Source organism: Zingiber officinale, chromosome 3B (assembly GCF_018446385.1).
Source record: "Zingiber officinale cultivar Zhangliang chromosome 3B, Zo_v1.1, whole genome shotgun sequence".
NCBI classification, from domain to species: Eukaryota; Viridiplantae; Streptophyta; class Magnoliopsida; order Zingiberales; family Zingiberaceae; genus Zingiber; species Zingiber officinale.
Genome location: NC_055991.1, coordinates 1,431,016 through 1,495,251, shown reverse-complemented (window position 1 = coordinate 1,495,251; position 64,236 = coordinate 1,431,016). Strand labels below are relative to the sequence as shown.

The 64,236-nt window shown below is 41.0% G+C and overlaps 5 protein-coding genes and 2 long non-coding RNA genes across 8 annotated transcripts; 1 reads left to right on the top strand and 6 right to left on the bottom strand.

Annotated features, from left to right (window-relative positions):
* Window positions 1-14,119: 14,119 nt before the first annotated feature.
* Window positions 14,120-15,754, bottom strand: LOC122055433. The gene is made up of 3 exons (XR_006132877.1): window positions 15,547-15,754; window positions 15,269-15,330; window positions 14,120-14,178 (listed from the first exon to the last, which is right to left on the bottom strand). It is a non-coding gene; the product is annotated as an uncharacterized LOC122055433 (long non-coding RNA).
* A 12,591-nt stretch (window positions 15,755-28,345) lies between these two features.
* LOC122055432 lies at window positions 28,346-30,749 on the bottom strand. Its single transcript, XR_006132876.1, has 4 exons — window positions 30,683-30,749; window positions 30,405-30,466; window positions 29,210-29,297; window positions 28,346-28,717 (listed from the first exon to the last, which is right to left on the bottom strand). It is a non-coding gene; the product is annotated as an uncharacterized LOC122055432 (long non-coding RNA).
* Window positions 30,750-35,201: 4,452 nt separating this feature from the next.
* Window positions 35,202-38,484, bottom strand: LOC121967941. The gene is made up of 4 exons (XM_042518479.1): window positions 38,050-38,484; window positions 37,773-37,833; window positions 36,580-36,667; window positions 35,202-36,086 (listed from the first exon to the last, which is right to left on the bottom strand). Exon 4 carries the CDS (start codon window positions 36,081-36,083, stop codon window positions 35,202-35,204), a length of 882 nt encoding a protein of 293 aa, XP_042374413.1. The 5' UTR covers window positions 36,084-36,086; window positions 36,580-36,667; window positions 37,773-37,833; window positions 38,050-38,484.
* Window positions 38,485-46,756: 8,272 nt separating this feature from the next.
* LOC122055431 (protein SHI RELATED SEQUENCE 4-like) lies at window positions 46,757-49,016 on the bottom strand. The gene is made up of 2 exons (XM_042616867.1): window positions 47,870-49,016; window positions 46,757-47,712 (listed from the first exon to the last, which is right to left on the bottom strand). Exons 1-2 carry the CDS (start codon window positions 48,294-48,296, stop codon window positions 47,381-47,383), a joined length of 759 nt encoding a protein of 252 aa, XP_042472801.1. The 5' UTR covers window positions 48,297-49,016; the 3' UTR covers window positions 46,757-47,380.
* A 142-nt stretch (window positions 49,017-49,158) lies between these two features.
* On the bottom strand, window positions 49,159-51,052 carry LOC122055429 (uncharacterized protein At5g39570-like). The gene is made up of 2 exons (XM_042616866.1): window positions 50,200-51,052; window positions 49,159-49,550 (listed from the first exon to the last, which is right to left on the bottom strand). Exons 1-2 carry the CDS (start codon window positions 51,010-51,012, stop codon window positions 49,482-49,484), a joined length of 882 nt encoding a protein of 293 aa, XP_042472800.1. The 5' UTR covers window positions 51,013-51,052; the 3' UTR covers window positions 49,159-49,481.
* A 347-nt stretch (window positions 51,053-51,399) lies between these two features.
* Window positions 51,400-56,998, bottom strand: LOC122055427 (probable hexosyltransferase MUCI70). 2 transcript variants are annotated; one of them, XM_042616863.1, is made up of 7 exons: window positions 56,685-56,998; window positions 55,811-55,924; window positions 54,494-54,849; window positions 52,990-53,201; window positions 52,584-52,840; window positions 52,321-52,499; window positions 51,400-51,786 (listed from the first exon to the last, which is right to left on the bottom strand). In XM_042616863.1, the coding sequence occupies exons 1-7, from the start codon at window positions 56,842-56,844 to the stop codon at window positions 51,694-51,696; spliced, it is 1,371 nt and encodes a 456-aa protein (XP_042472797.1). In that variant the 5' UTR covers window positions 56,845-56,998; the 3' UTR covers window positions 51,400-51,693. The 2 variants fall into 2 exon arrangements, with proteins under 2 accessions (XP_042472797.1, XP_042472798.1); XM_042616864.1 differs by having other exon boundaries at window positions 54,494-54,760; window positions 56,685-56,705.
* Window positions 56,999-57,337: 339 nt separating this feature from the next.
* On the top strand, window positions 57,338-63,535 carry LOC122055428 (putative secretory carrier-associated membrane protein 1). Its single transcript, XM_042616865.1, has 13 exons — window positions 57,338-57,506; window positions 58,647-58,709; window positions 58,841-58,939; window positions 60,783-60,845; window positions 61,072-61,105; window positions 61,180-61,302; window positions 61,721-61,783; window positions 61,973-62,066; window positions 62,169-62,214; window positions 62,295-62,362; window positions 62,635-62,686; window positions 62,864-62,929; window positions 63,314-63,535. The coding sequence occupies exons 1-13, from the start codon at window positions 57,447-57,449 to the stop codon at window positions 63,410-63,412; spliced, it is 930 nt and encodes a 309-aa protein (XP_042472799.1). The 5' UTR covers window positions 57,338-57,446; the 3' UTR covers window positions 63,413-63,535.
* The last annotated feature ends 701 nt before the right edge of the window (window positions 63,536-64,236 follow it).

Genomic DNA, 64,236 nt, shown 5'->3' with positions numbered 1-64,236 from the left:
AAAATTAAAATCACTCTGCCACCACCGCTAGGTAAGATCGCGATTGAGTTACGATCTGTCGTAGTTGTTAATCCCCGAGAAGTTGCTGGCTATCAGCTTCCATGGCCGGGAGTGCCCGCAGCCAGAACAAGAGAAGCCACTATGACACGTCTTTCTCTCCAATTTTGTCTGGGGATCTCGATGCTTCTATTCCCTTGATCGTGGTGCAACATCGAATGTTGCAGTTGAGTCTTCTGGTAAGATATTTTCTCATATCTTTTCGGATCGATGGATTCTTTTATTCGGAGAAATCACAAAAAATACAGCTTCCAAGGTCGTAAATTCGATGATAAAGATGCAGATCAAAAACGTCGAGCGACCTATTAGTCTCCTCATCAGTTACGATGGAGGAGAAGTTTGAAAAACGTTCTCCATTTTGGAGATCATGAAGCTATGTTCTTTTCCGATTTATTCCTTTTGTCTGGGGCAAGCCAACTCCATGGCTTCTCTGGTTCTGGCTACGGGCACTCCCGACCATAGGTACTCTCTTCCAACTTCCAGAATAATGATCAATAAACCTTTTTTAGTCGAGAAAACATCGAAGCAAGCATTGACCGAGCCAGAATCGTCTGAGCTAGAAACGATCGAGCCCGCATTGTTAGAGTGATCGGACGATGTGATGATCCTGAAAGAAAAACACAAAACTATTCGGAAGATGGTATCTGACAGCTACACCGACCTCACTAAACACACCGCGGTTAATAGCATTTTTGGAAGATGAAAGGGGAATGTTGGAAGATGAAAGGCACCCCTTCCCCTCCATCTTCTAGCCCATTAATTTCCTCCATTAATGGAGGAAGAGATAGAGTTATTTTCTCAATATATATATGCGTCCAAGCAAAAGGAAAAAGAGGGATGGGACTTGTTTGTGCAAGGTTGAGAAAGGGTTCGTCCCATATCGGAAAGGTCACTGTGCAAAGTTCGTCCATGTGCATAAGATTGTAAGAGGATAGAAGAATATTCAAGATTGGTTTATCTAATCTCACAAGAGGAATTTGGTGTGTGAACCATGAAGAGCTTCCCAATTTTGTGATCGTTCTTTCGTCAGCAAGTCTTACCGACGCCAATTGTAGATCTACGAGAGATCGCAGTAAGTGTTTACAGTTCTCGTGTTTATTATTTTTCATGTTTAGAACTGTCAAAAATGGTATCAGAGCGATGCGGAAGCATGAAATAATCTCTTCATCAAAATTAAAATCTCTCTGCCGCCATCGCTAGGCAAGATTGCGACAGGATTACGATCTGTCGTAGTTGTTGAGCCCCGAGAAGTTGCTGGATATCGGCTTCCGTGGGCGGGAGTGCCCGCAACTAGAACCAGAGAAGCCATTATGACACCACTCCTCCTCTCCAATTTTGTCCGACGATCTCGATTCTTCTATTCCGTCGATCATGGTGCAACATCGAATGTTGCAGTTCAGTGTTCTGGTAAGGTATATTCTCATATCTTTTCGGATCGACGGATTCTTTTGTTCAGAGAAATCGTAGAAAATACGGCTTCCAAGGCCGTAGATTCGATGATAAAGATGCAGATTAAAAACACCGAGCGAGCTATTAGTCTCCTCATCAATTCCGATGGAGGAGAAGTTTTAAAAACATTCTCCACTTTGGAGATCATGAAGCTATGTTCTTGTTCGATTTATACCTTTTGTCTGGGACAAGTCGTCTCCATAGCTTCTCTGGTTCTGGCTACAGGCACTCTTGACCATAGGTACTCTCTTCTGACTTCCAGAATAATGATCCATAAACCTTATTTGACCGAGAAAACATCGAAGCAAGCATTGACCGAACCAGAATCGTCCGAGCCAGAAACGATCAAGCCCGCATCGTTGGAGTCATCGGACGATGTGATGATCCCGAACGAAAAACACAAAACTATTCGGAAGATGGTATCTGACAGCTACACCAACCTCACTAAACACACCGCGGTTAAAAGTATAGTTGGAAGATGAAAGGGCAATGTTGGAAGATGAAAGGGTACCCCTTCCCCTTCATCTTCTAGCTCATTAATTTCCTTCATTAATGGAGAAAGAGGAAGAGTTATCTTCCTCAAAATATATATATATATATATATATATATGCGTCCAAGCAAAAGAAAAAAGAGGGATGGAACTTGCTGTGTACAAGGTTGAGAAAGGGTTCGTCCCATATCGAAATGGACACTGTGCAAGATCGTCCATGTGCACAAGATTGTAAGAAGATAGAATAACATTTAAGATTGGTTTGTCCAATCTTACAAGAGGGATTTGGTTTATGAACCATGAAAAACATTCCGATTCTGTGATCATTTTTCGATCAGCAAGTCTTACTGGCACCGATTGCAGATCTGCGAAAGATCGCTGTAAGTGTTTACAGTTTTCGTGTTTACTGTTTTTCATACTTATAACTGTCAACAATGATATCAGAGCGATGTCTAAGCATGAAATAACCTCTTCGTCAAAATGAAAATCTCTCTGTCTGTTAGTTAGAGCCCTAGAGTCAATCATTTGATGATTGTATGGACTCATGTATATCATATTCTTATATATATATTAAGGCATTTGGTTTTTGGTTATTATGCTTATTTGTATTAGTGCCAGATAAAATAAGTATAGTAGCGTCCTTGAGTAGAAGGTTCATACCTATATCAATCGATTAGTTGAATCGATAGTGAGATGATATAGGGAACACTACTCTAATTTATTCCTAGTCGAGTATTAACATTCAGGGATAATGTTAATACAATAAGACTAGCATGTAGGTCAGCTCGATGACTTGATCTCACAAGTCATGGATATAGAGATATCAAGTTGACACATGGGTATGCATTAGAGAATGTATACTGAATGACCCGCCATGAGAAAGTATCATGGATCGTTATATGAGTGTCATATACTTTCTCATGTGGCTATTAGTATGACTATTAGTCCTTAGACCTGAAGTCACCATGGATCCCTACATAAGGAGTTATGTATTTTGGTTTCGTCAAACGTCACCCGTAACAGGGTGGACTATAAAGGCGATTACTGGGTATGTAACAAATTATGCAGAGGGATGTGAGTGATGTAGATGGGATCTATCCCTTCCCATATGACGGGAGCGACATCAATATTCTTGATAGAGTTAGACCACGAAGTGCATGGCCATGCCCAAATGAGTTAACATTAGATGTTGAGCTCATTTGATCGAGTGAGTCTACTTGGAGTTCAAGATTTAGATTGATTAGAGGATGACATGGTCTATGCCTCATATTGATCAATCTAGATGTCAAGGATAGAAGGACAATGTCACATATTGTGAGGAGTCACAATTAGTAGTCACAAGGTGATGTTGGATCTCAACATTTCTTGTAACTTGGGTAGCAATGATGTATTGCTAGATGCCGCTCATTGCTTATGTTTCTAAAGGAGTTTAGAAACATTGCCAACGTTACAATAACCTATTGGGTCACACACAAAGAACAAGTGGATGGAAATTAGGTTCATATGATGCACCAAAGATTGGATTCGAATTAGACTTATTGAGTTAGACTCAATTAGATTCAATTGTTGAATGAGTCTAATTTAAATTTGATTCATTGAGTCAATTTATATTAATGAATTGAGATTCATTAAATTGAAATTGACTTGAATCAAAGGTTGGATTTAACTCAACAAGGAAGAAATTGGTCAATTTTGACTCTACCAAATGGAATTTGAAACATCAAGTTAGACTTGATGTTTTGCCACATCATAAGGATGACTCATCCTTGCCACATCACCTCCACCTCATGAAGTATGCCACCTCATGGGGGTTACACTCTCCCCTTTGGTTTTAATGTGGCCGGCCACATTAATGAGGGGGTTACATTGTGTGTGGCCGGCCACACTAAAGGTGGAATTGGTTTCATTTAGAGTGAGTGAATGTGTGGTAATTGTATCATCTTCTTCCTAGTTTTCTTCCTCCTTCTTGCTGATTGTTGCCGTGACTTTTATGGAGGAGAAGATGGTTGAGTGAATCCAAGAGCAAAGGAAGAGTGAAGGTCACAAAGGAAGGATACTACTAGTGAGTGTATAAGATTTCTTTTATACCTTCTTCTTTTCTTCCTTTCCAATCCCATTCGAGAGCTCTAGAAAGTGCTAGCACACTTGGGGCTCTCTTCTCCATCCTTTGAGTGTGGGAGACACTCCTTGTTCGTGTGGATATCGCTAGAGAAGTATCTACCTTGATACTTTGGAGATCCGACAAGTACCTTGGACGAGCGGGATTTTGCAAGGGCACGCATCGAAGGTAAAATGGTTTTTCCTTTAGAGATCTACTGTAGATCGTAGTATAAAACTCGTATTTGTGTTTTCGAAATTTTTCCTTGCACGGATCTACGGCTTTGGGTGATTCGGGGTTTCCGCGACGCGAAAAGCGATTTTCGCGGTCCAAAAAACCCAACACTGTCGTCGTCGCTAGACAAGATCGCTACTGGGTTATGATCTATCGTAGTTGTCGAGCCCCGAGAAGTTGCTGGCTATCGACTTTCATGGTCGGGAGTGCCCGCAGTTAGAACTAGAGAAACCACTATAACACCTCTCCTCCTCTCCAATTTTGTCCGCCGATCTCGATGCTTCTATTCCGTCGGTCGTGGTGCAACATCGAATGTTGCAGTTGAGTCTTCTAGTAAGGTATTTTCTCGTATTTTTTCGGATCAATTGATTCTTTTGTTCGAAGAAATCGTAGAAAATACAGCTTCCAAGATCGTAGATTCAATGGTAAAGATGTAGATTAAAAACGCCGAGCGACCTATTAGTCTCCTCATCAGTTCCGATGGAGGAGAAGTTTTAAAAGCATTCTCTATTTTGGAGATCATGAAGTTATGTTCATGTCCGATTTATACCTTTTGTCGGGGACAAGTCGGCTCCATGGCTTCTCTAGTTCTGGCTGTAGGCACTTCTCGCCACAGGTACTGTCTTCCGACTTCCAGAATAATGATCCATAAACCTTATTTGGTCGAGAAAACATCGAAGCAAGCATTGATCGAGCAGAATCGTCCAAGCTAGAATCGATCGAGCTCGCATCGTTGAAGTCATCGGACTATGTGATTATCCTGAACGAAGAACTCAAAAATTATTGAGAAGATGGTATATGATAGCTACACCAACCTCATTAAACACATCGCGGTTAAGAGCATTGTTGGAAGATGAAAGGGAAATGTTCGAAGATGAAAGGCCCCCCCTTCCCCTTAATCTTATAGCTTATTCATTTCTTTCATTAAAGGAGGGAGAGGAAGAGTCATCTTCCTCAATATATATATGCGTCCAAGCAAAAGAAAAAAGGGGGATGAGACTTGCTGTGTGCAAGGTTGAGAAAGGGTTTGTCCCATATGGAAAAGGTCACTGTGCAAGGTTCGTCCATGTGCACAAGATTGTAAGAGGATAGAAGAACATTCAAGATTGATTTGTCTAATCTAGCAAGAGAGATTTTGTTTGTGAACCATGAAGAACTTTCCAATTCTATGATCGTTCTTCCGTCAGTATGTTTTACCGGCGCCGATTGTAGATCTGCGAGAGATCGCTGTATGTGTTTATAGTTTTCGTATTTATTATTTTTTATGCTTAGAACTATCAACAATGATATCAGAGCAATGCCTAAGCATGAAATAATCTCTTCGGCAAAATTAAAATCTCTCTGTCACCGTCGCTAGGCAAGATCGTGACTGGGTTACGATCTGTCGTAGTTGTCGAGCCCCGAGAAGTTGCTGGCTATCGGCTTCCGTGGCCGGGAGCGCCCGCAGCCAGAACCAGAGAAGTCACTATGACACCTCTCCTCCTCTCCAATTTTGTCCGACGATCTTGATGCTTCTATTTCGTCGATCGTGGTGCAACATCGAATGTTGCAGTTGAGTCTTCTGGTAAGGTATTTTCTAATATTTTTTCAGATCGTCGGATTCTTTTTTTCGGAGAAATCGCAGAAAATACGACTTCCAAGGTCGTAGATTCGATGATAAAGATGCAGATTAAAAACATCAAGTGACCTATTAGTCTCCTCATCTGTTCCGATAGAGGAAAAGTTTTAAAAACAGTCTTCATTTTGGAGAGCATGAAGCTATGTTCTTGTCCGATTTATACCTTTTGTCTGGGACAAGTCGGCTCCATGGTTTCTCTGGTTCTGGCTGTAGGCACTTCCCGCCACAGATACTGTCTTCCGACTTCCAGAATAATGATCCATAAACCTTATTTGGCCGAGAAAACATCGAAGCAAGCATTGACCGAGCCAAAATCGTCCAAGCCAGAATCGATCGAGCTCGCATCGTTGAAGTCATCAGACTATGTGATTATCCTGAACGAAGAACTCGAAAATAATTCAGAAGATGGTATCTGACAGCTACACCAACCTCATTAAACACACCGCGGTTAAGAGCATTGTTGGAAGATGAAAGGGAAATGTTCGAAGATGAAAGGTCACCCCTTCCCCTTCATCTTATAGCCCATTCATTTCCTCCATTAATGGAGGAAGAGATAGAGTCATCTTTCTCAATATATATATGCGTCCAAATAAAAGAAAAAAAAGGGGATGAGACTTGCTGTGTGCAAGGTTGAGAAAGAGTTCGTTCCATATCAGAAAGGTCACTGTGCAAGGTTCGTCCATGTGCACAAGATTGTAAGAGGATAGAATAATATTCAAGATTTATTTTCTAATCTCGTAAGAGAGATTTGGTTTGTGAACCATGAAGAACATTCCTATTTTGTGATCGTTCTTCCATCAGCAAGTCTTACCGGTGCCGATTGCAGATCTGTGAGAGATCGAAGTAAGTGTTTATAGTTCTCGTGTTTACTGTTTTTCATCTTTAGAACTGTCAATAATGGTATCAGAGCGATGCCTAAGCATGAAATAATCTCTTCGTTAATATTAAAATCTCTATGCCAACGTTGCTAGGCAAGATCGCGACTGGGTTACGATCTATCGTATTTGTCGAGCCCCGAGAAGTTGCTGGCTATCGGCTTCTATGGTGGGGAGTGCCCGTAGCCAGAACGAGAGAAGCCACTATGACACCTATCCTCCTCTCCAATTTTGTCCGGCGATCTCGAAGCTTCTATTCCGTCGATCGTGGTACAACATCGAATGTTGCAGTTGAGTGTTCTGGTAAGGTATTTTCTCATATCTTTTCGGACGACGGATTCTTTTGTTCGAAGAAATCACAGAAAATATGGCTTCCAAGGCCATAGATTCGATGATAAAGATGCAGATTAAAAGCGCCGAGCGACCTATTAGTTTCCTTATCAGTTCCGATGGAGGAAAAGTTTTAAAAACATTCTCCATTTTGGTGATCATGAAGCTATGTTCTTGTCCGATTTATACCTTTTGTCTGGGATAAGTCGGCTCTATGGCTTCTCTGGTTCTGGCTACGGGCACTCTCGACCATAGGTACTCTCTTCCGAATTTTAGAATAATGATCCATAAACCTTATTTGCCCAAGAAAACATCGAAGCAAGCATTGACCAAGCCAGAATCGTCCGATCCAGAATCGAACAAGCACGAATCGATGGAGTCATCGGATGATGTGATGATCTTAAACGAAGAACTCGAAACTATTCAGAAGATGGTATCTGACATCTACACCAACCTTACTAAACACACCGCGGTTAAATGAATTGTTGGAAGATGAAAGGGGAATGTTGGAAGATGAAAGGGTACCCCTTCCCTTTCATCTTCTAGCTCATTCATTTCCTTCATTAATGGAGGAAGAGGAAGAGTCATCTTCCTCAATATATATATGTCCAAGCAAAAGAAAAAAAAAAGGGATGGGACTTGCTGTGTGCAAGGTTGAGAAAGGGTTCGTCCCATATCGGAAAAGTCACTGTGCAAGGTTCGTCCATCTGCACAAGATTTTAAGAGGATAGAAGAACATTCAAGATTGGTTTGTCCAATCTCGCAAGAGAGATTTGGTGTGTGAACGATGAAGATCTCCAATTCTGTAATCGTTTTTCCATCAGCAAGTTTTACCGGCGCCGATTGCAAATCTGCGAGAGATCGAAGTAAGTGTTTACAGTTATCGTGTTTACTGTTTTCATCTTTAGAACTGTCAATAATGGTATCAGAGCGATGCCTAAACATGAAATAATCTCTTCGTTAAAATTAAAATCTCTATGCCGCCGTCGCTAGGCAAGATTGCGACTGGGTTACGATCTATCGTAGTTGTCGAGCCCCGAGAAGTTGCTGGCTATCGGCTTCCATGGTGGGGAGTGCCCGCAGCCAGAACTAGAAAAGCCACTATGACACCTCTCCTCCTTTCCAATTTTGTCCGGCGATCTCGATGCTTCTATTCCGTCGATCGTGGTGCAACATCAAATGTTGCAGTTGAGTGTTCAGGTAAGGTATTTCCTCATATCTTTTCGGATCGACGGATTCTTTTGTTCGGAGAAATCGCAGAAAATACGGCTTCCAAGGCCATAGATTCGATGATAAAGATGGAGATTATAAGCGCCGAGCGACCTATTAGTCTCCTCATTAGTTCTGATGGAGAAAAGTTTTAAAAATATTCTCCATTTTGATGAATATCTCCTATTAGTCTTCTCGGGGTTCGTGCATGTGCACAAGATTGTTAGAGGATAGAAGAACATTCAAGATTGGTTTGTCCAATCTCGCAAGAGCGATTTTGTATGTGAACCATGAAGAACTTTCCGATTCTATGATCATTTTTCCGTCATCAAGTTTTACCGACGCCGATTGCAGAACTCCGAGAGATCGTTATAAGTATTTACAATTTTCATATTTACTGTTTTTCATGCTTAGAACTGTCAACAATGGTATCAGAGCGATGCCTAAGCATGAAATAATCTCTTCGGCAAAATTAAAATCTCTCTGTCGCCGTCGCTTGGCAAGATCGTGACTGGGTTACGATCTGTCGTAGTTATCGAGCCCCGAGAAGTTGCTTGCTATCAGCTTCCATGGCCGAGTTCGCTCGCAGCCAGAACCAGAGAAGTCACTATGACACCACTCCTCCTCTCCAATTTTGTCCGACGATCTTGATACTTCTATTTCGTCGATCGTGGTGCAACATCGAATGTTGCAGTTGAGTCTTCTAGTAAGGTATTTTCTAATATCTTTTTGGATCAACGGATTCTTTTGTTCGGAGATATCACAGAAAATATGGCTTCCAAGGCCGTAGATTCGATGATAAAGATGTCGATTAAAAACATCAAGTGACCTACTAGTCTCCTCATCAGTTCCGATGGAGGAGAAGTTTTAAAGACATTCTCCATTTTGAAGATCATGAAGCTATGTTCTTATCCGATTTATACCTTTTTTCTGGGACAAGCCGACTCCATGATTTCACTGGTTCTGGCTGTAGGTACTTCTCGCCATAGGTACTGTTTTCCAACTTCCAGAATAATGATCCATAAACCTTATTTGGTCGAGAAAACATCGAAGCAAGCATTGACCGAACCAAAATCGTCCGAGTCAGAATCGATCAAGCCCGCATCATTAGAGTCATTGGACGATGTGATGATCTTGAACGAAAAATTCGAAACTATTTGGAAAATGGTATCTAACAGCTACACCAACATCACTAAACACACCGTGGTTAAAAGCATTGTTGGAAGATGAAAGAGGAATGTTGGAAGATGAAAGGGCACCCCTTCTCCTTCATCTTCTAGCCCATTCATTTACTCCATTAATGGAGGAAGAGATAGAGTCATCTTTCTCAATATATATATGCGTCAAAGCAAAAGAAAAAAGGGGGATGGGACTTGCTGTGTGCAAAGTTGAGAAAGGGTTCGTCCCATATCAGAAAGGTCACTGTACAAGGTTCGTCCATGTGCACTAGATTGTAAGAGGATAGAAGAACATTTAAGATTGGTTTGTCCAATCTTGCAAGAAAGATTTGGTTTGTGAACCATGAAGAACATTCCGATTATGTGATTGTTCTTCCGTCAACAAATCTTACCGGCGCCGATTGCAGATCTGCGAGAGATCGCTGTAAGTGTTTACAGTTTTCGTATTTACTATTTTTCATGCTTAGAACGGTCAACAATGGTATCAGAGTGATGCCTAAGCATGAAATAACCTCTTCGTCAAAATTAAAATCTCTCTGTCATCGTCGCTAGGCAAGATCGCGACTGGGTTACGATCTGTGGTAGTTGTCGAGCCCCGAGAAGTTGCTGGCTATCGACTTTCGTGGCCGGGAGTGCCCGCAGTTAGAACTAGAGAAACCACTATGACACCTCTCCTCCTTTCCAAATTTGTCCGGTAATCTCGATGCTTCTATTCCGTCGGTCGTGGTACAACATCGAATGTTACAGTCGAGTCTTCTGGTAAGGTATTTTCTCATATCTTTTCAGATAGACGGATTCTTTTGTTCGGAAAAATCGCAGAAAATACGGCTTCCAAGGCCATAGATTCGATGATAAAGATGCAGATTAAAAGCGCCGAGTGACCTATTAGTCTCCTCATCAGTTCCAATGGAGGAAAAGTTTTAAAAACATTCTCCATTTTGGTGATCATGAAGCTATGTTCTTGTCCGATTTATACCTTTTATCTGGACAAGCCGACTCCATGGCTTCTCTGGTTCTGGCTGTAGACACTCCCCGCCACAGGTACTCACTTACGACTTCCAGAATAATGATCCATAAACCTTATTTGGCCGAGAAAACATCGAAGCAAGCATTGACTGAGCCAGAATTTATTGAGGCCGCATCGTTGGATTCATCGGACGATGTGATGATCCTGAACGAAGAACTCGAAACTATTCGGAAGATGATATCTGACAACTACACCAACCTCATTAAACACACCGCGGTTAAGAGCATTGTTGGAAGATGAAAGGGGAATGTTGGAAGATGAAAGGGCACCCCATCCCCTTCATCTTCTAGCCCATTCATTTCCTCCATTAATGGAGGAAGAGGAAGAGTCATCTTCCTCAATATATATATGCGTCCAAGCAAAAGAAAAAAAGGGGATGAGACTTGCTGTGTGCAAGGTTGAGAAAGGGTTCGTCCCATGTCGAAAAGGTCACAGTGCAAGGTTTGTCCATATGCACAAGATTGTAAGATGATAAAGAACATTCAAGATAGGTTTGTCCAATCTTGCAAGAGGGATTTTGTTCGTGAACCATGAAGAACATTCTGATTCTGTGATCGTTCTTCCTTCAGGAAGTTTTACCGGCACCGATTACAGATCTGCGAGAGATCGCTGTAAGTGTTTACAGATTTCGTGTTTACTATTTTTCATGCTTAGAACTGTCAACAACGGTATCAGAGTGATGCCTAAGCATGAAATAATCTTTTCGTCAAAATTAAAATCACTCTGCCACCACCGCTAGGTAAGATCGCGATTGAGTTACGATCTGTCGTAGTTGTTAATCCCCGAGAAGTTGCTGGCTATCGGCTTCCATGGCCGGGAGTGCCCGCAGCCAGAACAAGAGAAGCTAATATGACACGTCTTTCTGTCCAATTTTGTCTGGGGATCTCGATGCTTCTTTTCCCTTAATCGTGGTGCAACATCGAATGTTGCAGTTGAGTCTTCTGGTAAGATATTTTCTCATATCTTTTCGGATCGATGGATTCTTTTATTCAGAGAAATCACAAAAAAATACAGCTTCCAAGGCCGTAGATTCGATGATAAAGATGCAGATCAAAAACGTTGAGCGACCTATTAGTCTCCTCATCAGTTACGATGGAGGAGAAGTTTGAAAAACATTCTCCATTTTGGTGATCATGAAGCTATGTTCTTGTCCGATTTATTCCTTTTGTCTGGGGCAAGCCGACTCCATGGCTTCTCTGGTTCTGGCTACGGGCACTCCCGACCACAGGTACTCTCTTCCAACTTCCAGAATAATGATCCATAAATCTTTTTTAGCCGAGAAAACATCGAAGCAAGCATTGACCGAGCCAGAATCGTCCGAGCTAGAAACGATCGAGCCCGCATCGTTAGAGTGATCGGACGATGTGATGATCCTGAAAGAAAAACACAAACCTATTCGGAAGATGATATCTGACAGCTACACCGACCTCACTAATTACACTGCGGTTAATAGCATTTTTGGAAGATGAAAGGGGAATGTTGGAAGATGAAAGGCACCCCTTCCCCTCCATCTTCTAGCCCATTAATTTCCTCCATTAATGGAGGAAGAGATAGAGTTATTTTCTCAATATATATATACGTCCAAGCAAAAGGAAAAAGAGGGATGGGACTTGCTGTGTGCAAGGTTGAGAAAGGGTTCGTCCCATATCGGAAAGGTCACTGTTCAAGGTTCGTCCATGTGCACAAGATTGTAAGAGGATAGAAGAATATTCAAGATTGGTTTATCTAATCTCACAAGAGGAATTTGGTGTGTGAACCATGAAGAGCTTCCCAATTTTGTGATCGTTCTTTCGTCAGCAAGTCTTACCGACGCCGATTGTAGATCTACGAGAGATCGCAGTAAGTGTTTACAGTTCTCGTGTTTATTATTTTTCATGTTTAGAACTGTCAAAAATGGTATCAGAGCGATGCGGAAGCATGAAATAATCTCTTCATCAAAATTAAAATCTCTCTGTCGCCATCGCTAGGCAAGATTGCGACAGGATTACGATCTGTCGTAGTTGTTGAGCCCCGAGAAGTTGCTGGATATCGGCTTCCGTGGGCGGGAGTGCCCGCAACTAGAACCAGAGAAGCCATTATGACACCACTCCTCCTCTCCAATTTTGTCCGACGATCTCGATTCTTCTATTCCGTCGATCGTGGTGCAACATCGAATGTTGCAGTTCAGTGTTCTGGTAAGGTATATTCTCATATCATTTCGGATCGACGGATTCTTTTGTTCAGAGAAATCGTAGAAAATACGGCTTCCAAGGCCGTAGATTCGATGATAAAGATGCAGATTAAAAACGCCGAGCGAGCTATTAGTCTCCTCATCAATTCCGATGGAGGAGAAGTTTTAAAAACATTCTCCACTTTGGAGATCATGAAGCTATGTTCTTGTTCGATTTATACCTTTTGTCTGGGACAAGTCGTCTCCATAGCTTCTCTGGTTCTGGCTACAGGCACTCTTGACCATAGGTACTCTCTTCTGACTTCCAGAATAATGATCCATAAACCTTATTTGACCGAGAAAACATCGAAGCAAGCATTGACCGAACCAGAATCGTCCGAGCCAGAAACGATCAAGCCCGCATCGTTGGAGTCATCGGACGATGTGATGATCCCGAACGAAAAACACAAAACTATTCGGAAGATGGTATCTGACAGCTACACCAACCTCACTAAACACACCGCGGTTAAAAGTATAGTTGGAAGATGAAAGGGTACCCCTTCCCCTTCATCTTCTAGCTCATTAATTTCTTCATTAATAGAGAAAGAGGAAGAGTTATCTTCCTCAATATATATATATATATATATGCGTCCAAACAAAAGAAAAAAGAGGGATGGAACTTGTTGTGTACAAGGTTGAGAAAGGGTTCGTCCCATATCGAAATGGTCACTGTGCAAGGTTCGTCCATGTACACAAGATTGTAAGAGGATAGAAGAACATTTAAGATTGGTTTGTCCAATCTTGCAAAAGGGATTTGGTTTGTGAACCATGAAGAACATTCCGATTCTGTGATCGTTTTTCGATCAGCAAGTCTTACTGGCGCCGATTGCAGATCTGCGAGAGATCGCTGTAAGTGTTTACAGTTTTCGTGTTTACTGTTTTTCATACTTATAACTGTCAACAATGGTATCAGAGCGATGTCTAAGCATGAAATAACCTCTTCGTCAAAATTAAAATCTCTCTGTCGTCATCGCTAGGCAAGATCGCGATTGGGTTACGATCTGTCGTAGTTGTCAAGTCCCGAGAAGCTGCTGTGTCACGCCCCCAGAAGAGTCCCTGCCAGACGAAAATCCGACAGCATCTCCCCTCTACTGGTGACAATATGAAGCATACATACATACATCACAATATATAAACATAAACAACATATTCATCAGCCCACACGGCTGGAACATACATAAAATAGAAACAACATAACCACGAAATGTATCAATTATATATATATCTATCCATAGACTACAATTACTATACAGATAAACGACATCTGTAACAAAAGTGCAAAATGTAAATACAGCGAAACAAAAGTAAAACAAACCAGAAAATCAGCACGTCGAGATCTCTGAGCAACTCTACGAAAGTCCAAAATCAACAGTAATATCAAAAGGATCCCTGTGTCTGCAAAACTGGAGACCAAGGAATGTAGCAAATTAGCCAAATGGCTAAGTGGATACTCAAGAAAGATGTGCATGAATTTAATCTTATTGAAGAAGTCAAGGAAGTAGAATAAATCATCATCTTTTGTTACAACTTTAGGATTATTCTTAAAGTTCTACATTTATACATATATATGTATAATCATCTTCTCATTATCTATAATCAGGTAAAAATTTTAGATTAGAGTTTAGGATCTTCACCTTATCATCACTTGTCATCATTAATAAAATCAATTTTTCAATCTTATTATTTAATCACTCAATTATAAGTTATCATGGTAAGATCAACATGTATATCAATAGTCTGAATCTGATAAATCAACTAAAAAGTGAATCACTGGAGCCAATATCATCAGAGTGAAATATCATATGGATAGGCTAAAAGCCTCCTAAGAGTATAAACTGTCGCATACGTCATCTGACGTACGGGCTATCAGCCCTCACCGGTGGAAGACATAATAAACACTGACCGAGGGCTACATCACGCCAACACGCCTCGGGTGTACGGTCAGATACCGCGCTACCACAATAACATGTGGGCGGTCCAGTACTCTAATATAGAGCTCTGGTATAAAGCTAGGCTCATAGTCTTCACTTTTTAATTCTTCATTTACTATCTTTATTAATTCACTGTTATGATTATATTCTCTTTTCATATTGAATGGTCAATCGAGGTAATATTTTCGGATCAAGTCTATTAATTTATCATTATAGGGTCCACAGATAAAAAGCTACAAGTATCAACAGATAGAGTATCAAAAGCATGAAATATGTAAGGTCAAGCAAGTCAAAAGAGACAAGATATCAACAGAAGATAAATTTAGAATATTTCTTTAATTTTAAAAAACAACCCTCCCCATATCAATCCCAATATGAACCCACATATGAACAAGAAATAATATCAATTATTTACCCTCCAATAATTTTAATATTTTAACCCATTTCGCTATTTCTAATATCAGTTTAATCCCCATTTTGAAAACAATAATACAACATATACCTATTCCAATTTATATATTTATTCATGCACAAGGAAATAGACAAGAGTAGATGTATCCACCTTATATACAGCAAAAAATCTCCGAGTATCGGCAGGTCACCGTGCTCCACTCGAGCTCGGATCTACAAACACAATATCAAACATAACTTAAATAATCAAAATACTATCTAATAATAATAATGACCTAAAATCTACACATTAACTCTGATTCAAAATCAGTGAATTATTTTGATCTCGATACCTCGTACCACTTCGCATTCCTAAATACAACATCTGTTATAATCTAAATAACCCTTCTAACTACACATCAATTTAACCAAAAGCAACCTAAAATATACCTTCTAAGGGTTTTGTGTGGCTGCTGGAAATGAGGACAGCAACTAGGGTTGCTTTCCCTTTGTCGTTGGCCACCTCAACTAGCTCCGGCGAGCTCCGGCGAACTCCAACGGTACTGCCAAGAATAGGGCAGCAGCTAGGGCTGCTGTTGGAGGAAACAAAATGCAGCAAAAAATGCTGCTGTTGGTGGGGAAAAAGGAGAGAGCAACTAGGGTTGTTTCTCTTCTTTTCTGGTTGGGCTCAGAGCTCGCGAACTCCGAGGAGCTCCAACAGTGCTGCCGAGAAGCAGAGAAGAGGAAGCAAAGGAGAAAACAGTGCTCTGCCCTTGCTGGAGGAGGAGAAGAGGTGCGGGAGGAGAAAACGAGGGCTGCTTGAGAAGAAGAACGGGAGAAAAAAAAAATCTGCCGTTTGTCGCCGCTAGAGAAGAAAACGAAGAAGAAGAGAGGGGTTTTGAGGCTTCGGTGGGGAAGAGAAAAGGGAAAAGGAAAAAGGGGGGTGTGGGGGAGAGCAGTGCACGTGGGTGAGTGGGCATGGGTGTTTTTGGTTTTTTTTTTTTTTTTTTTTTTTTTTCTCACACTTAACATTCTCCCCCACTAAAAGAAATTTGGTCCCCAAATTTAAGTAAGTGTGAAGTACTGATACCTGGGGGAAATAAATGAGGATATCCGATACGTATATCCTCCTCACGCTCCCAAGTTGCTTCTTGATCAGAGTGGTGCTGCCACCCAACCTTTACGAGACGGAGGCATTTGTTCCTCAACCGATGTTCCTTGTGATCTAGAATACGAACAGGGAATTCTTCGTATGTCGCATCAGACTGTAGGGGAACTACAAGATCCTTCAAGACATGTGTCGGATCCGGAACATACTTCCGCAGCATAGAAACATGAAAGACATTATGTACTCCTGCTAAAGCTGGGGGTAACGCAAGTCGATATGCAACAACACCAATCCGCTCAAGAATCTGGAAAGGTCCGATAAATCTGGGTGCTAACTTCCCTTTTAACCCAAATCTCTTAACTCCTTTTATGGGTGAAACACGAAGAAATACGTGATCACCTATCGCAAATTCTAACATTCTTCGTCTTTTATCTGCATAACTCTTTTGGCGACTCTGAGCGATCAACAGTCTCTGTCTAATAGTTCGTACAAGCTCAGCATCATGCTGAACACTCTGAGGGCCCAAGAGTTGACGTTCACCGACCTCATCCCATAAGATAGGAGATCTACATGCTCGCCATAAAGTGCCTCAAACGGTGCCATTTGAATAGCAGAGTGGTAACTGTTATTATAAGCAAACTCTACCAAATGTAGGTGGTCCTCCCAACTACCTCCAAAATCTAGCACACAAGCACGCAACAGATCCTCTAGAGTCTGGATAGTGCGCTCTGACTGTCCATCAGTCTGAGGATGAAAAGCGGTGCTAAAGCGCAGCTCGGTTCCCAACGCCTTTTGGAAACTTTGCCAGAATCTCGAAGTAAAACGTGGATCTCTATCAGAAATAATACTGAGGGGAATACCATGGAGTTTAATAATTTCTCTGCAATATAACTCTGCTAAACGATCTAGAGATTCTGTCTTACGAATCGGTAAGAAATGTGCTGATTTAGTTAACCGATCGACAATCACCCAGATTGAATCATGTCTCCTCTGGGTCCTTGGTAACCCCGTGACAAAATCCATAGTGACATGCTCCCACTTCCATTCCGGCACTACAATCTTCTGAAGTAACCCGGCCGGTCTCTGGTGTTCTGCCTTAACTTGCTGGCAAACTAGACACCGAGCTACAAAGTCTGCAATATCTCTTTTCATACCTTTCCACCAATATGATCGCTTCAAGTCTTGATACATTCGTGTACCACCAGGATGAACTGCAAATCTCGATCGGTGGGCTTCTCGAAGGAGATCCTCCTTAACAGGATGTACCTCTGGGACGCATAATCTGCTTCGGAACCGAAGAGATCCATCCATATCACGTGTGAATTCTGGCTTGGGGCCTAACTTCAACTCACTAACTATAGATCTAAGATACTGGTCTTCCATTTGACTTTCCTTAATCCGCTCCACCAATGGGGACTGTGCGATCAAGGAGACCAGTATACCACGCTGTGTTTGCCCTACTTCAGTTAAATCTAACTCTGAAAACTGTCTGACTAGATCTGTAACTGCCACCCTGTGAGTTGCCAATACTCCTCTAGACTTCCTGCTCAATGCATCTGCAACTACATTAGCTTTTCCAGGATGGTAGTTGATAGTGCAGTCATAGTCTTTCAGAAACTCCATCCACCTTCTCTGTCGAAGGTTTAACTCTTTCTGAGTGAAAAGATATTTCAGACTCTTGTGATCGGTGAATATCTCAAAGGTAATACCGTAGAGATAATGTCTCCAAATTTTAAGGGCAAAAATGATGGCTGCTAATTCTAAATCATGTACGGGATAATTTTTCTCATGATCTTTTAGCTGACGAGAAGCATAAGCTACTACTCTGTCATACTGCATCAAAACTGCCCCTAATCCTTGAATAGATGCATCCGTGTAAAGAATGAATCCATCATCTCCAGAGGGAATAACTAATACTGGAGCACTCACCAATCTCTGCTTGAGCTCTTGGAAGCTTGCTTCACAAGCCTCAGACCAAGTAAACTTGACTCCTTTTCTAGTCAATCGAGTCAAAGGTGCAGCAATACTAGAAAATCCTTCCACAAATCTCCGATAGTACCCAGCTAATCCGAGAAAGCTACGAATTTCCTGCACTGACTTTGGTTGTTCCCATCGGTCAACTGCTTCAATCTTCTGGGGGTCTACTGAAATCCCTTTGCTAGAGATTACATGCCCTAGAAATCCCACAGAACTCAGCCAAAAAGCACATTTACTGAACTTAGCATATAAGTGTTCCTTCCGTAAAGTTTCTAAAACTATTCTGAGATGTTGTTCGTGCTCCTCTTCTGATCGCGAATATACCAGAATGTCATCAATAAAGACAATAACAAACCGGTCTAAATATTCTAAGAATACCCGGTTCATCAGATCCATAAAAGCTGCAGGAGCATTGGTAAGCCCAAACGGCATTACCAAAAACTCATAATGTCCATATCGAGTACGGAAGGCAGTCTTCTGAATATCTGTATCTCTAACTCGTAACTGGTGATAGCCTGATCTTAAATCAATTTTTGAGTACACACAGGTACCTTTAAGTTGATCAAACAAATCATCTATTCTAGGTAGAGGATACTTGTCCTTGATAGTTACAGAGTTTAACTGCCTATAATCAATACAGAGCCTCAAGGATCCATCTTTTTTCTTAACAAAGAGCACTGGAGCACCCCAAGGAGAAACACTAGGACGAATAAAACTCTTGTCTAGCAACTCCTGAAGCTGGATCTTTAGTTCCTCCAGTTCTCTTGGTGCCATCCGATATGGAGCTTTCGATATTGAAGCTGTGCCAGGAAGCAACTCAATGGCAAACTCTACCTGTCGCCGAGGTGGCAAGCCAGGAAGTTCTTCAGGAAATACGTCGGGATATTCACGTATTATGTGGACATCAGAAAGTTGGACAGAACTATCCACATTGGAACTCACTAAAGACAAGAGATACCCCTTGCATCCCCGAGCCAACAACTGCTGAGCCTGGAGAGCTGAGATAATAGATACCCTTCGATCATTGATCCCAATAAATTCCCATGATGATTTATCTAAGGGTTGAAAAGTCACCACTTTGGCTCGACAATCGACAGTGGCATGATGCTCTGACAGCCAATCCATACCCAAAATAATATCGAATTCAGTCATCTCTAGCACTTGTAGATCCACAGTAAGGATATGACTATCGAAAGTTAAAGGACAACTCTTGATCTCCTGATCTGACATCAATACTCCACCCGATGGTGTCAATATTGCTAATCCATAAGGTCGAAGAGTTGGGATCCTCCCAATTTTGCATCCAAATTCAGGAGAAATAAAGGAATGCGAGCTACCCGTATCTATCAATATATCCGCAGGAATACTATAAACAGAAATAATACCTCGGATAACAGATCCTCCAGCTCGCTGTGCCTCCTCACGAGTCAAAGCATAAACATGTCCTGGCTCAAGACCTGATGGCTGACCCCTCTGGATAGAAGAAGAGGGCTGACTCTGATCCTGCGAAGGCTGGTATGACTGGGTCGAAGGCTGATAAGATAATGATGGCTGATACTGCTGGGGTGGAGGTAGCAAGTACTGCTGGGGTGGAGGTAGCAAGTACTGCTGGGGTGGAGCTACCAAATACTGCTGAGATGGAGCTGGCAAGTACTGCTGAGATGGAGCTGGCAGATACTGCTGAGGTGGAGCTGGCAGATACTGCTGAAGTGGAGGTACTGAGTGATACTCACTCTCCACCTGGGACTGCAAATGATAGAGTTGTGGCTGGTGAGCAGACTGTGTAGGTGGGGGATTTCGTGGCTGAGACTGCTGAGATCTCTGCGGGCCTTTCTGCTGCCGAGACTGTGGAGGTCGTGAGGTAGGTCAAGCCTGCTGAGACTGTGATCCTCCTGCTTGATGTTGTGCCTTCAAAGTGCAATCTTTCTGCATATGTCCTGGCAGTTTACAATAAAAACATATACTCTTATCCAGTGGACATTCTGATGCCAGGTGATTTGGTGCACCACATTGAAAACACTTCACCGATATCTGGCCCCGCTGTGATGGAACTGGGCGACTAGATCCATGTGATACTTTGGCCACCTTTCGTGACCGTGAAGACTCTCTAGTCGTATCCTGACCACGAGATCAACGACCTCGACTCTGCTGTCTAGAGTGTGAGCTCTGCGAGGTCTGTCGGCTGGCTTCTCTATCTTGAGAGACTTGCTGCTGAGTCATCTCAATAAATATGGCTCGATCAAGTGCCTCTCGATAAGTAGTAACAGGAAATCCAGACATCCTGATCCGAATATATGCTGCCCATCCTGTAAAGTGAAACATACGGTCTGAGTCACGAGCAACCATATGTGGGCAAAACTCGGCAAGTCTGCTAAATTCTGCACTATAGTCTAGCACGCTCGGTCACCCCGCTGAGACTCATGAATTCCTGGCGTCGAGCAACACAAAATGTTGCAGGAAAATACTGTCTCTCGAACGCCTCTCAAAAGACGCGAAGAGATAATCTGATCCCCAAAGACAGTCTTTTGCATCTTCCACCAGTGGATGCTGCCCTCGAAAATGATAAGCGGCTAGCTCTACCTTCTCCGTGTTTGAACAGGACATGTACCCAAAAGCCCTCAATATCCTCCAACCATGTACGCGCCACCCAAGGATCGGTGCCTCCATGGAACAGTAAAACGATCCTTTGTTGAACTAGCAAGCAAAGGAATACGGGCCTTTTCCATAATAAACGATGCTGTAGGAATGGCTGGTACGGCTACCTGAGCTGCAACAAGATGAGGTTGTCCCTCAGTCTGACCACCGACTCCAATACTGGGACCAACCTGAGCTCCCGGTATCAACTCAGATGGGGAGATAGGAGCCTCATCCAAACCAAGATCAGTAGTAGTGGCACGCTGACATGCACGACCACGACCGCGACCACTACCACTGTCGCGACCACGACTGCGACTACGGGCACGGCTACTGCCCCAACCGCGACCACGGGCTCGTGGCATTGCCTATAAAATCAGATGAAAATTTTCAATAATCATTTATAATCAGGATAATTAAAACAAAGAATGACCCGTAAATCCTATAGCTCAGAGATACAACTCGACTTGTATAAAAATTCCTTTGCTCGAGAACTACATAAACTGAAAACAAAAATCTCGAAATAAAACCAAAACCCACGAACAGAAAACGAAAACCGGGCTCTGATACCAATAAAATTGTCACGCCCCAGAGGAGTCCCTGCCAGACAAAAATCCGACAGCATCTCCCCTGTATCGGTGACAATATGAAGCATACATACATACATCACAATATATAAACATAAACAACATATTCATCAGCCCACACGGCTGGAACATACATAAAATAGAAACAACATAACCACGAAATGTATCAATTATATATATATCTATCCATAGACTACAATTACTATACAGATAAACGACATCTGTAACAAAAGTGCAAAATGTAAATACAGCGAAACAAAAGTAAAACAAACCAGAAAATCAGCACGTCGAGATCTCTGAGCAACTCTATGAAAGTCCAAAATCAACAGTAATATCAAAAGGATCCCTGTGTCTGCAAAACTAGAGACCAAGGAATGTAGCAAATTAGCCAAATGGCTAAGTGGATACTCAAGAAAGATGTGCATGAATTTAATCTTATTGAAGAAGTCAAGGAAGTAGAATAAATCATCATCTTTTGTTACAACTTTAGGATTATTCTTAAAGTTCTACATTTATACATATATATGTATAATCATCTTCTCATTATCTATAATCAGGTAAAAATTTTAGATTAGAGTTTAGGATCTTCACCTTATCATCACTTGTCATCATTAATAAAATCAATTTTTCAATCTTATTATTTAATCACTCAATTATAAGTTATCATGGTAAGATCAACATGTATATCAATAGTCTGAATCTGATAAATCAACTAAAAAGTGAATCACTGGAGCCAATATCATCAGAGTGAAATATCATATGGATAGGCTAAAAGCCTCCTAAGAGTATAAACTGTCGCATACGTCATCTGACGTACGGGCTATCAGCCCTCACCGGTGGAAGACATAATAAACACTGACCGAGGGCTACATCACGCCAACACGCCTCGTCGCGGCCGCCGCGCTACCACAATAACATGTGGGCGGTCCAGTACTCTAATATAGAGCTCTGGTATAAAGCTAGGCTCATAGTCTTCACTTTTTAATTCTTCATTTACTATCTTTATTAATTCACTGTTATGATTATATTCTCTTTTCATATTGAATGGTCAATCGAGGTAATATTTTCGGATCAAGTCTATTAATTTATCATTATAGGGTCCACAGATAAAAAGCTACAAGTATCAACAGATAGAGTATCAAAAGCATGAAATATGTAAGGTCAAGCAAGTCAAAAGAGACAAGATATCAACAGAAGATAAATTTAGAATATTTCTTTAATTTTAAAAACAACCCTCCCCATATCAATCCCAATATGAACCCACATATGAACAAGAAATAATATCAATTATTTACCCTCCAATAATTTTAATATTTTAACCCATTTCGCTATTTCTAATATCAGTTTAATCCCCATTTTGAAAACAATAATACAACATATACCTATTCCAATTTATATATTTATTCATGCACAAGGAAATAGACAAGAGTAGATGTATCCACCTTATATACAGCAAAAAATCTCCGAGTATCGGCAGGTCACCGTGCTCCACTCGAGCTCGGATCTACAAACACAATATCAAACATAACTTAAATAATCAAAATACTATCTAATAATAATAATGACCTAAAATCTACACATTAACTCTGATTCAAAATCAGTGAATTATTTTGATCTCGATACCTCGTACCACTTCGCATTCCTAAATACAACATCTGTTATAATCTAAATAACCCTTCTAACTACACATCAATTTAACCAAAAGCAACCTAAAATATACCTTCTAAGGGTTTTGTGTGGCTGCTGGAAATGAGGACAGCAACTAGGGTTGCTTTCCCTTTGTCGTTGGCCACCTCAACTAGCTCCGGCGAGCTCCGGCGAACTCCAACGGTACTGCCAAGAATAGGGCAGCAGCTAGGGCTGCTGTTGGAGGAAACAAAATGCAGCAAAAAATGCTGCTGTTGGTGGGGAAAAAGGAGAGAGCAACTAGGGTTTTGTTTCCTCTCTTCTTCCGGTGGTTTGGCGAGCTCCGGCGAACTCCGAGGAGCTCCAACAGTGCTGCCGAGAAGCAGAGAAGAGGAAGCAAAGGAGAAAACAGTGCTCTGCCCTTGCTGGAGGAGGAGAAGAGGTGCGAGAGGAGAAAACGAGGGCTGCTTGAGAAGAAGAACGGGAGAAAAAAATCTGCCGTTTGTCGCCGCTAGAGAAGAAAACGAAGAAGAAGAGAGGGGTTTTGAGGCTTCGGTGGGGAAGAGAAAAGGGAAAAGGAAAAAGGGGGGTGTGGGGGAGAGCAGTGCACGTGGGTGAGTGGACATGGGTGTTTTTGGTTTTTTTTTTTTTTTTTTTTTTTTCTCACACTTAACATTCTCCCCCACTAAAAGAAATTTGGTCCCCAAATTTAAGTAAGTGTGAAGTACTGATACCTGGGGGAAATAAATGAGGATATCCGATACGTATATCCTCCTCACGCTCCCAAGTTGCTTCTTGATCAGAGTGGTGCTGCCACCCAACCTTTACGAGACGGAGGCATTTGTTCCTCAACCGATGTTCCTTGTGATCTAGAATACGAACAGGGAATTCTTCGTATGTCGCATCAGACTGTAGGGGAACTACAAGATCCTTCAAGACATGTGTCGGATCCGGAACATACTTCCGCAGCATAGAAACATGAAAGACATTATGTACTCCTGCTAAAGCTGGGGGTAACGCAAGTCGATATGCAACAACACCAATCCGCTCAAGAATCTGGAAAGGTCCGATAAATCTGGGTGCTAACTTCCCTTTTAACCCAAATCTCTTAACTCCTTTTATGGGTGAAACACGAAGAAATACGTGATCACCTATCGCAAATTCTAACATTCTTCGTCTTTTATCTGCATAACTCTTTTGGCGACTCTGAGCAGTCAACAGTCTCTGTCTAATAGTTCGTACAAGCTCAGCATCATGCTGAACACTCTGAGGGCCCAAGAGTTGACGTTCACCGACCTCATCCCATAAGATAGGAGATCTACATGCTCTGCCATAAAGTGCCTCAAACGGTGCCATTTGAATAGCAGAGTGGTAACTGTTATTATAAGCAAACTCTACCAAATGTAGGTGGTCCTCCCAACTACCTCCAAAATCTAGCACACAAGCACGCAACAGATCCTCTAGAGTCTGGATAGTGCGCTCTGACTGTCCATCAGTCTGAGGATGAAAAGCGGTGCTAAAGCGCAGCTCGGTTCCCAACGCCTTTTGGAAACTTTGCCAGAATCTCGAAGTAAAACGTGGATCTCTATCAGAAATAATACTGAGGGGAATACCATGGAGTTTAATAATTTCTCTGCAATATAACTCTGCTAAACGATCTAGAGATTCTGTCTTACGAATCGGTAAGAAATGTGCTGATTTAGTTAACCGATCGACAATCACCCAGATTGAATCATGTCTCCTCTGGGTCCTTGGTAACCCCGTGACAAAATCCATAGTGACATGCTCCCACTTCCATTCCGGCACTGCAATCTTCTGAAGTAACCCGACCAGTCTCTGGTGTTCTGCCTTAATTTGCTGGCAAACTAGACACCGAGCTACAAAGTCTGCAATATCTCTTTTCATACCTTTCCACCAATATGATCGCTTCAAGTCTTGATACATTCGTGTACCACCAGGATGAACTGCAAATCTCGATCGGTGGGCTTCTCGAAGGAGATCCTCCTTAACAGGATGTACCTCTGGGACGCATAATCTGCTTCGGAACCGAAGAGATCCATCCATATCACGTGTGAATTCTGGCTTGGGGCCTAACTTCAACTCACTAACTATAGATCTAAGATACTGGTCTTCCATTTGACTTTCCTTAATCCGCTCCACCAATGGGGACTGTGCGATCAAGGAGACCAGTATACCACGCTGTGTTTGCCCTACTTCAGTTAAATCTAACTCTGAACACTGTCTGACTAGATCTGTAACTGCCACCCTGTGAGTTGCCAATACTCCTCTAGACTTCCTGCTCAATGCATCTGCAACTACATTAGCTTTTCCAGGATGGTAGTTGATAGTGCAGTCATATTCTTCAGAAACTCCATCCACCTTCTCTGTCGAAGGTTTAACTCTTTCTGAGTGAAAAGATATTTCAGACTCTTATGATCGGTGAATATCTCAAAGGTAATACCGTAGAGATAATGTCTCCAAATTTTAAGGGCAAAAATGATGGATGCTAATTCTAAATCATGTACGGATAATTTTCTCATGATCTTTTAGTGACGAGAAGCATAAGCTACTCTGTCATACTGCATCAAAACTGCCCCTAATCCTTGAATAGATACATCCGTGTAAAGAATGAATCCATCATCTCCAGAGGGAATAACTAATACTGGAGCACTCACCAATCTCTGCTTGAGCTCTTGGAAGCTTGCTTCACAAGCCTCAGTCCAAGTAAACTTGACTCCTTTTCTAGTCAATCGAGTCAAAGGTGCAGCAATACTAGAAAATCCTTCCACAAATCTCCGATAGTACCCAGCTAATCCGAGAAAGCTACGAATTTCCTGCACTGACTTTGGTTGTTCCCATCGGTCAACTGCTTCAATCTTCTGGGGGTCTACTGAAATCCCTTTGCTAGAGATTACATGCCCTAGAAATCCCACAGAACTCAGCCAAAAAGCACATTTACTGAACTTAGCATATAAGTGTTCCTTCCGTAAAGTTTCTAAAACTATTCTGAGATGTTGTTCGTGCTCCTCTTCTGATCGCGAATATACCAGAATGTCATCAATAAAGACAATAACAAACCGGTCTAAATATTCTAAGAATACCCGGTTCATCAGATCCATAAAAGCTGCAGGAGCATTGGTAAGCCCAAACGGCATTACCAAAAACTCATAATGTCCATATCGAGTACGGAAGGCAGTCTTCTGAATATCTGTATCTCTAACTCGTAACTGGTGATAGCCTGATCTTAAATCAATTTTTGAGTACACACAGGTACCTTTAAGTTGATCAAACAAATCATCTATTCTAGGTAGAGGATACTTGTCCTTGATAGTTACAGAGTTTAACTGCCTATAATCAATACAGAGCCTCAAGGATCCATCTTTTTTCTTAACAAAGAGCACTGGAGCACCCCAAGGAGAAACACTAGGACGAATAAAACTCTTGTCTAGCAACTCCTGAAGCTGGATCTTTAGTTCCTCCAGTTCTCTTGGTGCCATCCGATATGGAGCTTTCGATATTGAAGCTGTGCCAGGAAGCAACTCAATGGCAAACTCTACCTGTCGCCGAGGTGGCAAGCCAGGAAGTTCTTCAGGAAATACGTCGGGATATTCACGTATTATGTGGACATCAGAAAGCTGGACAGAACTATCCACATTGGAACTCACTAAAGACAAGAGATACCCCTTGCATCCCCGAGCCAACAACTGCTGAGCCTGGAGAGCTGAGATAATAGATACCCTTCGATCATTGATCCCAATAAATTCCCATGATGATTTATCTAAGGGTTGAAAAGTCACCACTTTGGCTCGACAATCGACAGTGGCATGATGCTCTGACAGCCAATCCATACCCAAAATAATATCGAATTCAGTCATCTCTAGCACTTGTAGATCCACAGTAAGGATATGACTATCGAAAGTTAAAGGACAACTCTTGATCTCCTGATCTGACATCAATACTCCACCCGATGGTATCAATATTGCTAATCCATAAGGTCGAAGAGTTGGGATCCTCCCAATTTTGCATCCAAATTCAGGAGAAATAAAGGAATGCGAGCTACCCGTATCTATCAATATATCCGCAGGAATACTATAAACAGAAATAATACCTCGGATAACAGATCCTCCAGCTCGCTGTGCCTCCTCACGAGTCAAAGCATAAACATGTCCTGGCTCAAGACCTGATGGCTGACCCCTCTGGATAGAAGAAGAGGGCTGACTCTGATCCTGCGAAGGCTGGTATGACTGGGTCGAAGGCTGATAAGATAATGATGGCTGATACTGCTGGGGTGGAGGTAGCAAGTACTGCTGGGGTGAAGTCTTTGGTAAGCACTTTGACAAACTTAAAAGACTGAGATGGAGTGGCATCACGTAGCTGACTCACCTCACGTGGAGATACTGAGTGATACTCACTCTCCACCTGGGACTGCAAATGATAGAGTTGTGGCTGGTGAGCAGACTGTGTAGGTGGGGGATTTCGTGGCTGAGACTGCTGAGATCTCTGCGGGCCTTTCTGCTGCCGAGACTGTGGAGGTCGTGAGGTAGGTCGAGCCTGCTGAGACTGTGATCCTCCTGCTTGATGTTGTGCCTTCAAAGTGCAATCTTTCTGCATATGTCCTGGTAGTTTACAATAAAAACATATACTCTTATCCAGTGGACATTCTGATGCCAGGTGATTTGGTGCACCACATTGAAAACACTTCACCGATATCTGGCCCCGCTGTGATGGAACTGGGCGACTAGATCCCTGTGATACTTTGGCCACCTTTCGTGACCGTGAAGACTCTCTAGTCGTATCCTGACCACGAGATCGACGACCTCGACTCTGCTGTCTAGAGTGTGAGCTCTGCGAGGTCTGTCGGCTGGCTTCTCTTTCTTGAGAGACTTGCTGCTGAGTCATCTCAATAATTATGGCTCGATCAAGTGCCTCTCGATAAGTAGTAACAGGAAATCCAGACATCCTGATCCGAATATATGCTGCCATCCCCTTGTAAAGTGAAACATACGGTCCGAGTCCCGAGCAACCATATGTGGGCAAAACTCAGCAAGTCTGCTAAATTCTGCACTATAGTCTAGCACGCTTGGTCACCTGCTTGAGACTCATGAATTCCTGGCGTCGAGCAACACAAAATGCTGCAGGAAAATACTGTCTCTCGAACGCCTCTCGAAAAGACGCCAAGAGATAATCGATCCCAGTCTTTTGCATCTTCCACTACGTGGATGCTTGCCCTCGAAAATGATAAGCGGCTAGCTCTACCTTCTCTGTGTTTGAACAGGACATGTACCCAAAAGTGCCCTCAATATCCTCCAGGCTCCAACCATGTACGCGCCACCCAAGGATCGGTGCCTCCATGGAACAGCGTAAAACGATCCTTTGCTGAACTAGCAAGCAAAGGAATACGGGCCTTTTCCATAATAAACGATGCTGTAGGAATGGCTGGTACGGCTACCTGAGCTGCAACAAGATGAGGTTGTCCCTCAGTCTGACCACCGACTCCAATACTGGGACCAACCTGAGCTCCCGGTATCAACTCAGATGGGGAGATAGGAGCCTCATCCAAACCAAGATCAGTAGTAGTGGCACGCTGACATGCACGACCACGACCGCGACCACTACCACTGTCGCGACCACGACTGCGACTACGGGCACGGCTACTGCCCCAACCGCGACCACGGGCTCGTGGCATTGCCTATAAAATCAGATGAAAATTTTCAATAATCATTTATAATCAGGATAATTAAAACAAAGAATGACCCGTAAATCCTATAGCTCAGAGATACAACTCGACTTGTATAAAAATTCCTTTGCTCGAGAAGTACATAAACTGAAAACAAAAATCTCGAAATAAAGCCAAAACCCACGAACAGAAAACCGAAAACCGGGCTCTGATACCAATAAAATTGTCACGCCCCAGAGGAGTCCCTGCCAGACGAAAATCCGACAGCATCTCCCCTGTACTGGTGACAATATGAAGCATGCATACATACATCACAATATATAAACATAAACAACATATTCATCAGCCCACACGGCTGGAACATACATAAAATAGAAACAACATAACCACGAAATGTATCAATTATATATATATCTATCCATAGACTACAATTACTATACAGATAAACGACATCTGTAACACAAGTGCAAAATGTAAATACAGCGAAACAAAAGTAAAACAAACCAGAAAATCAGCACGTCGAGATCTCTGAGCAACTCTACGAAAGTCCAAAATCAACAGTAATATCAAAAGGATCCCTGTGTCTGCAAAACTGGAGACCAAGGAATGTAGCAAATTAGCCAAATGGCTAAGTGGATACTCAAGAAAGATGTGCATGAATTTAATCTTATTGAAGAAGTCAAGGAAGTAGAATAAATCATCATCTTTTGTTACAACTTTAGGATTATTCTTAAAGTTCTACATTTATACATATATATGTATAATCATCTTCTCATTATCTATAATCAGGTAAAATTTTTAGATTAGAGTTTAGGATCTTCACCTTATCATCACTTGTCATCATTAATAAAATCAATTCTTCAATCTTATTATTTAATCACTCAATTATAAGTTATCATGGTAAGATCAACATGTATATCAATAGTCTGAATCTGATAAATCAACTAAAAAGTGAATCACTGGAGCCAATATCATCAGAGGTGAAATATCATATGGATAGGCTAAAAGCCTCCTAAGAGTATAAAACTGTCGCATATGTCATCTGACGTACGGGCTATCAGCCCTCACCGGTGGAAGACATAATAAACACTGACCGAGGGCTACATCACGCCAACACGCCTCGGGTGTACGGTCAGATACTCTGGACCGCGGCCGCCGCGCTACCACAATAACATGTGGGCGGTCCAGTACTCTAATATAGAGCTCTGGTATAAAGCTAGGCTCATAGTCTTCACTTTTTAATTCTTCATTTACTATCTTTATTAATTCACTGTTATGATTATATTCTCTTTTCATATTGAATGGTCAATCGAGGTAATATTTTCGGATCAAGTCTATTAATTTATCATTATAGGGTCCACGGATAAAAAGCTACAAGTATCAACAGATAGAGTATCAAAAGCATGAAATATGTAAGGTCAAGCAAGTCAAAAGAGACAAGGTATCAACAGAAGATAAATTTAGAATATTTCTTTAATTTTAAAAACAACCCTCCCCATATCAATCCCAATATGAACCCACATATGAACAAGAAATAATATCAATTATTTACCCTCCAATAATTTTAATATTTTAACCCATTTCGCTATTTCTAATATCAGTTTAATCCCCATTTTGAAAACAATAATACAACATATACCTATTCCAATTTATATATTTATTCATGCACAAGGAAATAGACAAGAGTAGATGTATCCACCTTATATACAGCAAAAAATCTCCGAGTATCGGCAGGTCACCGTGCTCCACTCGAGCTCGGATCTACAAACACAATATCAAACATAACTTAAATAATCAAAATACTATCTAATAATAATAATGACCTAAAATCTACACATTAACTCTGATTCAAAATCAGTGAATTATTTTGATCTCGATACCTCGTACCACTTCGCATTCCTAAATACAACATCTGTTATAATCTAAATAACCCTTCTAACTACACATCAATTTAACCAAAAGCAACCTAAAATATACCTTCTAAGGGTTTTGTGTGGCTGCTGGAAATGAGGACAGCAACTAGGGTTGCTTTCCCTTTGTCGTTAGCCACCTCAACTAGCTCCGGCGAGCTCCAACGGTGCTGCCAAGAATAGGGCAGCAGCTAGGGCTGCTGTTGGAGGAAACAAAATGCAGCAAAAATGCTGCTGTTGGTGGGGAAAAAGGAGAGAGCAACTAGGGTTTTGTTTCCCCTCTTTTCCCGGTGGTTTGGCGAGCTCCGGCGAACTCCGAGGAGCTCTAACAGTGCTGCCGAGAAGCAGAGAAGAGGAAGCAAAGGAGAAAACAGTGCTCTGCCCTTGCTGGTGGAGGAGAAGAGGTGCGGGAGGAGAAAACGAGAGTTGCTTGAGAAGAACGGGAGAGAAATCTGCCGTTCGTCGCCGCTAGAGAAGAAAAACGAAGAAGAAGAGAGGGGTTTTGAGGCTTCGGTGGGGAAGAGAAAAGGGAAAAGGAAAAAGGGGGGTGTGGGGGAGGGCAGTGCACGTGGGTGAGTGGGCATGGGTGTTTTTTGGTTTTTTTTTTTTTCTCACACTTAACATTCTCCCCCACTAAAAGAAATTTGGTCCCCAAATTTAAGTAAGTGTGAAGTACTGATACCTGGGGGAAATAAATGAGGATATCTGATACGCATGTCCTCCTCACGCTCCCAAGTTGCTTCTTGATCAGAGTAGTGCTGCCACCCAATCTTTACGAGACGGAGGCATTTGTTCCTCAACCGATGTTCCTTGCGATCTATAATACGAACAGGGAATTCTTCGTATGTCGCATCAGACTGTAGGGGAACTACAAGATCCTTCAAGACATGTGTCGGATCCGGAACATACTTCCGCAGCATAGAAACATGAAAGACATTATGTACTCCTGCTAAAGCTGGGGGTAACGCAAGTCGATATGCAACAACACCAATCCGCTCAAGAATCTGGAAAGGTCCGATAAATCGGTGCTAACTTCCCTTTTAACCCAAATCTCTTAACTCCTTTTATGGGTGAAACACGAAGAAATACGTGATCACCTATCGCAAATTCTAACATTCTTCGTCTTTTATCTGCATAACTCTTTTGGCGACTCTGAGCAGTCAACAGTCTCTGTCTAATAGTTCGTACAAGCTCAGCATCATGCTGAACACTCTGAGGGCCCAAGAGTTGACGTTCACCGACCTCATCCCATAAGATAGGAGATCTACATGCTCTGCCATAAAGTGCCTCAAACGGTGCCATTTGAATAGCAGAGTGGTAACTGTTATTATAAGCAAACTCTACCAAATGTAGGTGGTCCTCCCAACTACCTCCAAAATCTAGCACACAAGCACGCAACAGATCCTCTAGAGTCTGGATAGTGCGCTCTGACTGTCCATCAGTCTGAGGATGAAAAGCGGTGCTAAAGCGCAGCTCGGTTCCCAACGCCTTTTGGAAACTTTGCCAGAATCTCGAAGTAAAACGTGGATCTCTATCAGAAATAATACTGAGGGGAATACCATGGAGTTTAATAATCTCTCTGCAATATAACTCTGCTAGACGATCTGGAGATTCTGTCTTACGAATCGGTAAGAAATGTGCAGATTTAGTTAACCGATCGACAATCACCCAGATTGAATCATGTCTCCTCTGGGTCCTTGGTAACCCCGTGACAAAATCCATAGTGACATGCTCCCACTTCCATTCCGGCACTGCAATCTTCTGAAGTAACCCGGCCGGTCTCTGGTGTTCTGCCTTAATTTGCTGGCAAACTAGACACCGAGCTACAAAGTCTGCAATATCTCTTTTCATACCTTTCCACCAATATGATCGCTTCAAGTCTTGATACATTCGTGTACCACCAGGATGAACTGCAAATCTCGATCGGTGGGCTTCTCGAAGGAGATCCTCCTTAACAGGATGTACCTCTGGGACGCATAATCTGCTTCGGAACCGAAGAGATCCATCCATATCACGTGTGAATTCTGGCTTGGGGCCTAACTTCAACTCACTAACTATAGATCTAAGATACTGGTCTTCCATTTGACTTTCCTTAATCCGCTCCACCAATGGGGACTGTGCGATCAAGGAGACCAGTATACCACGCTGTGTTTGCCCTACTTCAGTTAAATCTAACTCTGAAAACTGTCTGACTAGATCTGTAACTGCCACCCTGTGAGTTGCCAATACTCCTCTAGACTTCCTGCTCAATGCATCTGCGACTACATTAGCTTTTCCAGGATGGTAGTTGATAGTGCAGTCATAGTCTTTCAGAAACTCCATCCACCTTCTCTGTCGAAGGTTTAACTCTTTCTGAGTGAAAAGATATTTCAGACTCTTGTGATCGGTGAATATCTCAAAGGTAATACCGTAGAGATAATGTCTCCAAATTTTAAGGGCAAAAATGATGGCTGCTAATTCTAAATCATGTACGGGATAATTTTTCTCATGATCTTTTAGCTGACGAGAAGCATAAGCTACTACTCTATCATACTGCATCAAAACTGCCCCTAATCCTTGAATAGATGCATCCGTGTAAAGAATGAATCCATCATCTCCAGAGGGAATAACTAATACTGGAGCACTCACCAATCTCTGCTTGAGCTCTTGGAAGCTTGCTTCACAAGCCTCAGACCAAGTAAACTTGACTCCTTTTCTAGTCAATCGAGTCAAAGGTGCAGCAATACTAGAAAATCCTTCCACAAATCTCCGATAGTACCCAGCTAATCCGAGAAAGCTACGAATTTCCTGCACTGACTTTGGTTGTTCCCATCGGTCAACTGCTTCAATCTTCTGGGGGTCTACTGAAATCCCTTTGCTAGAGATTACATGCCCTAGAAATCCCACAGAACTCAGCCAAAAAGCACATTTACTGAACTTAGCATATAAGTGTTCCTTCCGTAAAGTTTCTAAAACTATTCTGAGATGTTGTTCGTGCTCCTCTTCTGATCGCGAATATACCAGAATGTCATCAATAAAGACAATAACAAACCGGTCTAAATATTCTAAGAATACCCGGTTCATTAGATCCATAAATGCTGCAGGAGCATTGGTAAGCCCAAACGGCATTACCAAAAACTCATAATGTCCATATCGAGTACGGAAGGCAGTCTTCTGAATATCTGTATCTCTAACTCGTAACTGGTGATAGCCTGATCTTAAATCAATTTTTGAGTACACACAGGTACCTTTAAGTTGATCAAACAAATCATCTATTCTAGGTAGAGGATACTTGTTCTTGATAGTTACAGAGTTTAACTGCCTATAATCAATACAGAGCCTCAAGGATCCATCTTTTTTCTTAACAAAGAGCACTGGAGCACCCCAAGGAGAAACACTAGGACGAATAAAACTCTTGTCTAGCAACTCCTGAAGCTGGATCTTTAGTTCCTCCAGTTCTCTTGGTGCCATCCGATATGGAGCTTTCGATATTGAAGTTGTGCCAGGAAGCAACTCAATGGCAAACTCTACCTGTCGCCGAGGTGGCAAGCCAGGAAGTTCTTCAGGAAATACGTCGGGATATTCACGTATTATGTGGACATCAGAAAGCTGGACAGAACTATCCACATTGGAACTCACTAAAGACAAGAGATACCCCTTGCATCCCCGAGCCAACAACTGCTGAGCCTGGAGAGCTGAGATAATAGATACCCTTCGATCATTGATCCCAATAAATTCCCATGATGATTTATCTAAGGGTTGAAAAGTCACCACTTTGGCTCGACAATCGACAGTGGCATGATGCTCTGACAGCCAATCCATACCCAAAATAATATCGAATTCAGTCATCTCTAGCACTTGTAGATCCACAGTAAGGATATGACTATCGAAAGTTAAAGGACAACTCTTGATCTCCTGATCTGACATCAATACTCCACCCGATGGTGTCAATATTGCTAATCCATAAGGTCGAAGAGTTGGGATCCTCCCAATTTTGTATGACTGGGTCGAAGGCTGATAAGATAATGATGGCTGATACTGCTGGGGTGGAGGTAGCAAGTACTGCTGGGGTGGAGGTAGCAAGTACTGCTGGGGTGGAGCTACCAAATACTGCTGAGATGGAGCTGGCAAGTACTGCTGAGATGGAGCTGGCAGATACTGCTGAGGTGGAGCTGGCAGATACTGCTGAAGTGGAGGTACTGAGTGATACTCACTCTCCACCTGGGACTGCAAATGATAGAGTTGTGGCTGGTGAGCAGACTGTGTAGGTGGGGGATTTCGTGGCTGAGACTGCTGAGATCTCTGCGGGCCTTTCTGCTGCCGAGACTGTGGAGGTCGTGAGGTAGGTCAAGCCTGCTGAGACTGTGATCCTCCTGCTTGATGTTGTGCCTTCAAAGTGCAATCTTTCTGCATATGTCTAGTTTACAATAAAAACATATACTCTTATCCAGTGGACATTCTGATGCCAGGTGATTTGGTGCACCACATTGAAAACACTTCACCGATATCTGGCCCCGCTGTGATGGAACTGGGCGACTAGATCCATGTGATACTTTGGCCACCTTTCGTGACCGTGAAGACTCTCTAGTCGTATCCTGACCACGAGATCAACGACCTCGACTCTGCTGTCTAGAGTGTGAGCTCTGCGAGGTCTGTCGGCTGGCTTCTCTATCTTGAGAGACTTGCTGCTGAGTCATCTCAATAAATATGGCTCGATCAAGTGCCTCTCGATAAGTAGTAACAGGAAATCCAGACATCCTGATCCGAATATATGCTGCCAGTCCCTGTGTAAAGTGAAACATACGGTCTGAGTCCTGAGCAACCATATGTGGGCAAAACTCAGCAAGTCTGCTAAATTCTGCACTATAGTCTAGCACGCTTCGGTCACCCTGCTTGAGACTCATGAATTCCTGGCGTCGAGCAACACAAAATGCTGCAGGAAAATACTGTCTCTCGAACGCCTCTCGAAAAGACTGCCAAGAGATAATCTGATCCCCAAAGACTGTCTTTTGCATCTTCCACCAGGTGGATGCTTGCCCTCGAAAATGATAAGCGGCTAGCTCTACCTTCTCTGTGTTTGAACAGGACATGTACCCAAAAGTGCCCTCAATATCCTCCAACCATGTACGCGCCACCCAAGGATCGGTGCCTCCATGGAACAGCGTAAAACGATCCTTTGCTGAACTAGCAAGCAAAGGAATACGGGCCTTTTCCATAATAAACGATGCTGTAGGAATGGCTGGTACGGCTACCTGAGCTGCAACAAGATGAGGTTGTCCCTCAGTCTGACCACCGACTCCAATACTGGGACCAACCTGAGCTCCCGGTATCAACTCAGATGGGGAGATAGGAGCCTCATCCAAACCAAGATCAGTAGTAGTGGCACGCTGACATGCACGACCACGACCGCGACCACTACCACTGTCGCGACCACGACTGCGACTACGGGCACGGCTACTGCCCCAACCGCGACCACGGGCTCGTGGCATTGCCTATAAAATCAGATGAAAATTTTTCAATAATCATTTATAATCAGGATAATTAAAACAAAGAATGACCCGTAAATCCTATAGCTCAGAGATACAACTCGACTTGTATAAAAATTCCTTTGCTCGAGAACTACATAAACTGAAAACAAAAATCTCGAAATAAAACCAAAACCCACGAACAGAAAACGAAAACCGGGCTCTGATACCAATAAAATTGTCACGCCCCCAGAAGAGTCCCTGCCAGACGAAAATCCGACAGCATCTCCCCTCTACTGGTGACAATATGAAGCATACATACATACATCACAATATATAAACATAAACAACATATTCATCAGCCCACACGGCTGGAACATACATAAAATAGAAACAACATAACCACGAAATGTATCAATTATATATATATCTATCCATAGACTACAATTACTATACAGATAAACGACATCTGTAACAAAAGTGCAAAATGTAAATACAGCGAAACAAAAGTAAAACAAACCAGAAAATCAGCACGTCGAGATCTCTGAGCAACTCTACGAAAGTCCAAAATCAACAGTAATATCAAAAGGATCCCTGTGTCTGCAAAACTGGAGACCAAGGAATGTAGCAAATTAGCCAAATGGCTAAGTGGATACTCAAGAAAGATGTGCATGAATTTAATCTTATTGAAGAAGTCAAGGAAGTAGAATAAATCATCATCTTTTGTTACAACTTTAGGATTATTCTTAAAGTTCTACATTTATACATATATATGTATAATCATCTTCTCATTATCTATAATCAGGTAAAATTTTTAGATAGAGTTTGGGATCTTCACCTTATCATCACTTGTCATCATTAATAAAATCAATTTTTCAATCTTATTATTTAATCACTCAATTATAAGTTATCATGGTAAGATCAACATGTATATCAATAGTCTGAATCTGATAAATCAACTAAAAAGTGAATCACTGGAGCCAATATCATCAGAGTGAAATATCATATGGATAGGCTAAAAGCCTCCTAAGAGTATAAACTGTCGCATACGTCATCTGACGTACGGGCTATCAGCCCTCACCGGTGGAAGACATAATAAACACTGACCGAGGGCTACATCACGCCAACACGCCTCGGGTGTACGGTCAGATACTCTGGACCGCGGCCGCCGCGCTACCACAATAACATGTGGGCGGTCCAGTACTCTAATATAGAGCTCTGGTATAAAGCTAGGCTCATAGTCTTCACTTTTTAATTCTTCATTTACTATCTTTATTAATTCACTGTTATGATTATATTCTCTTTTCATATTGAATGGTCAATCGAGGTAATATTTTCGGATCAAGTCTATTAATTTATCATTATAGGGTCCACAGATAAAAAGCTACAAGTATCAACAGATAGAGTATCAAAAGCATGAAATATGTAAGGTCAAGCAAGTCAAAAGAGACAAGATATCAACAGAAGATAAATTTAGAATATTTCTTTAATTTTAAAAAACAACCCTCCCCATATCAATCCCAATATGAACCCACATATGAACAAGAAATAATATCAATTATTTACCCTCCAATAATTTTAATATTTTAACCCATTTCGCTATTTCTAATATCAGTTTAATCCCCATTTTGAAAACAATAATACAACATATACATATTCCAATTTATATATTTATTCATGCACAAGGAAATAGACAAGAGTAGATGTATCCACCTTATATACAGCAAAAATCTCCGAGTATCGGCAGGTCACCGTGCTCCACTCGAGCTCGGATCTACAAACACAATATCAAACATAACTTAAATAATCAAAATACTATCTAATAATAATAATGACCTAAAATCTACACATTAACTCTGATTCAAAATCAGTGAATTATTTTGATCTCGATACCTCGTACCACTTCGCATTCCTAAATACAACATCTGTTATAATCTAAATAACCCTTCTAACTACACATCAATTTAACCAAAAGCAACCTAAAATATACCTTCTAAGGGTTTTGTGTGGCTGCTGGAAATGAGGACAGCAACTAGGGTTGCTTTCCCTTTGTCGTTGGCCACCTCAACTAGCTCCGGCGAGCTCCGGCGAACTCCAACGGTACTGCCAAGAATAGGGCAGCAGCTAGGGCTGCTGTTGGAGGAAACAAAATGCAGCAAAAAATGCTGCTGTTGGTGGGGAAAAAGGAGAGAGCAACTAGGGTTTTGTTTCCTCTCTTCTTCCGGTGGTTTGGCGAGCTCCGGCGAACTCCGAGGAGCTCCAACAGTGCTGCCGAGAAGCAGAGAAGAGGAAGCAAAGGAGAAAACAGTGCTCTGCCCTTGCTGGAGGAGGAGAAGAGGTGCGGGAGGAGAAAACGAGGGCTGCTTGAGAAGAAGAACGGGAGAAAAAAAAAATCTGCCGTTTGTCGCCGCTAGAGAAGAAAACGAAGAAGAAGAGAGGGGTTTTGAGGCTTCGGTGGGGAAGAGAAAAGGGAAAAGGAAAAAGGAAAAAGGGGGGTGTGGGGGAGAGCAGTGCACGTGGGTGAGTAGGCATGGGTGTTTTTGGTTTTTTTTTTTTTTTTTTTTTCTCACACTTAACATGCTGGCTATCGACTTTCGTGGCCGGGAGTGCCCGCAGTTAGAACCAGAGAACCCCCTATGACACCTCTCCTCCTCTCAAATTTTGTCCGCCGATCTCGATGCTTCTATTCCGTCGGTCGTGGTGCAACATCGAATGTTGCAATTGAGTCTTCTAGTAAGATATTTTCTCGTATTTTTTTGGATCAATTGATTCTTTTGTTCGAATAAATCATAGAAAATACGGCTTCCAAGGTCGTAGATTCGATGGTAAAGATGTAGATTAAAAACGCCGAGTGACCTATTAGTCTCCTCATCAGTTCTGATGGAGGAGAAGTTTTAAAAGCATTCTCTATTTTGGAGATCATGAAGCTATGTTCATGTCCGATTTATACCTTTTGTCGGGGACAAACCGGCTCCATGTCTTCTCTGGTTCTGGCTGTAGGCACTTCTCGCCACAGGTATTGTCTTCCGACTTCCAGAATAATGATCCATAAATCTTATTTGGTCGAGAAAACATCGAAGCAAGCATTGATCGAGCCAGAATCGTCCAAGCTAGAATCGATCGAGCTCGCATCGTTGAAGGCATCAGACTATGTGATTATCATGAACGAAGAACTCGAAAATTATTGAGAAGATGGTATATGACAGCTACACCAACCTCATTAAACACATCGCGGTTAAGAGCATTGTTGGAAGATGAAAGGGAAATGTTCGAATATGAAAGGCCCCCCCTTCCCCTTCATCTTATAGCCTATTCATTTCTTTCATTAAAGGAGGGAGAGGAAGAGTCATCTTCCTCAATATATATATGCGTCCAAGCAAAAGAAAAAAGGGGGATGAGACTTGCTGTGTGCAAGGTTGAGAAAGGGTTTGTCCCATATCAAAAATGTCATTGTGAAAGGTTCGTCCATGTGCACAAGATTGTAAGAGGATAGAAGAACATTCAAGATTGATTTGTCCAATCTCGCAAGAGGGATTTTGTTTGTGAACCATGAAGAACTTTCCGATTCTATGATCGTTCTTCCGTCAGCAAGTTTTACCGGCGCCGATTGTAGATCTACGAGAGATCGCTGTATGTGTTTATAGTTTTCGTATTTACTATTTTTTATGCTTAGAACTATCAACAATGGTATCAGAGCGATGCCTAAGCATGAAATAATCTCTTCGGCAAAATTAAAATCTCTCTGTCACCGTCGCTAGGTAAGATCGTGACTGGGTTACGATCTGTCGTAGTTGTCGAGCCCCGAGAAGTTGCTGGCTATCGGCTTCCGTGGCCGGGAGCGCCCGCAGCCAGAACCAGAGAAGTCACTATGACACCTCTCCTCCTCTCCAATTTTGTCCGACGAACTTGATGCTTCTATTTCGTCGATCGTGGTGCAACATCGAATGTTGCAGTTGAGTTTTCTGGTATTGTATTTTCTAATATTTTTTCAGATCGTCGGATTCTTTTGTTCGTAGAAATCGCTGAAAATACGACTTCCAAGGTCGTAGATTCGATGATAAAGATGCAGATTAAAAACATCAAGTGGCCTATTAGTCTCCTCATCTGTTCCGATGGAGGAAAAGTTTTAAAAATTGTCTTTATTTTGGAGAGCATGAAGCTATGTTCTTGTCTGATTTATACCTTTTGTCTGGGACAAGTCGGCTCCATGGCTTCTCTGGTTCTGGCTGTAGGCACTTCCCGCCACAGATACTGTCTTCCGACTTCCAGAATAATGATCCATAAACCTTATTTGGCCGAGAAAACATCGAAGCAAGCATTGACCGAGCCAAAATCGTCCAAGCCAGAATCGATCGAGCTCGCATCGTTGAAGTCATCGGACTATGTGATTATCCTGAACGAAGAACTCGAAAATAATTCAGAAGGTGGTATCTGACAGCTACACCAACCTCATTAAACACACCGCGGTTAAGAGCATTGTTGGAAGATGAAAGGGAAATGTTCGAAGATGAAAAGGTCACCCCTTCCCCTTAATCTTATAGCCCATTCATTTCCTCCATTAATGGAGGAAGAGATAGAGTCATCTTCCTCAATATATATATGCGTCCAAATAAAAGAAAAAAAGGGGATGAGACTTGCTGTGTGCAAGGTTGAGAAAGGGTTCGTTCCATATCAGAAAGGTCATTGTGCAAGGTTCGTCCATGTGCACAAGATTGTAAGAGGATAGAATAATATTCAAGATTGATTTTCTAATCTCGCAAGAGAGATTTGGTTTGTGAACCATGAAGAACATTCCGATTTTGTGATCGTTCTTCCATCAGTAAGTCTTACCGGTGCTGATTGCAGATCTGTGAGAGATCGAAGTAAGTGTTTACAGTTCTCGTGTTTACTGTTTTTCATCTTTAGAACTGTCAATAATGGTATCAGAGCGATGCCTAAGCATGAAATAATCTCTTCGTTAATATTAAAATCTCTATGTCAACGTCGCTAGGCAAGATCGCGACTGGGTTACGATCTATCGTATTTGTCGAGCCCCGAGAAGTTGCTGACTATCGGCTTCCATGGTGGGGAGTGCCCGTAGCCAGAACGAGAGAAGCCAATATGACACCTCTCCTCCTCTCCAATTTTGTCCGACGATCTTGAAGCTTCTATTCCGTCGATCGTGGTACAACATCGAATGTTGCAGTTGAGTGTTCTGGTAAGGTATTTTCTCATATCTTTTCGGATCGACGGATTCTTTTGTTCGAAGAAATCACAGAAAATATGGCTTCCAAAGCCATAGATTCGATGATAAAGATGCAGATTAAAAGCGTCGAGCGACCTATTAGTTTCCTCATCAGTTCCGATGGAGGAAAAGTTTTAAAAACATTCTCCATTTTGGTGATCATGAAGTTATGTTCTTGTCCGATTTATACCTTTTGTCTGGGATAAGTCGGCTCTATGGCTTCTCTGGTTCTGGATACGGGCACTCTCGACCATAGGTACTCTCTTCCGACTTTTAGAATAATGATCCATAAACCTTATTTGCCCAAGAAAACATCGAAGCAAGCATTGACCAATTCAGAATCGTCCGATCCAGAATCGAACAAGCATGCATCGATGGAGTCATCCGACGATGTAATGATCCTGAACGAAGAACTCGAAACTATTCGGAAGATGGTATCTGACAGCTACACCAACCTTACTAAACACACCGTGGTTAAAAGCATTGTTGGAAGATGAAAGGGAAGGGGTACCCTTTCATCTTCTAGCTCATTCATTTCCTTCATTAATGGAGGAAGAGGAAGAGTCATCTTCCTCAATATATATATGTCCAAGCAAAAGAAAAAAAAAGGATGGGACTTGCTGTGTGCAAGGTTGAGAAAGGGTTCGTCCTATATCGGAAAGGTCACTGTGCAAGGTTCGTCCATCTGCACAAGATTTTAAGAGGATAGAAGAACATTCAAGATTGGTTTGTCCAATCTCGCAAGAGAGATTTGGTTTGTGAACCATGAAGATCTCCGATTCTGTAATCGTTTTTCCGTCAGCAAGTTTTACCGGCACCGATTGCAGATTTGCGAGGGATCGAAGTAAGTATTTACAGTTCTCGTGTTTACTGTTTTTCATCTTTAGAACTGTCAATAATGGTATTAGAGCGATGCCTAAACATGAAATAATCTCTTCGTTAAAATTAAAATCTCTATGCCGCCGTCGCTAGGCAAGATTGCGACTGGGTTACGATCTATCGTAGTTGTCGAGCCCCGAGAAGTTGCTGGCTATCGGCTTCCATGGTGGGGAGTGCCCGCAGCCAGAACTAGAAAAGCCACTATGACACCTCTCCTCCTTTCCAATTTTGTCCGGCGATCTCGATGCTTCTATTCCGTCGATCGTGGTGCAACATCAAATGTTGCAGTTGAGTGTTCATGTAAGGTATTTTCTCATATCTTTTCGGATCGACGGATTCTTTTGTTCGGAGAAATCGCAGAAAATACGGCTTCCAAGGCCATAGATTCGATGATAAAGATGGAGATTATAAGCGCCGAGCGACCTATTAGTCTCCTCATTAGTTCTGATGGAGAAAAGTTTTAAAAATATTCTCCATTTTGGTGAATATCTCCTATTAGTCTTCTCGGGGTTCGTGCATGTGCACAAGATTGTTAGAGGATAGAAGAACATTCAAGATTGGTTTGTCCAATCTCGCAAGAGGGATTTTGTTTGTGAACCATGAAGAACTTTCCGATTCTATGATCATTCTTCCGTCATCAAGTTTTACCGACGTCGATTGCAGATCTCCGAGAGATCGTTATAAGTATTTACAATTTTCATATTTACTGTTTTTCATGCTTAGAACTGTCAACAATGGTATCAGAGCGATGCCTATGCATGAAATAATCTCTTCGGCAAAATTAAAATCTCTCCGTCGCCGTCGCTTGGCAAGATCGTGACTGGGTTACGATCTGTCGTAGTTATCGAGCCCCGAGAAGTTGCTTGCTATCAGCTTCCGTGGACGAGTGCGCCCGCAGCCAGAACCAGAGAAGTCACTATGACACCACTCCTCCTCTCCAATTTTGTCCGACGATCTTGATGCTTCTATTTCGTCGATCGTGGTGCAACATCGAATGTTGCAGTTGAGTCTTCTAGTAAGGTATTTTCTAATATCTTTTTGGTTCAACGGATTCTTTTTTTCGGAGATATCACAGAAAATATGGCTTCTAAGGCCATAGATTCGATGATAAAGATGTCGATTAAAAACATCAAGTGACCTATTAGTCTCCTCATCAGTTCCGATGGAGGAGAAGTTTTAAAAACATTCTCCATTTTGGAGATCATGAAGCTATGTTCTTATCTGATTTATACCTTTTTTATGGGACAAGCCGACGCCATGGCTTCTCTGGTTCTGGCTGTAGGCACTTCTCGCCATAGGTACTTGTTGGTGCAATATTCCCTAGGTCAAGGTTGACCTGTTTGACTGGGCTTGAAGTGAGTCAAGCTCGAGTCTTGATGATTTGGTTTCGATGTTTGACAAACTTGTAGACAACACATGAACATTGCAGGTGCAATTGTTCATGTGGGGAGATTGTGAAGGAGAGTCAAGTAGGTCATGCTTTGTTTGCCCATCAAATGCCATGATTTGTAAGAAAGATTTGGTTTGTAAACCATGAAGAACATTCCGATTATGTGATTGTTCTTCCGTCAACAAATCTTACCGGCGCCGATTGCAGATCTGCGAGAGATCGCTGTAAGTGTTTACAGTTTTCGTATTTACTATTTTTCATGCTTAGAACGGTCAACAATGGTATCAGAGTGATGCCTAAGCATGAAATAACCTCTTCGTCAAAATTAAAATCTCTCTGTCATCGTCGCTAGGCAAGATCGCGACTGGGTTACGATCTGTCGTAGTTGTCGAGCCCCGAGAAGTTACTACGGGCTTCTAACATCACTGGTTTTGGACAAGCCGGCTCAATGACTTCTCTGGTTCTGGCTACGGGCACTCACGGCCATAGGTACTCTCTTCCGACTTTCAGAATAATGATCCATAAACCTTATTTGGCCGAGAAAACATCGAAGCAAGCATTGATCGAGCCAGAATTGTCCGAGCCAGAAACGATCGAGCCCGCATCGTTGGAGTCATCGGACGATGTGATGATCCTGAACGAAAAACACGAAACTATTCGGAAGATGGTATCTTATAGCTACACCAACCTCACTAAACACCTCGGTTAAAAGCATTGTTGGAAGATGAAAGGGGAATGTTGGAAGATGAAAGGGCACCCCTTCCCCTTCATCTTCTAGCTCATTCATTTCCTTCATTAATGGAGGAAGAGGAAGAGTCATCTTCCTCAATATATATATGTCCAAGCAAAATAAAACAGAGGGATGGGACTTGCTGTGTGGAAGGTTGAGAAAGGGTTCGTCCTATATCGAAAAGGTCACTGTGCAAGGTTCGTCCATGTGCACAAGATTGTAAGAGGATAGAAGAACATTCAAGATTGGTTTGTCCAATCTCGCAAGAGGGATTTGGTTTGTGAACCATGAAGAGCTTTCCGATTCTGTAATCGTTTTTCCGTCAGCAAGTTTTACCGGCGTCGATTGCAGATCTACGAGAGATCGCTGTACGTGTTACAGTTTTCGTGTTTACTGTTTTTCATGTTTAGAACTGTCAACAATGGTATCAGAGCGATGTTTAAGCATGAAATAATCTCTTCGTCAAAATTAAAATTTCTCTACGGCCGTCGCTAGGCAAGATCGCGACTGGGTTATGATCTGTCGTAGTTGTCAAGCCCCGAGAAGTTGCTGGCTATCGGCTTCCGTGGTTGGGAGTGCCCGCAGCCAGAACCAGGGAAGCCACTATGACACCTCTCCTCCTCTCCAATTTTGTCCGGCGATCTCGATGTTTCTATTCCGTCGGTCGTGGTGCAACATCGAATGTTGTAGTTGAGTCTTCTAGTAAGGTATTTTCTCGTATCTTTTCGGATCAATGGATTCTTTTGTTCGAAGAAATCGTAGAAAATACGGCTTCCAAGGCCGTAGATTCGATGGTAAAGATGTAGATTAAAAACACCGAGCGACCTATTAGTCTCCACATCAGTTCCGATGGAGGAGAAGTTTTAAAAGCATTCTCTATTTTGGAGTTCATGAAGCTATGTTCTTGTCCGATTTATACCTTTTGTCTGGGACAAGCCGACTCCATGGGTTTTCTGGTTCTGGCTGTAAGCACTTCCCGCCACAGGTACTGTCTTCCGACTTCCAGAATAATTATCCATAAACCTTATTTGGCCGAGAAAACATCGAAACAAGCATTGACGGAGCCAGAATCGTCCAAGCCAGAATCGATCGAGCTCGCATCGTTGAAGTCATCGGACTATGTGATTATCCTGAGCGAAGAACTCGAAAATTATTCAGAAAATGGTATCTGACAGCTACACCAACCTCATTAAACACACCGCGGTTAAGAGCATTGTTGGAAGATGAAAGGGAAATGTTGGAAGATAAAGGGCACCCCTTCTCCTTCATCTTCTAGCCCATTCATTTCCTTCATTAATGGAGGGAGAGGAAGAGTCATCTTCCTCAAAATATATATGCGTCCAAGCAAAAGAAAAAAAAGGGATGAGACTTGCTGTGTGCAAGGTTGAGAAAGGGTTCGTCCCATATCGAAAAGGTCACTGTGCAAGGTTCGCCCATGTGCACAAAATTGTAAGAGGATAGAAGAACATTTAAGATTGGTTTGTCCAATCTCGCAAGAGAAATTTTGTTTGTGAACCATGAAGAACTTTCCAATTCTTTAATCATTATTCCGTCATCAAGTTTTACCGACGTCGATTGCAGATCTCCGAGAGATCGTTATAAGTATTTACAATTTTCGTATTTACTGTTTTTCATGCTTAGAACTATCAACAATAAACGCAGGACATGATTTTTCGAATTTCTGAGTTAGTTTGACTTGTTGTATTTCTCAATTATCCGATGAGGGTTCTTTATGATATCCGTATTAATTTAAAGGTTAATATATATCATCTCTTTATATAGTAAATATTGACACACAATTATATTAATTTTAATATTAACAATAATTATTTATGAGTGTTACTGTCTATTTATTTATTTTTATTTTTTTCAAAATTTATTTTATTATTTTTAAATTTTTTATATAAAATTTATTAACGTTTAAAAATTAAAGAATATTACAGCACTCATAATTTATAAAACTATTTAAATATTATAATAACTATATATTAGCATCAATGTGATGCTTTTACGAGCCGGACCGTTGTTAATCCTGGATTAACTTTTGTTTATTTTTTTTGGGTTGTAGATGAAGATGATGAAGACGAAAATCACGTGTGAGAACATTACGAATATCCATCTCCTCATTCGCGATTCCTGAATCTTGTCATTAAAGCACGTGATCACCACTGGCTCTGCTGGGATAGAAAATGAAGAAGCCCCGTGGGTATGGTCAATGACAGATCTAGAAATTTAAAAGAGGGATAATTTTTACGTAAAATAAGAGACAATATCTTTTATCTCTATCGATGAAATCTTATAATGTTAGGGTTCCATTATCGACAAGGAGAGACATCGACCTTATGTGAAACAAGCGACGATATCTTTTATCTCTACCGATGAAACCCTATAATGTTAGGGTTCCACTGCCGGCAAAGAGGGGCGACCGGCATATCAACTCCTACAATAGTGATATTTTGGTCGGTATGAAGATGCTCTTAAGACAACTATAGATACTCAATGAAAAAGAATTCTGATTTCTCTTTAAGTTCTTCAAATTCTAGGTACCCTTCTTCTTGATCTTCTTATTTCAAAATACCATCTCAAGCAAACTTTAATTTGAACGTCAAAATGATCCTGAGATCTTTTAGTCGACCAATCTACCCTCTCTTGAAATACCCTTTTAAAACCCTTCATCTTCTTCCGAGAAGAAGTACACGCTACTGCTGATGATGCTCATGATGCTGCACCGCTGCTGCCTCTGAATTTCCTTTTTAATCATTTTATAATTCATTTATATTATCTTATCGATCTACAATATCTTTACGTATTGCCTCTATAGATTCATAGATAATAAATTGAATGTTTGTGTTCTTAAAATACCTCAAGAAATTCTCAAAACTTTCAAAATATTCTTCGAGACGTCCTTCAGGCTTCAACGATTCCCTTTGTCTCGAACAGAGAGATCCTTCCAGCATTCCCTACAGAATCATTCTTCTTCCTTAATCTCGTTCCTCCTTTTTGGAGCTACCATGGCGGCATTCATCCATGCCAATTCAGTGTGATTGATTGAGGAGTAATGTTTGATCGTACACTATTTGATTGATTAATCAGATTAATTAGTTGTGTCTCTGTCGGTGGAGGGAAAACGGCGGCGGACTACCGGAGACGAAGGCGACGAGGGGAGTGCTTGGGCATTGATCGAGGAGCTCCGGCGCCGCGGCGTCGCGGGCGGTGGCAGAGGAAGTGGATGCTTCGCCGGTGAGTTGGGGGAGGTCGGTGGCGGCGCCGTGATCGTAGAGGATGCCTTTGAAGAGGTGGCCCGCGATGTGGACGGTGGTCTGGTAGGCGTACTTTTCGTCGGCGTCGTCGACGGCGCTGACGCGCACGCAGCGGAACTTTGCCTCTGCGTTCACTTCCGGCGGGAAGATCTCAGACTCGAGATTTCCTCCTGCGGGTTGATTTTTTTTTTTTTTTTCCAATTTTTGGATAAAGTTAGTCGATTGATACTCGAGATGTGAATCAAAAAAATGAAATCTTGATTGGATTTTGATTAGATTAAGGGAATAACTAGTTGAGTTTTGGTGATCGGGTGGGAGTTGTAGTACCATACGCGGTGGTGACGGCGGCGGAGAGTTGCTGCTGGCGCTCGCGGCGCTTGGCGGCAGGAACCCACGTGCTCCTCACGTGGGTGGAGCAGGGGAATCCGCGGCTCATGCAACAGGTACGGCAACGGAGGTGGGTGCAGTCCTTCTTCGCCTGGTTGCCGCAGTCCTGGCAGCTCTTCCCTCCGGTGCCAGCAGCGGCGACGGCGGTGGAACGCACAATCGGTACCTCGTCGGGGAAGCCCAAATACGGCGACTGCTCCTGCCCCTGCCCCTGCTGCCGCGTCAGCTCGAAGCTGCGAGTGTAGCCGCTACCTTCTATGTCATCGTTCCGGCTACCGCCGCCGTAGAGGAAGAAATTCCCCGTCAGCGGCATCTTTCGGTGGCCTTCGCCACCGACGCCGCTTCCGAAAGGGAATCCAGCGGCCATGCTCTTCTCCTCCTTTTCTCCCTCCACTCCGATCCGTCGCTAGCTAAGTGCTAACACATCGATTACTAGCCGGCTTTTCTTCCTCCGACCCCTGCCTTCGCCGAAGAAAAGCGCAAAAAATGGAGCAAACTTCAAGGGGGAAGAGGCGAGATGATCACTCTCCCTTCGCTGCATATGTATTCCTCTTCTCCCTCACCGCAGCCGCTTGGTAACACATCAATTCACGGCCTTTTCTTCCCGATCCCCACTTTCGCCGGAGTAAAGGAGCAAGCTTTGGAAGCGAGAAGGAGAGAATGGTCGCTCTCGCTGCTGTAGAACCGCCCAATCTTCTTCCCCCTCTACTCCGCTCTTGATCGCCGCATCAATTCACGGCCTTTTCTTCCAAAAATCGGAAAAAGCAGCAGCATCTTTGGAGTGAAGAATGCGACAGATCTCTCTCTCTCCGCGTCTGCTTTTTCTTGGTGTCAGCGAGCGGAAAGAAGCAGAGGCTGCTGCTGTTGTTGCTTCTTGTCTCTCCTCTGGAGCTTCGATTCCGAAAATTATTGTGAATACTAGTAGTGTAGTTTAGACGAAGGGGAAGGGAACAAGGAAACGCATCTGATCTACCACTGCGACGCCGCCAAGGAGACAGCGGTGCTGCTGCTGCTGCTGCTGCTGCGGCCGCCTCGAAATGCCTGCTAGTCAATCACTGCTCTGCGCTCTGTTTTATCTCTTTCCCCAATCCAATGCCCTTCTACTGCAGCTTTTCCTCTCGTTGCGACACCGTGTTGAGTGCGACCGGGAAGGGAAGCGCAATAATAGTGAATTAATAGTCACCTCGTCGTACATAAAACGGTGGATTTCGACGGGAGATGGTAAAGTCTAGTCGCACTGCAGTGGTACAGGAAAACGATGGGGGTGAGGCCATCGACACGTCTCCGTCATCTTACAATTTCGGACGGAAACACGCGTCAATTGCCCGGACGCTAATTAGTTTTTTAATATGTTTAAAATTGGTGTTCCATAACCCCACAGCAGTCCAGACCAGAGTGGCTAGGAAATTAATTATTCAAACAGCTTAATATTGCAAATTGTTTTTGCATAGAAAGCAAATATTAAGGCATACCATATATCCCAGACTTTATTTAGCTAGTAGATGTTCTGGGGCAACGCAGCAAACAGAGCGTTTAGGAACCTGGAGGCCGTTCATTCATCATCAGTGTACCGGTGTTGGTGATGACGATGCTTCTTTTCCTCACCGTAGTCGTTACCTCCCTGCCAATTTAGTTAGATTAGTTCAAGCAATGGTAATGATTGCTTTTGGGCAAATATTGGCATATTGTAATGTCAACACATTAATAGGTAAATTGTGACTGCATTACTAGCTAAAAGATGATTTACAGATACAGTCACTTCACCACATTCTAACTACCTCGAACACTACTTACATTATAAAATTGGGTTGAGCAAATTTATGATTTCTAGAATTTCTTTATCTTCAAAGCTATTTTGTAATTCGTATTTAAACATAATATTTTGAAGAATAAACTCCTCTAGCTTACCTTAGTCTCTCTGTTGTCAATACAAATGGAACTAATTGCTGAAATTTTACCATGTATTGGCATCCAATTGCTCAACTATAATCCTTCTGAAAACAACATTATAGAAGGATTAAAGCACAGCAAATTATTTGAAGATAATGTGATTTTGATTGTAAGATTGATTGGAATAATTGATTACCATATGCTGATTTCAGAAAAGTTTGGATTGCACTGACCAACTAAGCAAGGGGTTCTTTCAAAATTCACAAGTTAATGCATGCTTTTACAGAACTAACACGCTAGTAGATTACCCAAGAAGCACTAGTGATTACGCAGATGATAAATTTTTTGTGGAAATAAGGGAATATGATAGCAGAACTTACATAGCTAGGGCGTGCAAATCCTTCGCCTTGATCAGGATCATACCCAGAGTTGCCATAGCTAGGGCGACCATACTCTTCACCTTGATCATATCTGCTCGGCTTATTATACCTCCCAATCTCCTCCTCACCGCCGTAGCTCGGCCTCTGATAACTCGGATTCGAGCTATAGCTATGCTCCTCACCCTGGTGCGACTGCCGACCTCCACCCTGGTATTTGCTTCCACTTTCATAGCCATACCCTTGCCCAGCCCCCTCTTCTCCGTAGGGCTTGGGTTGGTCGTACCCGTACTCATCGCGTTTAGGTCTCCCACCACCATAACCAGATCCGTACTCCGATTCTTCTTCTCGCTTGGGCCTTCCACCACGGTAACCAGATCCGTACTCAGATTCTTCTTCACGATTGGGCCTTCCACCTCCGTAACCAGATCCGTACTCCTGCTTCCCACTATACTCGTAACCAGGGTTGGGTTGTGGCCGGCGACCGCCGAAGCCACCGTAACCGCCTGATTCGCCTTCCTCAACCTCCTGCTGGGGCTTGAGGTTCGGCTGCGGCTTAGGATTAGGCTTAGGCTTGGAGTAACCGTACTCAGGCGTCTCGTAATCTCCGCCGACGTAATCGGAGGAGACAGATCCGGAGGAGTAATGCGGCCGGTCGTAGTCGACGCCGGAGGAGGAGGAGATGGGGTAGCAGGTCTCCTCCGAGGGCGGGATAGCACGGCCAAAGGTGATCGCAAGATCGTATCCTCCGCCATAGGGCGTGGGATCGTAGTCGTCGAACTCATCCGTGGCGTCGTCTCTTCCTCTCCGAGCCATCGCTCTTCTTATTCGTCTCCTTCGAGGGATTTGAGACCTGCGAATCAAGAATGCGGTTGGCCGAGAGTTGAGATGCTTTATAGGCACTCCCCCGTCGTCGAACGCACGTGAGAGTGGTTAGTGTCACGTGAAGAAATGGGACCCACGAAGGCCGTGGGTCCATTGTTGTCTCCGGGTCTTACTACGCGCCCTGCGTTTTTCTTTTTCTTTTTCTATTTTTTTTTTTCATTTTCACTTTCCGAAAATTAAAGCAAATTAATGCAGGCAAGCCACGTAAATATTATTGACGATGACAGATAATCATTTGAAGTAGTGTAAATTTATCTTTTGTGCATTTACAGTGACATTGTACGTGCTGAAGATGTTACAATGATCATATCTCAAGAATGAAAAAATATATATATGTGAAATTGAATTATGCCTTAAAATGCCCAAAACAAAGGGGGAAAAAAAACTATTCTGCAATAAAATTTTATACAGTCTGAAGATGCTTTATGTTCTAAGAATGCCAAGACCATACTGCTTTCTTGGTGACTTTAACAGACTCAGAATCCGTAGTTCATTACCCAAGCCAATATCTGTGCCACTGACCAAGCTTGATGCAGTATATAGCTCATCAGTCAAGGCGTCTGTTTCTTCAACCTATTTGCTCTCGGATTGAAGAATCTTTGATGGCTCTTCTCAATTCACAGAGCTCCTGGTGGTCGGCGGTGGAGGATTAATATCTTCCACTCTGTGGTGAAACAACTTGCATACGGCTCGCCTTTCGCAGTCCTGCATTAGAGTATATCCAATCTCAGCTATGTATCAATTGCTTTTCGAATCCCTTCATGCATCAATCGCAATGAGATGACGATTTTCTAGTAATGTTACAGGATGAACAAGACATAATGACCCGGTCTTGCTCTTCCTTGAAAGAAAAATGTACAAATATGCATACTATACTAGTGTATCAATTAATCAATCTACAAAGAAACACACCGTGCAAGCCCATATCTATCAGGAAAAACTCTTGGAATTTTTGCTAGCTAGCTCTAGAATGAATCAAGGTTCCTTGTAGCTTTCAACATATGCCCAACGCTAGGACAAAATAAAATGCTCCTCTGATGCCTACAGACGAGCGTTTGAAACAATGGAATGCTTTTGAAAGTTGCAAAGAATTAATCCAGAATATTCCTACGATATAATGTTATGCTCTCCGTGCAAATCAACCAAGTAAAGTTGCAAAGAAGACACTTCTGTGAGTCAATTATTGGTTTTCGACCATAACTTCAGTAAAGCTCGAGGGCTAGTGAAAATGCAAGTTACCTTGAACATGTTTAGATGAAGTGGTTTTCCCGGATTCATTCTCTTCAGCTTTAAGAAAGTGTATGCAAAACTCAACTGATCACGGGAGGTGAACCTATCAACTTCGTTAAACCAAAGGCATGAAAACAAATTTGACATAGGTGTGTGTGCACGCACTATAAACGAGCCTTCTGGTACAACTGCAATGGGGAACACAACATGATTAACTGACTGAATAGCAAGTCAAAAAGAAAACTTCAACAGACAGTGTACATGATACATACAACTTGGAAGAATAGAGCTGAGATTAGACTCAATAAACTTCACCAAACCGTCAGACTGATAGAACATAAACTGCTCGTCAATGACAGTATGATTGTACTTATTCAAGCGCTTGTTCTGGAGTACTTCCTCCCAAACACAATGGCGATCATAATGATTTGATATGGCATATTCTGATCTTGTCCTCCACAAAAAGTATTCAAGAATCAACATAGGATCAGTATGGAGGCGCATTTTGCTATCAAGCCAAATAGAATATCTGAAATGATACAGTACCCAGATTAGAACACCTGTGGTTAAAACAGGAAAAATAGATATAAATTAGAAAAGGATAACAGGTGTTCTTCTCTTAGATAAGACGGTATAATCATTCAATTAGGATATCAAAGTGAGACTATAATGCATTACCTGGCAGATGGAAACAGTCTATGGGACAAAAATTTTGGCACTTTTCCAGTTTTTCGCAAATCAGCATATGGTAAGTGTTTTACAACAATAATGCGCCATAGGCCAATGTTACCCATCGCATCAGGAATGTGACCTTCTGAAGAAAGTTTTTTCAGTGTTAGCTCGTCCAAGAACATCATGAAGCATACATTCTTCTTAGAAAATGTGCTGATCTGTGACAGTTACAATCTTCAAGTTTAATTACAACAGGAAATACAGAAACAAACCCTATATTTGACAACCAACACAAAGAAAACCTATCTAGGTTTTCTATTCATTATAAACATGAAAGCACGCATGGAATAATCTCTACACATGCACAGAATTTTGCAGAATCAGAAAGTTTGGTGTTTAAAATGTTTGAAGGGAAATTAAACTAATCATATTATGTTCACTGCCTCAAATAATAAGCATATGCAAAATCAGCCAACAGTAATATGTCAATTAAATGGATGCAAAAAACTCAATATTCATGAAACACTAATCGTATCAGCCAAACTTCATAGGTGAGTCAAAAAATGAATATTGAGCAGACAGTACTACATGTACACAAAATATATCAATGAAAGACAAGAAGTATATGATCTTCAACAGTAAAAAGAAATAATTCCCACAAAGATAATTAAATTCAAGTTTCTACATAGAATATAACATTGCAATATTGACTCATGACAAATTTCCAACATGCTGATCACCATGTAGAATAAAGCTAGACATATTAAGCTGTTGGATGAGGCTAAATCTGCAAAATATTTAAGATTATAGAATATCTGATTGTTAACAAATTTACTTACTCATAAGAGCAATCCAAAAACAACGCATGCAAAGGTCTCCAAATTTACTTTGGTATTACAGTGATGATCATTTAAAGTTGATCCATATGGTATATTATTGATTTTTAAAAATAGTTTGGGACATATTTCTCTTTTAGTTTCCATTTTATTTCAACCCAATGTGTGATGAGTGTTGCCCCTATAGTATTATAGTGGTCTTCCACACTTTCCCAATACTTCTTGGCAACTCCTGTGAGTTTGATTTAGCAAATCTCGCTCTATCAATTGGGATCATGTTATACCAATTGAAGTAGCCCTCTAGCTTGGTTAAGCAATCAAGGAATGCATTTCAATCTAGCCAACTATCAAAACTAGATGCATAAATCACCGGGTTGTAAGAATGCGAAACACAGAGGTTTCACAATGAATTTCACCAAATACAGAATAATTGGAAAAGTAAATTACAAAAGGGGGATTGGGTTCTTTTTAAAGATTCAATCCCAACTAAACTTGGACAATAAAATAAAGCAAATAGGGATTGACAACTTAGCAAATAAATTGTCAAATAAAATGCTAACACATAACCTTACTACCAAAATTCTCATTTAGGAAAGACTAAACCAAAAAATAATAATAAAACAAAATCTCAAATTTTCAGCAAATTGCCTGCTTCAAATGAAAAGAGATTGTACCTTACTGCTAGTTGGCCTCCGTAAAAAATCAGAATTTCCAAAAATACAAGATGATACAACAACCCTGCAACCAGCCATATGTTCCTTATCTTTGTCAGACAGTTCGAAACCAGTGCTAGGATGTCCCTCTGGGCCTTCAATAAAACCACAATGAATTGTTTGATTTTTTGCATTAAATGACTCTTCTCTTTGTTCAAGTGTCTGATGCCCACCAAATTGAGCCTCAAATACATCTTTCCCATGAGAAGTATCTTCTTTGGCGATATACTGGAGAGAGAATTGTGTAAAATTCATGTAAGTTTCAGGTTCAACGATATTGTCAACTGACTCCATTAATCCAACTTCACATGGGCCATCTGAAATGTCAATAACACAAAAGTACTACATATGTTCAGTTAAAAGTGTACATTTACTAGTACATTTTAAATCATATCAGGGAAGGAAATAAAGACATTTATTAGTTTCATGAATCAAACTAAGTGATGCCTACTTTTCAGTTGCAATTTCCTATCAGTTTAGATTAACTCATTTTTATTTTTTTTATTCTTTAATTTTTTTTTTTAAAAAAACTATCATCTGAGTTTAGTTTTTGAGCCTCAATTTAAAGTTTCACATGCAAGGCATATAACAATCTCCCACGAAAAATTGTTTGCATGAGTCAAAAGGTGCAAATAAGTGAGATCATTTGTCCAAACCAAATGCCAAATGAGGCCACACAGAATTCAGGGACTAGATTGAATTAAAATATGAACATCAAGTTTAAATGATAAACTATCTCTTGATCAGAAACATGTTTTTTTATGATAGAACTTGTTGGGATTAAAAGATGTACATGCCAAAGCTTTGCAGGTTCATAAGGTAGCCTATGGATTTCTGACATTGTAACATTCCTGTATCTGTATTCCAGAAGATAGAAATTAATGGTGTAGAAACAATGATTTGAAGATCCATGTGGTCAAAGCATCCAATGAGTGTTTGAGGAGCTCTGATGACTATTTATATACACACAGAAACACAAAGGAAATCAAACACGTGAAATTTTGGTACAGAATCCCTGAATGGGGCAGATCTGCTACTCTTGAATATAGACTGGATTAGCATTTCTTTTAAACAGACCTCTATACCAAGCAAAGTAGAGAAATTTATCCATGAGTGATCAAACTACCAACCTTATGGCAACTATGTTAAGCATAGACCACAAGAATCAACTTAAGGAGCATTAAGTTGCTATATATGGTAAAATGTATGACCAGGATTTTAAAGAAGCAGCACGGAACACTTTGCCAGATGGAAAAGGAATCATATTAGTTTGCTTACGATGCTTGCGAGCTTTTGGTCTTGGACGTTTATAAATTTCATCCTCCCTACCATTCCAAACATGTGTAACATTAGTGAAGCTTTCATTCTCCAAAGAAGTATTACTTTGGTGACCTGAAAAGGGTACATTCTATTTTTTTCAGACCGAAGAGGCTAGCCAAAGAGAAATGACAAATGATATCCCTAGAAACAACAGTTGCATTGTTAACTTATCATACTTGTCAGAAATTTATAGCACAGAACAGAATATGACAAACAAATCGGCACACTATACGAAGTCATTGATTACCAGAGGCAAAATATTGGCTTTGGCCTCACTACAAACATTTGATCAGAATGATAAACTTTGTTGATTTATCAAAGTAATTATAGTGCAATCACATTCAATTCGTTGTATTTGGACAGTCCAATTCGATTGAGAGAAATCACTAGGCAAAACCATGCTCAGTCAGCTGTGAACATCAGTTCAAGGAATACCAACATTTAGTTGATCTTCACAAATATGCATAAAGGGATGAGAATGTTATGTAGTCATGCAGTAGCTCAACTACATTATGCATGTCTCATAGGAGATTGATGCAACCATATGACTTAAATTGGATGTTGCAACACTAAGCAAGGAAGAATGCATTTTATTGGAAATTTCATCAAATTATCTTGAAAACTAAACTATATGGCTAAGATCATAGGTTCTATACCAAAATTAAAAAATCATTTTGTCTCAAAAAAAACCACCCTTTTTCATATATACTTTTCCACTGTGCTGGCATGAAGGTTCAGCGTTCCCCAAAATTAGTTGAATAAACCTTCAGACAATTAGGCGAGCAAGAAGCGAGTATGTAACCGACAAAAAGGTGATCAAAGAGTAACTTACTGTCAAATGGCAACTTTGCGCCAAAGAAAGAGAGATAAACTATAGAAAGCAAAGACAGCGAGAAGAACAACAGCGGGCCTCTCCGCCTCCACGTGCGCAAGAGCCTTCTCGCGCGGCGGCCGCGCAGCGATGGCTCACCGACGCCACCGAACAGCTTCATAGGAGCATGAATGCGGCGAACGAATCCAAGCTCTCTTCCAGAACCACGATCAAGTTGAACAAACGCCAACAATCTGGGAGAGCGATCGCAAGAGTGAAGTGAGATCTAAGGAATATTAAATTGGTAGAAGACGGACCGGCGAGGCAGGATCTGGAGACTCGATGAATGCTGAACCTTTTTTCTTTCCTTTTTTTTTAAATTTATTTTACAATTTACCCCTCCAAAAAGTTTTTCTTTAATATAAAATTTTAAAAATAATGTTAAACTTTGGTGTCTTATGAAATTGTGCATCTAGAGGAAACTACCAAATTGTTGGTGCTTAAATTTAGAGTTTTTGTAACTGATTAAACTTTGATTTTGGTTCATAAAACAAGTTATACCATTATATTTGTCTAAAATTAAACTATTTTTCATCTAAAAGAATCGTTGAAATATCAAACATTTTTTATAAATTTTACATGAATTCGAGAACTCGGAGGGGTTTCGTGAGAAACATTTTGGAAGTTCGCCGTTTCCTCGTCTTTTTTTTTTTTGTTGCTTTGAAGTGAGTCGCTGTCCGACGAAGGAGGAGGAAGGCGATTATTGAGATCTCGATCTTCTCCATGGCGGGGCGGTACGACAGGAACCCCTACAACGATGAGGAGGATGTCAATCCTTTCTCGGTGAGTCGGCTTCAGCCAATCTCTCCCGCACATACGTTCTATGGATTCGTTGATGCCTGGTTAGCATTGCGTTCCTTTACCAACATCTACATAGAGGATTTAATTTTGTGCAATAACTGCAGGAGTTCGGATCTCTGGATTTCTAAGGTTGCTTTCGAGTTCCTCATTGTGGATTATATGAAAGTCACGTTTTTTCCTCCTCTCATTCTTCCTCTGATTCTCTCTCGTTTTGCATTTTCGGCCTTGTGATTGTCCGGTGTTTGATTTGTAACTTTCGGATTAGAGATGTCGTGATTATGCACTTGTCATCTCCTTGGAACAGAGAAAAATGAGTAGGGTCTCAAGAAGCAAAATCATCCTGGAATTGCATTAATTGTTCAATGCAATCGCTCGTTTATTACGTCAAATATGGTCATCCTGATAGAGGGCCGTTAGAAAGGATACCAGTTGATCAGGAGGAGAGTGCTGGATGGTTTTCTCATAGTGCCATGACTTGTGTCCATTATAATTCATGGTAACGTATCCAACTTGTAGCAGTGATTGCTACTTTTGACGGATCCCCTTCCGTTTATTATCTCATATTTGGTTAACTGAGAGATTCCAAATGCACATACATCCTTGTCATGGAGCTTCTTGCCCATGCATTTGCGACCTGGTTACTGACTTACTTTCCATGATTTCCTAAGGAGCATAGCCAATTTCAGATTAGTGATTTATCACTGACATCCATGTTGATGATTATGTGTAACGAAATTGTTTCCAATTGCATAAGGATCATATTCCAGTTGAAACATGGTTTTTAAGGCATCAGCTGCAATTGGGCCCTGTGATGTTATTGTAGCCTTGTAGGTGCTAGGCACATTGTCTGAAACTTCTCTACTATTGATTTGGGAAAATACTACATGTGTGTGCTTTTATTAATGGAAAATATAGAGGCTAGATTGTAACCTATGGTACCATATTAAGGTCTTTTCTTTTCTCTCTAAGTTAAGGGTCAGGGATGTAAAAAAATTTCAATACCCTCAAAAATATGACACTAAGAATAATGTTGTGTAGCAATGTCTTCCCAGCTATAATTGGAATCGTATCACAGCTTTTTGGAATATATTCAAGCTAGCTATGTGAAACCCTCTGTTGCAGGATCCTGGTGTTCGTAGTAAAGCTGTTAAGTCAACTCATGGAGGAGGGCCATTTTACATGACAGTAAGTTTTTGCTAAAATAATTGATTTATTTGAAGTAGAAAGTAGAAACTGATATATCTAAGTTCTTTATGTTTCCTTTGGCTTGGGGTCCATGCTAATGGATAAGTTTTGCTCATATAAAAATAATCCAGAATGCTGGAGGTGTTCCTCTTGCATCAAATTTGGGACTTTCACCTCTTCCTCCAGAGAACTTTCATTCAACTGTTGATATTCCTCTTAATACAGAAAAGGTATATTTAATGAGTTTGATTGAAGTTGAAAATTTTATTTTTTGTTCAATCAGGTCTGTTGATTCAGTCAGATTTATTATACACCTCAACATGGATGCATGCATCTAATTGAAAAATCTCAGAAAATTCGATTTGGGATAGGTGAGAAGCAATCTAATCGTGTTTCTAGAGATGAGCAGTAGCAAGCAGACAACATGCTGGAAGTCTTGAATCCCTCAATTGAAGCCCCCACAGGTGTAGCTGAGTTGGTACTTGGGTGGCAGAGTTGTTTCATTGGCCAAGGGTTGATTCCCGTGGGTTCATTCCCTTGAGGATTAAATGCCTTCCCACCTAGGAAACCACTCAGTATCATGATTTACCTCCCTTCATCTCGTTGTGGGGCCGGCGATGAGGGGCGATCGGGGTGAGCAAAATCACCTTTTGCTTCATTGAATCCCTCACCTGAAACATCTCCAAATTTAGACTTTTGATGCATATCATCCATTGATGGCTAAGCAAGAGTGATTATATAGCAAGAAGAGAAAAGAAACATGGAGCTGAATAAATATTTTGTATGAACTGCTGACTGTTAAGTCTGTGTGCTATCCTTTCGCCAAGAAAACCTACATATCAAAGGGTGACTGTCCTTTGGAAAGCAAAATGAAGGAGCTAAAATTTGATTGATACTATGCATTTCTCTCTCCTATAGAAAGTGGAACTCCTCCGTTTATCAGTTAATCTCAAAAGACCTTTCTTTTCACACATATAAGTGGACTAATTGAGTAAGCAGAAATTAATAAGAGTTTTCTCCAGAAAGTGGCCCTCTCGCTGTGAGATTAATCTATCTCCTAAAACATGAGAAGAATTTAGCTTAAGCTTAACCAGGAAGCCTGGATGGATATCTTAGATGGATTAGATTTCCAATTTCTTACCATATATTTATGATATTCTTTCAGCTTGATAACCTACTGGTTCAGTTCTTCATAAAAAAAAAAAAAGTTATGATGCTTCCTTAAAACATACGCTTTTTAGGAGTGGTCACCAACATAGTTTTTAGTCCATGCATACAACTTCGGCACCTTTGTGTTCAACGTATGTTGTTTAGTTACTGAATTCCCATTGGCATAATGGATAATGGAAAGAAAACAGAATCTCAAGTTCTGAACAACGAAGAATTTTTCTGTATTCTAATAATTGCTAAAAGATTAATGTTCACGATTGCTAAATATTAATAATGTACATTACTGCTTCACAGAAAGATAATTACATGCAAAATGCCTTGGCCTTTAAAAGTTATTCCTTTTCTTCTTCTGGTATGCTTCAAAATATGGAAAGTAAAAAATCTTCTATAGTTGGAATGCATGAAGCAATTTGAACTTTATTTTTCATTCTGCTTAGTTTGGTTAACTTTTATACATATCTGTATTGTCAAAATGTTCAAAACATATGTCCACATGCTTGGCCAAGTGGCATTTACATTCTGTGTTTATTAGAATAGAGCATGAGCCTTATTGCCGTTTCTTTTGATGATAAGTGTTTTAGCACATATCAAACTCTAAATATGATCATCATTATTATATTATTAAGTAAGAAGTGATCAAGTGAATGCTTTTTGTTACCTTCACCCCTTTTTTGTACATAGCAAGACTACCTGATTGCTGTTGAAATCCTTATGAACACCTAACTGTGATGCAACTCTAAAATATTCTCTTAGGGAGCAAAGCAGTGCTCCAATGCTTTGTAAGGTTACATGTCTTGAATCATTTAGGATCTTGCTAGAATATACTGATTTGCTATATTTTTGTCATGTTCATCGAGTGAATTTGTGAACTCTTTTCCATGTTAGTTCCATTTCTTCATGTAGGATCTGAAGAGAAGGGAGAAGGAGCTTCAAGCCAGGGAAGCAGAATTAGATAAGAGGGAAAAGGTATATCCTTGAGTTAAGTGCCAAAAGAATCTCAGATGCACCATTGCAACTTGTAGTTTGTCATAATGTTGTGTGAATAAATAAGCTGTTTTTCTGACTAGGGACTTGGTATCTAATGGTAAACTCTCGTGACTGATTATAGTTAGCTGATTCTTTAGAATATTTTACATTCAATAGCTGATTATAACATATAACACTTTGACCACAATATGTTCCTCTCATCTAGGAACTCAAACGGATAGAAGAAGCTGCAGCCCGAGGTACTATATATTGTCTGTCTAGTAAATGTTTATCTTTTGTTCATATGCTGATTTAACTTTTTGTGCCTTTGCAGCGGGCATTATCATTGAGGAGAAAAATTGGCCACCCTTTTTCCCTATCATACACCATGATGTTGAAAATGAAATACCAGTCCACTTGCAAAGATTGCAATATTTTGCATTTGCATCATTGTTGGGTATGTTGTTTTTTGCTATAGCTTATTGGTCCTTCAGTTTCATGAATCACAAATTACAATCACAAGTTTTCAGAGGATTGTTACAGTTAATCACATGTTACCTAATTCTCTTTGATTGGTGTATGCTACAATACTGTTAGGTTAACTGCCTCAGTATCATATATATTATATAGACTTTTGCATTTGCAATTCTTACAATAATCGAACATCCACATAGAATAGTAGTATGAAATTTCTTGTTCCTATTGTTGAGTGTACATTTCTTGATTCTTGTTCAGATGTTTCTACAAAAAAAAATGTATAAGCATTTCACTTGATGGTAATGCGTCTATTTTATAGTTCAATGAACATTTATGTTAGGTCTTCAAAGACACTGGCAAAAGTAAATATTCAAATCTCGTGCAATCTCAACCTGCAGGTTTGGCTGGTTCCTTGTTTTGGAATATCATAGCAGTAACAGCAGCTTGGATAGAGGGAGAAGGTAGCCAGATAAGAGTTAGAGTTTGTCATCTAGTGTGTTTCCATGTTTTGTACCGTCTTATCAAAGAAGATTGCTCATTTTTGTCTTCAATTCTGATACTCATATGTGAATCAATACAGTTTACTGTATTAAAGATTTTATGACTAGTTTGTTATATCTCAATAAAGAAGATTGCTCTTTGTTCTCCAGCTGTCAAGATCTGGCTCCTTTCCATCATTTACTTCATCTCTGGAGTTCCAGGTGCATATATCCTGTGGTATCGACCTCTTTATCATGCCATGAGGTATTAAAGTTTGTATTATGATTTCTAAGTAACACATTGCAACTAGGACATTGTAAACATTAAGTATATGTAGTCTTATGATCTTGCATCCTGATTTTGCAGGACCGACAGCGCTTTGAACTATGGAAGGTTTTTCCTGTTTTACTCGGTATGTTGTAGGTTTAGGTTTCATGATGATTTTTTTGATAAAGAAACATTAAAAGCCTCACTGATTCTTAATGTCTACAGCTTCACCTTGGCTTTGTTATATACTCAGCTGTGGCTCCTCCAATTATTTTCGAAGGGAAATCTTTGGCGTAAGTTTCTATGTTCATCATATATCGAATGCTTCCCGATGCAGCCAATTCACTTCAGCTGAACCATATTTCTGATCGATTGAAGATTACATAAAATCTAACAGTTGCTTATTGGCAAATCGCCCTTAGGATAGGCCTTTGTTGAAATTCTTATCACATAATTATAAAATTCGAAGGATACAGCTGCACCTTTTTTGGTTCTTATTTCATCACCACTATTTGTTTACAAGTTTACTTTTGATGATTCACTAACACGAATTTTCCTGTAACAGCGGTATTCTACCAGCTATAGACATTCTCAGCGAGCATGCTCTCATTGCTGGGGTAAGTCCCAGATTAGCATTACATACGCGCATTTAACTCTTAATTCGAACCAACAATTCTAGTCAGAATTTGTATCATTTACATCAAAGGTTTCTGATTCACAAAATCATGGCATTGTTGCTTTTCTTAGTTGAAAGGTAAACTTCCTTTCCTAACTGTAACTTCTTTTTCTCGTAGATCTTCTATTTCATCGGCTTTGGATTGTTCACTGTTGAATCACTGCTCAGTGTCTGGGTTATACAGGTTACATTTGATACCTATAAAATTTCTGTTTTTAGTCCATATACTCTCCAATTTACTGCTTTCAATCTTAGGGTTTAGACTGATTTATAGATAGAGTTCACTTTGCTACAAGTTAAAAATGTCCCCATGCTCTTGAATATACTTTCTTTTTTCCTTCTGTGTTTACTTGGGTCTTGGAGGGGAGAAATTAGGAGGGAAATGAAGTTAAAAAGGGAATGAAATTTGTTATTTTGCTTACTTGAATATCCAACAGATGCCTAAGCTTAGTTCCTCTCCATTTTAGATGAACTGAATGGAAATTAAATTTCAATCTCCTTCCACTTCTTTCTTTCTTTTCTTGCTTCTGCTCAAGTAAACATGACATGTTTCGTGCATCCCCTGCAGCAAGTGTACACGTACTTCCGAGGAAGCGGGAAAGCTACAGAAATGAGGCGCGAGGCGACACAAGGTGTTATGAGAGCTGCAATTTCATCAAACATATGAAATGCTGGTCGACAGACCTGTCAATTGCCAAAAAAATGAACTAAATTTACCACAAATTAATATTTATTTATTTATTTATTCATTCATTCATTCAATATATTATGAGGTGTTCTTGTAGTTTTTATAGTTGAGGATCCACACCATTTATTCGTGTTCAAAGAATGAAGTCGTGTGATATTTAATTCATTAAGTTCTTTTATTTGTTTGTACTGATCAGATTATTTAAAATTTGACTCGAGCGGTCGATTCAGTGGTTGGAAAAGAGGATCCATGAATACAATTAAGTATTTATTTCAATCAAAACTATTATATATATAAAAAAATATTATATCAAAATATTATTTATCAATTGATAAGAATTATTTAAACTTCATCAAAATTATTTATTATATCAAAATATTATTTATCAATTATATTAAAATATTTAAAATTTATTAAAAATCACTTTTAAACAATTATAGCAACTGCCTAAATATTAGGTAGTTATTATATAATTATAAAAATTATTTAGTAGCCCTTACAAATAATATAGTAATATTTATTAATTGTTACATATTATATAATATTAATGGCAGTTATTACAATAATATTAAAAATAAGAAATAACGTTATAATAATTATAGAGTAACTGCTGTATGTAATAATTAATGTTGTTGTTACCGTAAGAATATTCTCATAAAAATAATAATGAGGTTTTTTTCTTATTTTTGATTTTTTTTTTTTCACAGATTTTTCTTTAGACTTCTTTTTCTCCTCTGGCCTCTCGTGGCCCAGCTAACTAAATTAAACGATACACTAATTTATTTGATCTTTTCATTTTATCC

Coding starts and splice junctions, on each gene's coding strand:
- LOC121967941 (XM_042518479.1), bottom strand. CDS start 36,083: ATGCCACGAGCCCGTGGTCGCGGTTGGGGCAGTAGCCGTGCCCGTAGT.
- LOC122055431 (XM_042616867.1), bottom strand. CDS start 48,296: ATGGCCGCTGGATTCCCTTTCGGAAGCGGCGTCGGTGGCGAAGGCCAC. Junction 47,713..47,869: donor CGCCGTCACCACCGCGTATG/GTACTACAACTC, acceptor ATCAACCCGCAG/GAGGAAATCTCGAGTCTGAG.
- LOC122055429 (XM_042616866.1), bottom strand. CDS start 51,012: ATGGCTCGGAGAGGAAGAGACGACGCCACGGATGAGTTCGACGACTAC. Junction 49,551..50,199: donor GATTTGCACGCCCTAGCTAT/GTAAGTTCTGCT, acceptor CTAAATTGGCAG/GGAGGTAACGACTACGGTGA.
- LOC122055427 (XM_042616863.1), bottom strand. CDS start 56,844: ATGAAGCTGTTCGGTGGCGTCGGTGAGCCATCGCTGCGCGGCCGCCGC. Junction 55,925..56,684: donor CGCAAAGTTGCCATTTGACA/GTAAGTTACTCT, acceptor TACCCTTTTCAG/GTCACCAAAGTAATACTTCT. Junction 53,202..54,493: donor GGAGGCCAACTAGCAGTAAG/GTACAATCTCTT, acceptor TAACTGTCACAG/ATCAGCACATTTTCTAAGAA.
- LOC122055428 (XM_042616865.1), top strand. CDS start 57,447: ATGGCGGGGCGGTACGACAGGAACCCCTACAACGATGAGGAGGATGTC. Junction 60,846..61,071: donor AATTAGATAAGAGGGAAAAG/GTATATCCTTGA, acceptor CCTCTCATCTAG/GAACTCAAACGGATAGAAGA. Junction 61,784..61,972: donor AGCTTGGATAGAGGGAGAAG/GTAGCCAGATAA, acceptor TTTGTTCTCCAG/CTGTCAAGATCTGGCTCCTT.